This window comes from Lagenorhynchus albirostris, chromosome 15 (genome assembly GCF_949774975.1).
Source record: "Lagenorhynchus albirostris chromosome 15, mLagAlb1.1, whole genome shotgun sequence".
NCBI lineage: Eukaryota > Metazoa > Chordata > Mammalia > Artiodactyla > Delphinidae > Lagenorhynchus > Lagenorhynchus albirostris.
In genome coordinates, this window is record NC_083109.1 from 81,461,985 (window position 1) to 81,533,733 (window position 71,749).

At 43.1% G+C, this 71,749-nt stretch overlaps 3 protein-coding genes across 8 annotated transcripts in view; 2 read left to right on the forward strand and 1 right to left on the reverse strand.

Annotated features, from left to right (window-relative positions):
• The first annotated feature begins 5,071 nt into the window (after positions 1 to 5,071).
• Positions 5,072 to 10,764, forward strand: GJC3 (gap junction protein gamma 3). Of its 2 annotated transcripts, none has more exons than XM_060123520.1 (2): positions 5,072 to 5,160; positions 9,339 to 10,764. In XM_060123520.1, exon 2 carries the CDS (start codon positions 9,340 to 9,342, stop codon positions 10,162 to 10,164), a length of 825 nt encoding a protein of 274 aa, XP_059979503.1. In that variant the 5' UTR covers positions 5,072 to 5,160; position 9,339; the 3' UTR covers positions 10,165 to 10,764. The 2 variants fall into 2 exon arrangements, with proteins under 2 accessions (XP_059979503.1, XP_059979504.1); XM_060123521.1 differs by lacking the exon at positions 5,072 to 5,160 and adding an exon at positions 8,357 to 8,387.
• Positions 10,765 to 15,699: 4,935 nt separating this feature from the next.
• TRIM4 (tripartite motif containing 4) lies at positions 15,700 to 38,699 on the forward strand. 5 transcript variants are annotated; one of them, XM_060123495.1, is made up of 7 exons: positions 15,700 to 16,301; positions 22,945 to 23,040; positions 23,732 to 23,962; positions 24,954 to 24,976; positions 25,243 to 25,340; positions 31,919 to 32,164; positions 38,526 to 38,699. In XM_060123495.1, the coding sequence occupies exons 1-7, from the start codon at positions 15,909 to 15,911 to the stop codon at positions 38,594 to 38,596; spliced, it is 1,158 nt and encodes a 385-aa protein (XP_059979478.1). In that variant the 5' UTR covers positions 15,700 to 15,908; the 3' UTR covers positions 38,597 to 38,699. The 5 variants fall into 5 exon arrangements, with proteins under 5 accessions (XP_059979478.1, XP_059979479.1, XP_059979480.1 ...); XM_060123496.1 differs by lacking the exon at positions 38,526 to 38,699 and adding an exon at positions 36,288 to 36,652; XM_060123497.1 differs by lacking the exon at positions 38,526 to 38,699 and having other exon boundaries at positions 15,700 to 16,400; positions 31,919 to 34,987.
• A 19,011-nt stretch (positions 38,700 to 57,710) lies between these two features.
• The window catches only part of LOC132505423 (cytochrome P450 3A29-like), a 29,102-nt gene continuing 15,063 nt past the window's right edge, over positions 57,711 to 71,749 (reverse strand). Inside the window, exons 9-13 of the mRNA XM_060123509.1 lie at positions 71,648 to 71,714; positions 65,974 to 66,134; positions 63,111 to 63,337; positions 60,503 to 60,665; positions 57,711 to 57,806 (exon numbers count right to left, since the gene is read on the reverse strand). Coding sequence (XP_059979492.1) covers positions 57,711 to 57,806; positions 60,503 to 60,665; positions 63,111 to 63,337; positions 65,974 to 66,134; positions 71,648 to 71,714 — 714 coding nt within the window. The remainder of the gene's footprint in view (positions 57,807 to 60,502; positions 60,666 to 63,110; positions 63,338 to 65,973; positions 66,135 to 71,647; positions 71,715 to 71,749) is intronic.

The window sequence follows — 71,749 nt, forward strand, 5'->3', positions numbered from 1 at the left end:
GTTTATTTTTGGCTGTGTTGGGTCTTTGTTGCTGTGCGCGGGCTTTCTCTAGTTGTGGTGAGCGGGGGCTACTCTTCGTTGCGGTGCACGGGCTTCTCATTGTGGTGGCTTCTCTTGTTGTGGAGCACGGGCTCTAGGTGCGTGGGCTTCAGTAGTTGTGGCACATGGTGTCAGTAGTTGTGGCTCATGGGCTCTGGAGAGCAGGATCAGTAGTTGTGGCGCACGGGTTTAGTTGCTCTGCGGCATGTGGGATCTTCCTGGACCAGAGCTCAAACCTGTGTTCCCTGCATTGGCAGGCAGATTCTCAACCACTGTGCCACCAGGGAAGCCCTCAAGCTTTCTTTTGATTAGTGTTAGCTAAGTATATTTTCCCATCCTTTTACTTTTAAACTATGTGTGAATTTATATTTAAGGTGAGTTATTGGCGGGACTGCCTGCCACCTTCTTATAAAGAACCCTGTGATTTCATTGGGCACACCCAGACAATCCGTGGAAATGTCCGCATCTCGAGATCCTTAACTTTTTTTTTTTTCTGCCACACCTAGTGGCATGCAGGATCTTATTTCCTCAATCAAGGATTGAACCCATGCCCCCTGCAGCGGAAGCGCAGAGTCCTAACCACTGGACAGCCAAGAAAGTCCCACGATATCCTTAACCACATTCGCAAAGTCCCTTTTTCATATAAGGCAACATTCACAGGTTCTGGGGATTGGGATGTGCATATCTTGGGGGGCATTACCCAGTCTACTCTAGGCAAGAAAAGGAGGCACAAATGGCCCCCAAACATATAAAAAGTAGATCAACATCATTAATGTTCAGAAAAATGTAACTTAAAATCAAAAGGTCATGATCACAGAAAACTGTTAGCATTGCCTTATAGGATTGGGTATATTCTATCTAACATTAGTCTACATTCTGGTAATTCCTCAAAGATGAAAACTCTAAGGAAAATCTTGCATGGGTGCAGATATAGAAATGTATGAGAAATGTGCATAACAATATTGATGAAATAACAGAACTGAGAAACAACCCAAATATCATCAATATTAGAACATATAAATCACTGTGGTTTATTTAAACAATGAAGAACTACACAGCAGTGAAAATTAATGGACTTCAACTGCATGTATGAGCATTACTTACATTCATACTCATGTTAACATGTATGAGTCTAAAAATATATAATACAGAGGCAAAAAGGAAATCACAGAACTGTATAATTCTACCACATATATAAAAAATAAAAACAGGCAACATTAAAAACAGATTTTAAACAAAGTAGATATGTGTTAAAAGTATAGAAAGATAAAGGTATGATAAATATATATTTTAGGAAGATGGATACCCTGGAGGGTTGGGAGAAGGAGATTTTTTTAAAGGGGCAAACACATCATTAAAAACTCTACAAATAACAAATGCTGGAGAGGGTGTGGAGAAAAGGGAACCCTCCTGCACTGTTGGTGGGACTGTAAATTGGTGCAGCCACTATGGAAACAGTATGGAGGTTTCTCAAGAAACTAAAAATAGAACTACCATATGACCTATCAGTTCCACTCCTGGGTATATAGTAAAAAAAAGAAAAAGAAAAAATGAAAACACTAATTAGAAAAGATACATGCACCCCAATGTTCATAGCAGTATTATTTACAATAGCCAAGATATGGAAGCAACCTAAGTGTCCATTAACAGATGAATGGACAAAGAAAATGTGATACACACACACACACACACACACACACACACTATGGAATACTACTCAGCCATAAAAAAGAATAAGATTTTGCCATCTGTAACAACATGGATGGACCTGGAGGGTATTATTCTAAGTGTAATAACTCAGACAGAGAAAGACAAATACTGTATGATATCACTTACATGTGGAATCTAAAAAATACAACAAACTAGTGAATCTAACAAAAAAGAAACAGATTCACAGATATAGAGAAAAAACTAGTGGTTACCAGTGGGGAGAGGGAAGGGGTGGAGGGGCAAGAGAGGGGTAGGGGATTGAGAGGCACAAACTACTACATATAAAATAAATAATCTACAAGAATATATCTTACAACACAGGGAATATAGTCAATATTTTATAGTAACTATAAATGGAATATAACCTTTAAAAATTGTGAATCACTATGTTGTATAATATTGTACATCAACTATACCTCAATAAAAAAAAAAGAAGGAAAAAAGAGAGCTTACCCCTAGACAGTTCCCTAGTAGAAGAAATACTAAAGGTTGTACCTCAAGAAGAAAATTTAGTGCACCTATGTTCATAGCCCATTATTCACAATAGCCAAGAGGTGGAAACACCCCAACTGTCCATCAATGGATGAATGGATAAGCAAAATGTGGCACATACATACACACAATGGAATATCATCTAACCTTAAAAAGGAATGAAGTTCTGGGCTTCCCTGGTGGCACAGTGGTTGAGAATCTGCCTGCTAATGCAGGGGACACGGGTTCGAGCCCTGGTTTGGGAGGATACCACATGCCGCGGAGCAACTAGGCCCGAGAGCCACAACTACTGAGCATGTGCGTCCGGAGCCTGTGCTCTGCAACAAGAGAGCCCACGATAGTGAGAGGCCTGCGCACCGCGATGAAGAGTGGCCCCCGCTTGCCACAACTAGAGAAAGCCCTCGCACAGAAACGAAGACCCAACACAGCAAAAATAAATAAATTTTTTAAAAAAGGAATGAGGTTCTGATAGATGTTACAACATGAATGAACCTTGAAGAGATCACGCTAAGGAAAATAAGTCAGTCACAATGTTCTATGATTCCACTGATATGAGAGGTTTAAAGTAGTCAAATTCATAGAAACAGAAAATAGAATGATGGTTGCCAGGGGCTGAGGGCAGGTAGACATGGGTACAAAGTTTCAGTTTTGCAAGATGAAAGAGTTCTGGAAATCCACTGAACAACAACAATGTGAATATATTTAACACTACTAAAATGAACACAAAAATGGTTAAGACCACGGTCACCAAGAAAAAAAAAAGAGAGAGAGAAAGAAGGAGAAAAAGATTTAATCCGGAGGAAGGCATAAAATTGAAGAAGCAACACTGAGCAAAGAAACTGGTAAACATGTTGGTAAATCTAAATAAGAATTGAATTAAATATTGTCTGCAATGCAGGGAATGCATTAGAGGTGGACAAGTCTAGAAACAGCGACACTAGGGTGACATTTTGGTAATTCAGTCTTTTTTTTTTTTTTGTAAATTTCTTTCTTTATTTTTGGCTGCATTCAGTCTTCATTGCTGCGAGCGGGGGCTACTCTTCATTGCAGTGTGTGGGCTTCTCATTGTGGTGGCTTCTCCTGTTGTGGAGCACGGGCTCTAGAGCGTGGGCTCAGTTGTTGTGGCACATGGGCTTAGTTGCTCCTCGGCATGTGGGATCTTCCCAGACCAGGGCTCGAACCCATGTCCCCTGCATTGGCAGGCGGATTCTTAACCACTGCGCCACCAGGGAAGTCCCAGTAACTCAGTCTTGAACTAAGGCACCTTCTTAATTCATGGGACAGAAATCTGTACAACCAGTAGAATGATAAGATGTGTTCAATGAAGGAGAAGTTGTCAGTGATGACACCTAAGTTTTTGCTTGAAATCCAGGGTTGATGGCATAACTAGTCATTAAGATGGAGAAAATGCCAGCAGAGGATTTTTATTTTCTTGAAGGTATGAAATTATAGTGGATTTACCATCAAAAGGTCTTTAAAGGCTGGTAATTTGAAATACGATGAGGCTAGGAGTATAGTAGTGTTTAGGGGTTTGCTATCTGCAGCCAGATTGCTTTTTCAGATCCCATCTCCTTTACTCACTAGCTGGTCAACCTTTTACAAGTTACTTAACTTCTCCATTCTTCATTTCTCTCCTCTGTAAGAGGGCAGTAACAGTATTTACTTCATAAAGTTGTTATGAAGTGTGAATTAATAACCATTTAGCACTTAGAATATCCATCATTTATTAAGCAACTAAATAAATGTTGGTGTAACAAGGTATTGGAAATTTGGACGGGGATTTCAAGATGGAATATTTTAGAAAATACAACACATACGACATTCTAAAGTGATTTGTTAGTCTAAAATGCAATATTTCAAAGGAAAACCAAATAAATAAGTTATGTCGCTCGAACTCTACACCCACGTCTAAGTTGTATAAAATGGCAAAGCTGTTGGAAATTAGAGGGAGAGAGGATTAACTCTGGAGGGAAGCTGCCTTGGAAAGAGATGTGCTATTAGTTCTCCCCAAGGGAAGGCGGTGAGGGTGCTGCCTCCTGTATCTCATGCCTAGTGAGAGGGGCTCCAGTGTGTTGATTCCCGACTGATAAATCAAAAAGGCAGGAGATAGGATATCCAGCAGATGAATGGAAGGAGATGTGGCTGTGTTGGAAATGGCCTGTATGCCCAGAGTTTCTTGGCCCTAAGGATGCATCCATATTTCCTGTGTACCAGATGTGAACAGGAAAGAGCCAGTGAGAGATTTCTACGTCTAGCTGAATAGTATCCCCTGGAGGAGTGAACAGGCTTCAAAGGTAAAAAGTCATCCATTTGGCAAACTGTCAAAAAGATCAAATCACTTAAAAGATGAAGACTATTGAGGTGGATTTGAACTTCTCTACAACGATGTGAAATGCTAGAAAATGGTGGAATGATACTCCAGATCTCCGCAGGGCCAGTATCTGGAACTCAGGTGCTGCAATCTTCCCTGGGCCTGGTGGAGAGGGGCTGGGCTCCCTGAGCTGCAGAGAGCCCGTTTCTCCCAGCCAAGAAGAGAGGCTGTCCAGAGAGAAATGTATGGAATTCTATCTGTTGTTGCCTGCAAGTCCCTATATTGAAAACATGCCGAAGCCTTTGCCCCCCTTTCAGATGATCTGAAAATCCCCATTTCAGTTCACTTAGAAGACAGAGCCCTCACCCTCCACAACAGAGGGTTATTCTCCAGAGCCCATTCTTTAGCAGCTGGGCTGCCTGCCCCTCTGGCTGCAATTCTTTGACCCTGCGCTAAGGCTGCCAGGAAAGACGAGGGGCGGGGGAAGGAGTGGGTGGAGGCTTGGAGGCAGGGCCTGGGGGAGAGCTGGGACCTTGCGGGCTCCAGCCTGAGGGCTCTCACCTCTGCCTCTTTCCCCAGCTGTTGGTGCTTCTGCTTGAAGGTGCCAGGTGAGTGCCAGGGCAGAGCAAGGCTGGGGTGGCACAGGGCCTGGGGTAGTGGTGGTGGGGACCGCCTGGGGCAACTCTAATGCACACGCCCACGGCCTGGGGATTATTATTAAAATTCAGACTTGACTTGCTAAGCCTGGGATGTGGCCTGAGGTTCTGCACCCCTGGTGATGACAGGGCTGCTGCACCATGGACCGCACTTTAGTAAAAGATCTAGAATGTTTTCTAGGCCAGGTGGGGTGAGCTGGAAGCAGGGAGCTGCTCTAGTGCTGGCCTCAGTGGACAACCTTCCTTCACGCCTTAACTCTCTGAGGTGGATTCTGCCGCCCATAGTATCCTGAAAGTTTTCTCCCAAAGAACAAGAGATGCTTAGCAAAATTCTTAACAAAATTGCTATGGAATTTAAAAAAATCTGTTTACGTATTCGAAAATCCCCTCAAACTCTGGGTTTTCCTCCTTCTCCCAACTCTTGAGCTCATAGGAACTGCTTCTAAACTCTGGACAGAGCTCAGATCCTGCCAGCCCCCTCCAGAATAAATTGATTTGCAAACTCTTTCTTTTTCTTGGAGAAACAGTGGTCCCTTGAATTTTCTCAACAATGCTGATCCCTCAGCTCCCTCCCTAGGTCTTGAAGTTTGGCCTGGGGTCTCTGGCCCCCCCGTGGGCAAAGCTGCAGACGTGTTTGTGGGAGGAGGACGCAGGTCTCAGAGAACGAGAGGGGTGGGCTGGGGACGGCTGGAACAGATGGGGAGACCACTGGGTCCCAGGAAAGCAGGGGTGGAGGGAGGACGGACAGCTGTGTTTGAGCTTCGGTTTATAGGAAACTCCCTTTGGCCTGCAGCCTTGGGGAGAGGGAGCAGGCTATTTATTGTCTGCACCCTCCAGGAGGCCCTGGAATGTGTGTTGAATGAGCATTGTTTTGGTTATAACAGCCGCGGGGCAAAGGGCAGGAAGGGTGCTCCAAACCAAGGGATCTCAAGCAAGCCCTCTTGTCCTGCTTTTTCTGTTCTCTCCCTTCCAAATCCCCGAACCTCTGTGGTGAGCCCTGGAGACCTCAGTTCAGTTCTGAGAGCCTCTCAGAGGACATCTGGGTGTCTGGCTACAGGTCTGGGGTGGGCACGGGAAAGAAGAACCAGAGAGAGGGCTTCAAGAAGCTACTCAAACTCCCGACACTTGGAATATGCCAGGTCTGCTCTGTGTTAAATTCCAGGTCTGCTGGGGATGGGCTGGCAACATGTGTAGACAGTGCTGGGCCTGCACTTGGAAATGAGACGAGGCGGAGAGCTTGACTTGAGAATTTACCAAGTTAACATTTAGTCTGGTGACTCGCCAGGAGGGCCAGGGCAGAAACCCCCAGAGCCCAGGGCTCTCCCCCAACCCCAAGTGCTGGGACCCTTTGAACTTATGAGGTAGGAGAGGCTGCAGGCATCCTCACAGGAGGATGTACAACCAGCCTGGAAATGGGCTGATTATCATGCCCTACAAAAGCCCTCTGAGATGCTCTGGTGCAGACATATTGCTTTACAGAGCTGGCAACTGAAGCCAAGAGTGGAGAGGTGATGGACCAGTGCTACCCTAAAGCAGTGGTTCTCAACCAGGGGTGATTTTGACCCCAGGGGACACTTAGCAGTATCTGGAGACAGTTGTGGGTGGGAGGGGAGAAGTGTGCTACTGGCATCTAGTGGATAGAGGCCAGGAACGCTGCTAAACATCTTACAAAGCATGGGACGGCACCCCTGCTACCCCTAAACAAAATTTATCAGTCCCCAAGCATCAACAGTGCCAAGGTTGAGAAACCCAGGACCAGCCTTGAAACTTGCTGTGGAGCTCAGTTTTCACCAAACAAAACTGAAACATTTATGGAGAAACCACTTCTTTCCTAGATACTTCACTAAGTGCTTTCTCACCAATACGTAAGCTAGTGACTTTGTTTTACTGTTGTCTTGATTTCCAAATTAGAAACAGATTTTGTTCCTTATCTATTTATCTTTTTTTTTTTTTTTTTTTTTCCCTGTACCCGGGCCTCTCACTGCTGCGGCCTCTCCCGCTGCGGAGCACAGGCTCCGGACGCTCAGGCCCAGGGGCCACGGCCCACGAGCCCAGCTGCTCTGCAGTACGCGGGATCCTCCCGGACCAGGGCACGAACCCGCGTCCCCTGCATCGGCAGGCGGACCCTCAACCACTGTGCCACCAGGGAAGCCCTATCTTTTATTATTTTCAATTATTCATCTTCTTCCTTTGAATTCTGGGAGAATTATCCAGTGTGCTTTCTAGCATCCTGATCTAATTTCCCCCAGAATCTCTTATTGCCTTCAAAGATCAAGTTGATGATCTTTCTTCTACTCTATTTATAGTGGGTGTACACATGTAAAGATCCATTGACTCTCATTTTTGAGGAGTCTTAGGGATGAGAAGGGATAAATCTTTATCTTCAATATGCCATCTTTAATCACGGGACCAATTCTGCATCTTTCTAGAGACTGGAAATAAGTTTCTTCTAAAAATTTTAACCCAATTTTATAGAAAAGAATTTTCAGCAGCCTGATATACTTCTAAGTTTTCACAGTCTATGAAGAAAGAAGAAAGACAGGGACTGAGGGGCAGGCAGAGGTTCAGACTCTGATTCTTAGTGGCTCAAATATGGTTTCTCACAGTTGGTGGATGGTGACATAATTCTCTGGTCAACTGAGGCCCTTAGAACTGTTCCTTGGAAGCATCTCAATCCGTCTCTTTTGATTGCACAAAAGTGACCGTTCTGCCTAAGTTTTGGCACGTGGTCCATTCTTATCTATAGTTTATAACACTAATACTCATTTAAGATTGTTTTGTGCATCTCGCTGGGTATTATAATAGGGAAGCCGACGTGAGATAAATTAGGCCTGTCTCGCTGCCATGTTAACTTAGAAATTCAGGTTATTATTATTAGACTTAACAGGAAGAAACCTAAGCAAGTTCAAGGTCAGAGCAGAAACAAGGATGGTCTGAATTACAGAAAAGATAATTAGGGGGTCAAATTCTTGAAGAAGCTGGAAGTTGTGCCCCAGGGACACAGAGTTGAAAGGGAGGGCAGCCTTGCACAAGTGGAAAGACACTTCTTTCTCTGAGATGCTACAGCAGGACGTGACTGTGAAGATACGAGAAGGAGGAGCTTCAGGGTTTCACACTAACGAGTCTATTTTCTCTGGAATAAGAGCTTTGCATGGTCTTCTGAGAGTGAGGGGAACCAGGTATGTAAGAGTTTGGGCTGAAGGGGAAGGGTTAGGAAGAGAAGCTTGGCGTTGAGGAGGGCTGCTGAGGACAGAGAAGATGGCAAACTGGGCTTGTAGCATGACGGCATTTTGTCTAGAGAACAGAAGAATTTCTGAAGCCTGTCCTCGACCATGGTCACCTCTCACCACGAGGGAGATGTAAACCCAAGGAGCAATGACAAAGCAGAGTTGAATTTTGAATTTTGATCCAGTCACCTCTGGCTTTGGCCCAAACACCATTATGTTTAACCAGTAGATTCTGCTGGGTTTTCTTCAAAGTATTCTCCTTTCCTAAGCTGGTTAGGTCTGAAGAACATCAGACTAGAGCAAGCCTTGACATTCACTCTGTTCACTGGATCCCCACCGAGCCCCTTAACCTAACCTCACCTCAGTCTCACCACTGTGATGGGGGCCAGACTGACACACCTGTGAGCACCTGGGGGCCTGAAGCCAGAAAAGGCAATGCACACCCCTCCCAGGGGCAGCACTGATTTCGTTCAGGTGACATTGACAGTAGCACCAGACCTAGCAGCCATCACCTAGGGAAGCAATGGTCTTCAGAGGACTCGGGTCTCTGACTGTTTAGCCTTTGGGAAGCAGGAGTGGGAGGGAGGGAAAGAGAGAGACAAAGACTGACCCTGGCCTCCCCGCAGGCCGAGAGTTCCTCTCCCCTCCAGCAGTACAGGAGGGGGGACAGAAGAGAAAGCCACACCCACACTCACTCACTATTAATATTCTACACAGATGATTCCGTTAACTATAAAGGGGTGCCCTCAGGTCGTGGTATTCGATCAGCCAGGTCCTAGGAGAGGAGCGAGGAAGCCTGCCTTAGCCACCGTTGGATTGGGGGTGAAGAGCTGGCCTGGCACTACTCCCACCGGACAGTGAGCATTACACCTACACTCACCACTGTCCTCTGCTCCCTAACAGGATGTGCGGCAGGTTCCTGAGGCGGCTGGTGGTGGAGGAGAGCCGGCACTCCACCCCCGTGGGGCGCCTCCTGCTTCCTGTGCTCCTGGGGTTCCGCCTCATGCTGCTGGCCGCCAGTGGGACGGGGGTCTACGGCGACGAGCAGAGCGAGTTCGTGTGTCACACGCAGCAGCTGGGCTGCAAGGCTGCCTGCTACGATGCCTTCCACCCTCTCTCCCCGCTGCGCTTCTGGGCCTTCCAGGTCACCCTGGTGGCTGTACCCAGTGCCCTCTACATGGGTTTCATTCTGTATCATGTGATCTGGCACTGGGAGGAATCTGAAAAGGTGAAGAAGGAAGAGGAGACCCTGATTCGCCAAGGGGAGAAAAGCAGAGATGCCTTGGGGCCTGGAAGCCCCAGGGTGCTCTGGGCCTATGTGGCACAGCTGGGGGTGCGACTGGCCCTTGAAGGGGCAGCCTTGGGGGGGCAGTACCATCTGTACGGGTTCAAGATGCCCAGCTCCTTTGCGTGTCGTCGAGAGCCTTGCCTTGGTAGTATAAGCTGTAATCTCTCTCGCCCCTCTGAGAAGACCATCTTCCTGAAGACCATGTTTGGGGTCACTGGGCTCTGTCTCTTGTTCACGCTTTTGGAGCTTGTGCTCCTGGGCCTGGGGAGATGGTGGAAGATCTGGAAGCACAAATCTCCCTCTTCTAAGTACTTCCCAACTTCAGAGAGCGCCCAAAGACACAAGGAACCGACTGATAACTTCCCAGTGGTGGAAACAAAAGAACGGTTTGCAGAAGCAGGTGAGAGGGGCACTGATGTCCCTCTTTCTACCTGTCCCTGATGTATGGGTCCTGATGATCCCCCACGGCAAGCCCCTCACCCTCCGGGAAGTACAACTCCCACAAGTTACAAAGTAGAAAACCAGGTTCTACACAGATGTGTCCTAACCACTCATCCCACCCCATCGTCCAGCTGCATCCCCATCAACTGGATGGTTCCTTCCAATGAACCAGGACCCAAGTGCTCAGTTGATTGTACCTCCTGCCCTTCCATTTAGGTCTCTTCCCACTTAGGAAAAGGCTCAGCTTCTGCTTGATCCTCTACTTTGCAGAATTATGAAGACACCTGGCTCACCTCTGAAGGAAACCCTCTGACTGCATCTTTGTCCGAACATCCAGTGAGTGGGGTGTCTATCTCCATGGTAAATTAAAGGCTGTTGAAGTGTATCCAAGAGCCTTGGGGGGCCACGGTGTCTGAAGCTTTTCCTTGGAGATCTCCTGCTTGTGCCTCCTCACCAGAATTCCCTGGTGTCAGCATCACAATTTTCATGGGCTTGGTTCCAGAGTCAGCCGGCAGAGACCTCCATAAAACCGTGCCTCTCTGTCCTGCGCAATAAATATTGACCACTGTTGCTGGCATTCCTGTTGCTGAGGACAATCCTCTTTCCTGTCTCAATGAGTCTACTCCTCTTTCCTGCTGTCCACATCTCTGCTCCCCCCACCTTTAAAATCTTGTAACCTATAAATGCACCCGGCCCTGCAATATATGTCATATTCAGAAACTCTGGCTTTCCGAGCATATGTAACCCAGGGTCCTTTAATATATAGATTCAATGTATTCAAACACTCAGCCACACTCTTCTGGAAGATTCCTGTGAATTCAGAGGCTTACATACCCTGGACCACTGACAGATCTGATTTCTGCTCAGTCCTCGTTCTCTGCCTTGTACGTTGCAACTGCTCCATTGTTTCATATCGGGGGAAGGGGCCAAGTCGTTACTTTTTAAACTCATACTTCTCAGTATCACACAGAAAAGACAGCAGAGTTTTATTGCTGATTCAGGGCTAACAGTAAGGGACATTCATATCACAGTGTGATTCAGCAGATGATCTAATGCTGAATATCAGGCTTCTCTTTTCTTGTGTCTCTCAGTCATTTCTGTCCAAAAGCATCCCCGCCTCCCACCTTTTCTGCAGAAACACTTCCCTTCTCAGTTCTTCCTTGCCCTCAAATTCTCAACAAAGAGCAGTTTCCAGGTTTGGTTGTCTCCTCTGAATCTCAGATGGTCCCCAAGTAAATTAGGAAGGCTCATTCCTAAGGAAAGATACTTGATTCCCCAAAGACACTTTGGCAACAACTAGCAAAGTAACCGTTTTCTTTCTGCTACAGTGTTTCATAAAGAATCCCGTATCTAGCATAGCCAGAGCCCAGCCAAGTGACCAAGGACAGAAAAAAAGCAAATGTTATCATTCTGAATTCCTCCTTGATGGTGTCCCTTTTAAAATAGCTTTATTTTTTAATTAATTTATTTTAAATAAATTTATTTATTTATAGCTGCGTTGGGTCTTTGTTGCTGTGCGCAGGCTTTCTTTAGTTGCGGCGAGCGGGGTCTACTCTTTGCTGTGGTGCGCAGGCTTCTCATTGCGGTGGCTTCTCTTGTTGCGGAGCATGGGCTCTAGGCACGCGGGCTTCAGTAGTTGTGGCGCACGGGCTTAGTTGCTCCGTGGCATGTGAGATCTTCCCAGACCAGGGCTCGAACCCGTGTCCCCTGCATTGGCAGGCGGATTCTTAACCACTGCCCCACCAGGGAAGTCCCTAAAATAGCTTTATTGACATATGGTTCACACACCCTATAATTCACCCATTAAAAGTATATAATTCAATGGCTTTTAAAAAATTTATTTATTTATGGCTGCGCTGGGTCTTTGTTGCTGTGCGTGGACTTTCTAGTTGTGGCGAGCAGGGGGTATTCTTCGTTGTGTGCGGACTTCTCATTGCAGTGTCTCTTGTTGTGGAGCACGGGCTCTAGGCACGCGGGCTTCAGTAGTTGTGGCATGCAGGCTCTAGAGCGCAGGCTCTGTAGTTGTGGCACACGGGCTTAGTTGCTCCATGGCATGTGGGATCTTCCTGGGCCAGGGCTCGAACTCGTGTCCCCTGCACTGGCAGGCGGATTCTTAACCACTGCACCACCAGGGAAGCCCTCAATGGCTTTTAGTATAGTCAGAGTTGTGTATCCATTAACACAATTTTAGAAAATTTTCAGCAATTCAAAAAGAAACCCTATAGTGCTTAGCTGTTACCCGCAAATCCCCACACCCCCAAACATAAGCAACCACTAATCTACTTTCTGTCTCTACAGATTTTCCTAGGCTGGGCTTTTCATACAAATGGAATCATACAGTATGTGGTCTTTTGTGACTGGCTTCTTTCACTTAGCATCATGTTATCAAGGTTCATCCATGTTGTAGCATGTATCAGTACCTCATTCCTTTTATGATTATTATTTCATTGTATGGCTATACCACATTTTATTTACTCATTTTTCAGCTGGACATTTGGATTGTTTCCACTTTGGGGCTATTCTGAGTAATGGTGCTACGAACATTCATGTACTAGTTTCTGTTTATGTTTTCAGTTCTCTTGGGTAAATAGCTAGGAGTGAAATAGCTAGGAGTGAAATTGGGGCATATGGTAACACTTTAAATTTTTGAGGAACTGCCAACCTTTTTCCCACAGCAGCTGTACTATTTACTATTTCACATTCCCAGCAGCAATGTACAAATGGATTCCAATTTAATCTGCATCCTTGCCAACACTTAGTATTTTGTTTTTATTTTTCTCTGTTTGTTTGATTTTTAAATTCTAGCCATCCTAGTGGGTGAAGTGATATTTCATTGTGGTTTTGATTTGCATTTCCCTAATGACTAATGATGTTGAGCATCTTTTCATGAGCTTATTGGCCATTTGTAGAGCTTCTCTGGGGAAATGTCTACTCAAATCTTTGTCCATTTTAAAATTGGGCTGTTTGTATTTTTATTGTTGAGTTCTTCATATATTCTGGATACTAGATCCTTATCAGACTTAAGGATCTGATATTCCAAATATTTTCTCCCATTCAGTGGGTGGTCTTTCACTTTATTGAGTGTCCTTTGATGCACAAAAGGTTTTAATTTTGATGAAATCCAGTTTATCAATTTTTTCTTTTGTTGCTTATGATTTTGGTGTTATAGTTAAGAAACCATTGCCTAATCCATGACTATGAAGATTAGACCTATGTTTCCTTCTAAAAATTTTATAGTTTTAGCTTTACATTTAGGTCTTTGATTTTGAATTAATTTTTGTATATGGTATGAGATAAGGGTCCAACTTCATTCTTTTGCATGGAGATATCCAGTTGTCCCAGCACCATTTGTTGAAAGGCCTATTTTCCCTACATATAATGGTTTTGGCACCACTGTTGAAAATCAATTGCTTGTAGATGTATGGCATTGTTTTTGTACTCTCAATTCGATTCCATTGATCTACGTGTCTGTCCTTATAGCAGTACCATGTTTTGATTACTGCAGCTTTGTAATAACGTTTGAAATTGGGAAGTGTGAGTACCCCTAGTTTGTTCTTCAAGATTGTTTGGCCAATTGGGATCCCCTGGAATTCCATATGAATAAAATTGTAAATCAGGGAGCCTCAATATTTTCAGTAAAGAAGGATGTTCATTTCAGGAGTATGGCAGGATTGAAGACACAAAGACATTAAGGAGATATAGTTCAATACAAAGGCAGACATACAGATACAAAGACACTCACACCACAAATACTCATGGCAAACATCAGTAACTGATAGGAGCACCTCATTCTGCTTGGTCCATATTTAAGACTCAGATTCCTTCTCTCTCTCTCTCTTTTTTTTTTTTTCTCTTTTGGCCACACCGTGTGGCTTGCGAGATGTGGGATCTTAGTTCCCCCAACCAGGGACCAGGGATCGAACCCGGGTCCCCTGCAGTGGTAGCACAGAGTCCTAACCACTGGACTGCTAGGGAATGCCCTCAGATTCCTTCTCAACATAGTATTCCGATTTACAAGGAAAACGCAGCTATCTGTTGTAAACATTTAAAGACATTCTGTGGAACTTTCACCAAAACCCCAAAATAGTGATCTCAGGAACCCCCTTTCCAAATCATTTAATCATACATTCAGTGACCACTTACAGAGCATATTACAGGAAAGGTGGTATCTGATTTTGGGACACAGGAAGAATTAAAAATTTCTTTCATAAGAAAAGGAATAGAGGGAAGAATAAAAAACCAAGCACCTCAGAAACACAAGCTCAAAAATCCATTGACGAGGAACAGATAATTCCCTGAAACAGGCAAGCACACTGCTTGTTGAAAACCTCAATGGATGTGCCTTGGGATAGCAAAACGGTTGCCGTCTTCAAGCTGGGTACCAAAATGCAATGCATCTGTGCTTCTGAATCTTAACTTAAAACACCTGATTTCCTTCCCACCACTCTCCCGGTGCTATAAGTTTTTTCACAATGTCCTCAGAACAACTACAGCTTCAGCTCCACTCTCCAGGTACTGCTCTCACAACCTGGTGTTGACCTTCTCAGGTAGGACGGTCAGGAACTGCTCCAGCACCAGCAGCTACAGGATCTGCTCCTTCCCAGCATATAGGATGACAGCCGCTCATAGCAGATCACCCAGAGCTGGCTTAGAGCATCCTTTAGCCGACAGTCCTCCTCCGCACTGAATCACCTAAAATACTGGTGGGAAGTCTCAAACCTGGGGAAGACCATCTAACCCTAGATTCTTTCCCCTAACTTAATTATTAGACCCTCTATCTGCACTGGATGAGTGAGGCCCCTGCTCTAAGAATGGGCTTCCTCTACCTGGTGTGTCTCTTGTGCTGGGGAAGAAAGAGAGGGAAATCAGAGTGCAGAGTGATCAGACAGCTCCCCACTAGGTCGTGGGGCTAAACACTCCCTTCCCTGGTCGCCTCGTAGAAAACTGGCTCTGCAGTTCGCCTGAATCCTCGAACTCCAGGAGAGCTTGTGGGCTTCAAGTTGGTGGGCTTCGTGTGGGGAGCCAGAAATCCTGCCTTTCTAAACACTCAACTAGACCCTGGGGTTGGAGGACAAGAACGGCTTCCTCTCCTGGAGAATGAGGCTGAAAGAAAAAGGAGAGACTTCAAGAAGAGCCAGCCTACGGGGCACGGCGCCTCCTTAACCGCACTCCAGGCCCGGCTGCACAGATGCGCCTCGTTCTTCTGGCCGTTCTGCCGCTAGGCTGCTGCCCGCCTGGAACGCCCTTCTGGGCAGCAGCTCGCCTAGGACTCCAGAGCCTAAATCTTCCGGAGCGGACGGCGAACACTGACCTCACCCCGCAAACCTGAAGGCCAGACGAAGTTAACGAGCGCCTAACCGTTTTGCTTCACCAGCAGCTGCTGCAGCTGCGCAGTCGTCGCATTCCGGCGCGTCCCCCGAACTACGGGCTCCTCGAGGCCTCTCTAGGCTTCTTGGGGGGACTTCCGCATCTCTACTGTTCGTCCAGTTGCAGCCCGCAGTCCCGTCACGCCTAGCGCGCAGCCCTCGCGAGGAAACCCGGAGGTTCGCGGGGTTGGCTGTCTCAGTACGCGTGGGAAGGGACCGCCGCCCAGCGGTTGCGCGGCCCCGCTGGGTGCCGAGCCCCGGAAGAGGCTGCACTTTTCCCTCCCGCTGGAGGCGGTGGCCGCGGGTCCAAAGGCCACCACCCGCAGCCTGCAGACCTCTCATCCAACCACGACTCCGGCTCTGGGGCCGAGGAGCAGCATGGAGGCCGAGGACTTCCAGGAGGAGCTGACCTGCTCCATCTGCCTCGACTATTTCGAGGACCCGGTGTCCATCGAGTGCGGCCACAACTTCTGCCGCGGCTGCCTGCGCCGCAGCTGGGCGCCGAGCGGCAGCCCGGTTCCCTGCCCCGAGTGCCGGCAGCCGTCGGCGCCCGCTGCGATGCGGCCCAACTGGGCCCTGGCCAGGCTGACGGAGAGGATGCGGCGCCGGCGCCTGGGCCCCGCGCCCCACGGCCTATGCGGCCGCCATTGGGAGCCGCTGCGGCTCTTCTGCGAGGACGATCAGCGGCTCGTGTGCTTGGTGTGCAGGGAGTCCCAGGAGCACCAGGCCCACACCATGGCCCCCGTCGACGAGGCCTTCGCGAGCTACCGGGTGAGCCGGCCCTTACGGGGCTGCCGGTATTGCCTGGGAACGTTTACTGTTCACGTTGGAAGCATGAACCCCCATCCTATCCCCACCAGGCTCAGAAAAGTTAAGCTACTCACGGATCTCAGAGCTGGAGTTAAAACTGGGATTGGGAGGGCCGGTGCAAGGCTCAGTCATCACCGCAGAATTTTCAAGGGACTGGCTTCCGGGAGCTTCTAGTTTAAGACGGTTATCCTGAGAGGTTATACACCAGTGCTGTCCAATAGAAACAAAAATACGAGCCACATATGTTATTAAAATTTTTTCTAGTGGTAAAAAGAAACAGGTGATGTTAATTTTAATAATTTATTTAATCCAATTATCAAAAATATCATTCAACATTGATTTTTTTTCTTAAAGCTCATTCTGTTTCCTCTTTATTGTGAAAATGAAACAAAATATAATCAGAAAATGGAGAACTCAGGTTCTTCTTACAGCTGTTCTCTGACTTGGATGGGCACAGATAGTGTGATTTCACATACACATTTTGGAGTATAGTTGCTTTACAATGTTGTGTTAGGTTCTGCTGTACAGCAAAGTGAATCAGCTATACGGATACATCTGTCCCCTCTTTTTTGGATTTCTTTCCCATTTAGGTCACCACAGAGCACCGAGTAGAGTTCCCTGTGCTATACAGTAGGTTCTCATTAGTTATCTATTTTATACATAGTAGTGTATATATGTCATTTCCAATCTCTCAGTTCATCCCACCCCCCTTACCCTCTTGGTATCCATACGTTTGTTCTCTACGTCTGTGCCTCTATTTCTGCTTCGAAAATAAGTTCATCTATACTATTTTTCTAGATTCCACATATATGCAATAATATACGATACTTATTTTTTTCTTTCTGACTTACTTCACTCTGTATGTCAGTCTCTAGGTCCATCCATGCCTCTGCAAATGGCACAATTTCGTTCCTTTTTATGGCTGAGTGATAGTCCATTGTACGTATGTACCACATCTTTGTCCGTTCCTCTGTTGATGGACATTTAGGTTGCTTCCATGCTCTGGCTGTTGTAAATAGTGCTGCAATGAACATTCATTCAATATTGATTGATATAAAAAATTATCAATGAGATATTTTACCTTTTTTTTTCATGATAAGTCTTTGAAATCTGTGTACTTTACATTTACACACATCAGTTCGGACTGTCCACATTTCAGGAGCTCACATGGCTAATGGATGCTGTATTGGACAGTACGGGTTTATACCTACAGATGTCATAGACAACTAATGATTTGGGAAAAACCTGGCTTGTAGGGATGAGTCTGGATTTTACTAGCTTCCTTCATCAATTGGGAAAATCACTTAATGTTTGAATTTGGAGATTATCTGTTCTGCCTTATCTTATGGGTTAAGAAGCTTCAGTCAAATAAATCGGTTTATCATATTCTGGTCCAGCCACACTGGCCTTCTTGCTTTTGTTTCAAGCCTGTTCACTCTCTACTCATACCTTCCATCCTTTAGATCCTTTTAGACTTTAGCTTGAAGACCTTCCTTGATCATCCTTTCCAGAGTAGCCCCACCCCCTTCCATTACTGACGGTGTCACTCCGGTGGTCTCCATCTGAATTGGTATCTAGTAAGTACTTGTTGAAAACATGAATTTAATGATACAAGTTAAAGTGTACTGTAAACTGTGAAATGCTGTACAGTTTTATCAGCTGACTACAAACAGGAAACAGATGCAAAGTTAGACTAGAAAGTGTACATTCTTTTTTTTATTCAGTAACCTTTATCGGTGCTTCCTGTATGCTAGTCATTGTTCTAGAATCTGGACGTAAATTGATGAGAAAGACATGGGCCTTGTCTTGTATGGGGCATAAGCATGTAGTCCTGTAATTTCAGTGTGTGTGAGAGTTATTGACGTTTGTACCAACACACAGAAGGTCTGAGGTTAGAGTGATCAGACAGGAGTGAGGATCGCCTTCACAGAGGAGTGGAACATGAGTCCACTCTTGACGGATGAGTACAGCAAGGTAGGGGAGAGGATGTTCAGGCCAAGGGAACAGCATATTCAGTAGTGTGGCAACGTGGAATAGCATGTGATAAATAAGAAGACCAGAGGTCGCTCTGTGCTTCAGGAGGGTAGCGCATGGCAGGGAGGATGGTGGGAGTTGAGGCTGAAGACAGAGGCAGGGTTCATGTTGTGGGGGATCTTGTTGACCATACTGAGAAGACTGAGCTTTCTCTTCCAGGGAATGGGGATCATTGAAGGATTTTAAGGCAGGAGATGACATGATCAGTTCTTTTGTTTTAGAAAGTTCATTGTGGCATCCACGGGGATGAATGGAGAAGACCAATTGGGCTGCTGTTGCACTACTTCAAGCAAGAGGTAGTAAGGGCCTGAATTAGTGCAGGGCAGGGGTGATGGAGAAGAGGAGGGCATGGAGTTATGATGAGCTGGAGCTGAATGACATTGTGACTAATGGGAACTGATGGGTCGGGGAGAGAGAGGAGTCTAGGACGGCAGTCTGGATATCTGGTGCTTATTTGGGACATGTTGAGAATAAAGTAACTGTGACAGGAAGTCCAAGGAAGAGGGACAAGAGGCAGGGGGCATAGGAAGCTAGAAACACAGTATTTTAGATTAGAATCATCAGCCTACCCTTGAAGTCTTAGAAGAAGTAAGCTGATTAGATTTTCCGGGAGGGACCACATAAAAGGTAAAAAAAAAGAGGGGCATGAAGAGAAGCTTGGGAAACACCAATGCTTAGTAGCCAGCAAAAGAGATGGAAAGGACCCATCAGAGAAATGGAAGAGAAAATATATGGGACTTCCCTGGCGATCTAGTGGTTAAGACTCCGCGCTTCCACTGAAGGGGGCGTGGGTTCGATCTCTGGTCTGGGAACTAAGATCCCTCATGCTACACTGCACGGCTGGAAAAAAACCCCCAAAAGACCCCCCCAAAAAATTTATGGGGGAGGGCTGAGGCAATTGTAAGTGGTTAGGTATGAAAGGGGAAAATAACCCTTAAAGCTTCAACCTTTGGCAATAATCATAATATTAATGATAGCTATCAGGTGTTGATTACTTATGCATCACTGACAGTTCTAAGCATTTTTCGTACAGTAATTTTTAAATTTCCATAGCAGCCCTGTCGGATGGATTCTGTTTTCCCCATTTTGTAGATGAGGCAGCTGAGGCCCAGAGATGTGAGACCACTTACCCAAGGTCACAGAAGCTAGGAAGTGGCTAAGCTTGGACTGAGTTCCTCTAATTCCTATAGCCCATGTCACTTGTCACTCTGCTACAGCTAATCTAACTGAGAAGACTAATCGGAAGAGGTGGGATTTCAGGATTAAACAAAAACGGGCCAACAGGTAGGGAGTGGGTGAGAGTAACGCTGGGGAGGGTTGAATGTCATGAGGTTGACTGGCCAGGTGTTCCGGAGTCAGGTCATTAGGCACAATTGCCCGTTGTCTGTCTTTTTCTGCACCCTCCTCTGCTTCATCGCTGCTCAGTTTATCCATCTCCACACCACCCCAAGCTAGCTAGAAAAACATGAAGTTGCTCTTGGGTGGAGCAATTCTGTTTCCACCATCCTATTGCAAGCACATACTCAGGTGGGTGCACTGTGACTTAAAAGTTTGGAGTTCCCTAAATCCATGGAAAATATCCCCCATCCTATGCCCACACCTGAGCCCTGCAGACAGTGTGCTAGATGATTTCTCTGAGGATCTGAGCCCCTGAGTACTGCATCCGGGAAACCTGCTTTGATGAATTCCTAGTCCACTCTGCTCACCCTCTTGGGCCCCACCAGTGGCTCAGGATACACCTGGAAGCACTTTTAAGCAATACTACCCCCAACCCCTGTGAGTGTTTGATTCAGTTGGTGGGGCCCTTGGCATCAGCATTGTTTAAAAATTCACTAGGTGATTCTAGTGTACAGATAGGATAGAGGACCATGGACCTACGTCTTAGTATCTTCACAGAGGGAATCTCAAAAAAATCTTTCAGAGCAGAAGTTGTCTTTAATGGAGTCATTGGTGGTTGGAGAGAAAAAGAGAACAGAGAAAGAGAATAGCGTCCTAAGCTTCAGGGAGCAAACTCTGCCTGGAAGAGGCTTCCAGGCACAGCTCTTCTTTCCCTCAAGCCAATGTTTAGTCTGTGACTCTGGGAGCTAATCCCTTCATTGCTATTAACTCATTTAACAGATACTCAGTATTTCTTGAACCACCTGTTTTGTGTCACTTGCTGTACTACAGTACCAGACTCAGCACTGGGCAGACAGTGGTGAAAAGACCATGGGGCTTACAGTCTGGCTGGGGTGGGGGTGAGAGGCACACCACGGACAAGTAAATGACCGCAGATAATGATATGTGCTGTGAAAGAAAGATAGTGCCAGAGAAGCGACACGGGCTTTAATAAGGGAACACGGTAGCCTCCTCTGAGGAGATGACATTTCAGTTGAGACTTGATGGATGAGGAATCAGCCATCTGAGGAACTGTGGGAAGAACATCCCAGGCAGCGGATAGCAAATTCAAAGACCGTGAGGCTGGGAAGAGCAGGACCTGTCAATGGAACTGAAAGACCTGTACACCTGGAGCATCACGAGCAAGGGGGAAAGCAGCACGAGCTGGGAGATGCAGACAAGAGGGGGGTTATGTTGGACCGCAAGGTGTTTGAATTTTCTTAGTGATGCGGGAAAGCAATGGAGAATCTTAAGCAGGGGACTGACATGATCTGACTGGTCTTTAGAAGATTATGCTGGCTTCTCTGTGGACGCTGGATAAGAGAAGGACAAGATTGGAAGTAGGGAGCCCAGTCATGAGGTTATTGTAGTTGTGTAGACAGGAGGTGGCTTGAACTAGGAGGTGACTGGGGACGGCAGATAGGCAGATTTGATATGTATTTTGGAGGTAGACCTCCCTGCTTGGATTGGATACAGAGGTTACAGTGACTGAAATTCACAGAACCTAAGTGCTGGGATGGTGTTTAAGAAAAGACCATCTAGTCTAGTTGTCTTCATCTTCTAGGTAAGGCAGCTGTGGCCCAGAAAATGTGTGTGGCTGACTTGACCACAGATCCATGGCTAGTTTGTGAAGGTCTAGACTGAAACTCAGACCTGATTTGAAGTTTCATGTCGTTTGAACTACATGATCACAAGTCAGCAAATGTCTTCATGGTACAAATGTCTGCTCTTTTATTATAGTTTTATATACACACAATTGTCTGATGTTAAATGAAGAGAGTGATTTTTAAACTTTGGTACGTCTACCCAGCTTTGAAATGCTTGTGTTGCCGTCCTGCCACTTCGTGGCAGTCTCTGTTATTGCAGGGGAGAAGTTTTCTACTCCCAGAACGTTACCAAGTTTACTCAGGGGACCACTATAAGAGCCCAACTGTGGCAAGATACAAAAAAGCTTAGGTAATGAAACAGGAAAATTCATACATACTGAAAATTGTTAAGGGCTTTTAAAAACTGAAAAGTTCTATTTCAAATATATTTGAAAGCTTAAAGAAAAATCTTCGTCACATTCAAAGGAGCTATTTATCTCATGACAGCCTTCACACATACATCAGATTTGACAGTGATTTGTGCGTGTCTCTAACCTGTCTGCCTCTGTCTCTAAGGTCATCCCTGAGATTCTGCTGTTACGTGCTTCCCCTCTGCAGCCCACTGTGTTCCTTCTGATCGACTCAATTTTTTTAATAGCTTGTTTTTTTCTAATTATAAAAAGAATATGTGCCTCTTGTAGAAATTCAAACAAAACAGAGATTTATAAAATTTCTAGTCCTCCCCCTCCAACTTTCAAGCCATTCCTATTCCCCAGAGATAAGCAGTGTTAATAATACTTAGGTATATACCCTTCCAGATTTTCCCTCTGTTCAGATACAAACGCACACATTTGCACAGACACATGTATATTTGTTCTTTTCAAAACGGAATTATATAGAGAGCTACCTGAAATTGATGTAGAGTATCAATATACCATAATTTAATGATTTCACATTGATGGGTAGTGAATAATGCTGCAGTTAACATTCCTATACATATTATTTTTGCTAGTGTTTTTTTGTTGGATATTATTAGAAATAGGATTATGCATATTTTAAATTTTGTTAAATCCTGCCAGTTGTTCTTCAAAAAGATGGGACCTTTACTCTCCTACTATTATGGTGCCAGAGGCCTTTTCCCTTGCCAGGACTAGGCATTTATTAATCTTCTAACAATTTTAAATTTTTGTCTATTTAATAGGCATACTCTATATTGTATTATGATGATTTTAGAACAGAATAATTCTTTTTTTTTTTTTTTTTTTTTGTGGTATGCGGGCCTCTCACTGTTGTGGCCTCTCTCTGTGTTGCGGAGCACAGGCTCCGGATGCTCAGGCTCAGCGGCCATGGCTTACGGGCCCAGCCGCTCCGCGGCATGTGGGATCTTCCCGGACTAGGGCACGAACCCGTGTCCCCTGCATTGGCAGGCGGACTCTCAACCACAGCGCCACCAGGGAAGCCCCAGAATGATTCTTATGCATTAGCCTGTAGTCATCTTCAGCATTTTCTCAATCTCATCCCCTGTTTGAATTAGGTGACTTTTAGCTCTTGAACAAGGAAGATGCTGGGAGAGATGATTTCTTACTTATGCGTGTTTCTGCTGACAGGAAAAACTTCTGAAGACTCAACATAGTCTGACAGCCAAGATGAATAAAGCCATGCATTTACAGGACATGGAAGTGAAGAATGCTGCAGAGTGGAAGGTAAGAGCAGAAGTTGGTTGGGTATTTCTTGCCCTTGAGTCCTTTCAGTCTGAGGCCACTCAAGGGCTTTCGCTGGGAAGAGCTTGTGGATCTCACCACTTGTTAGGCCCCTTTCACATAAGGTGATAGAACAGGAAGAATCTACCTCTACTGACCTGTGTCTTTGGGCAACATGAGTTCTACACACTTCATCCTCATATCTCAAGGGTAGTGTTCCTTTCTTTCCTGCTTTCTCCCTAGGTTGGCTTCCTACATTGGAGTTGATTTGGGTCTGTGGCACTGTGGAAAGCAAATGGACTTTGCTTCCAGAGATGCTAGTCTAGTTGGGAGGCATGATGTGGGCGCACATGTGCACATCTAAGATTTAACTAAATGGTAGGTGATCTGAGGGCTAAATTAAATAATAGATGTGCAAGTGCATTTTAGTTTAAAAAGTGTACAAACAAGGCATTGCTATCATAGCAGAGACTCAGATGTTACAAAGAATGAACTAATACTATATAGACTAGTACAAAGATATCAAGTAGGTGTAAAGAAAGGAGTAGGGGAAATTTGTAGGGGCTGGGCAGGAACTTTTCTGGAGGAGGTGATTTGGATGGAAGGATCATGGGTTGTTAGGGAGTCATGTGCAAGGAATTTAGGAGGAAGGACCAGGCAGAACAAGGACTGAGCTAGTCCCCTGTGGCTATAGGAGAAGATGAAGAATAAGCGAACGAGAGTCAGTGCGGAGTTTGCAAAGCTGCACGTCTTCCTGGCTGAAGAAGAGCAATTGTTTCTTAAGAGACTGAGCCAAGAAGAAGAAGAGACAAAGAAGAAACAGAATGAGAACACATTAAGGCTCAATCAAATGATCACTTCCATGAAGAAGCTCATCTTCGAGGTGGGGGAGAAGAGCCAGAGCTCCACCTTGGAGCTGCTCCAGGTGAGACCGGCAGGGAAGGGCGTAGTCTTTGTCTTTACAGAGTTGTTATTTAACATCCCTAACTGAACTCCCTCTTGCCTTTAGAACTGAATGTCCTTCCTGGTGAGTGGGTTTAGTAGAAGACGTGTTTTCTCTGTGTTGCTGTTGTGTTATTATTTTTATTATACAATTAAAGAGTCAAAAATTCATCTTTCAAAGGAAATTAATGTGAAATTTAGGCCTGATGAGCTCAGGTAATATGAGATACTTAGATTCCAAGAACTGTCTAGAACTTTTACAATTTGACTGAGCAGTGAAGTTCCAATTTCATATCTAAAGATATACTATAGCAGAATCTTTGAAATAACACATTTCTTTTGTATATGGATTCTTTCATTTAGTGTAATGTTTTTGAGGTTCATTCATGTTGTAGCATATATTAGTATTGTATTTGCATCCCTTTTTTAAATTCCAGAATAGTATTCCATTGTAGAATATGCCACATTTTTATATCTGTTCACCAGTTGATGGACATTTGGGTTGTTACCACCTTTTGGTTATTAGGAAGGATGCTGCTTTAACATTTGTCTGTCATTCTTTGTGTGGACATATGTTTTCATTTCTCTCTGTGCTAGGCTGTATGCTATATTTATATTCAACTTTTAAAGAAACTGCCTTTTCCCATTTTATATTCCCACCACATCCTCACTAACATTTGTCTGTGATTGAAAGAGTGTAGACGGAGAAGTAAGCAAAAAGCCAGGAGAGAGCTAATGTCATAGTGCCAAAGGAGAAAGAGGAGGGCTTCAAGGAAAGGATTGGTCAACATTGTGAAATAGTTCAGAGGGGTCACATGAAACAAAGACTACATTGTGTTAATGCATTGGGTTTGACAGCATGAGAGCATATGTGACGTTAATAAAAGCAACTGACAGAAAAATACCTGCTCACAAAGTTGAGTAACAGATCTCTAGGGGAAGGTACATAACTTATTTCTTTCTTCTCTTCACAGAATCCAAAAGATGTGTTGACCAGGTACAAAATCTTGCCTTCTTATGGGGGCTTGAGGAGAATGGTAAAGATACAGGCCAAGCAGAGGGGAAATGAGGCCTGGGCTCCATAGATCAGTGTGGACGTTGACGTGAGGGGGTTGTCGGGGAGGAGTTCCACTGTTCACTTTTGCCAGGAGGAGTGGGAGAGAAGTAGTCTGAGCTTTGGGATTTGAACCTTCAGTTGGGAGTTGGGGGTCTTGGGTGTCCTAGTTGTCTCCTAAGCAGAGCAGCCTTCTGCACTTCTCTTAGGTGTGAGAACCAGGATGTGAACTATTCCTTTGAAGTTCTAAAGGTGAAGACTGTGTGCCGGCTACCAATGATGAAGGAAATGCTGAAGCGATTTCAAGGTGAGCAGAATTTCTGGGAGTTGGAGCTCAGAGAATGAATGAGAGAAGTCTGGAAAGGAAAGAGAAAACAGAGCATGCAGCTGACAGGAGGGCCAGGAAAATGGTAATAAGTACTTAGGAATAAATGGATATATGCTTCATTCAAGAAACATCCATTTAACACATACTGTGTGTTATAAGGTACTTGTGATACAAAAAGAAAAAGACCTATTTGCTTACAAATTGGAGAGACAGACACGTATCACTTTACTGTAATACAGTGGGATCCAGTGTTTATCAGTGGTATGAATAAAATACTGCAAAACTACAGAGGAAGACCTCTGTTGGGGGTGAAGTGGGAAAGTTTTCACAGCAGAGGTGATGACAGTTGTTTGGGAATTTGAAGGATGAGTATCAGTTTGCCAAGTGGAAAATGAGGGAATCCTGTTCCAGGCAGAGGCGGCAGCATGAGCTAAGGTGTGGAGAAAATGGAGGAGAGGGTATCTGATGTGACTCAACCATAAGGTGCGTATGGGGAAAGGCAGGAACTGAGTTTGAGAAGATGAGTGTAGGAAAGACTGAAGATAAACTTATTAGATCTCCAGAGAAGTACCAAGGCATGTACGTGATGTAAAGGTATGCACTCAATTCTCATGTGCATGTACCTGATTAAGCATCATGTTGTGGATGTCTACTTCCAGCTAAAATGCAGTAACAGGGCCTGGATTTACTCCTGAAACTTAGTTGACCAAAAAAAAAACAAAACAAACCCAAAACAGACAATACATAAAGCAGCAGTTTTTAAAACACTGGACCTCAGGCAGTGAAGGCCAGTGATCCATGGGAAATGTGAAACAAATGAGGTGCGCTCTATGATGGCCCCAGCCTACAGCCTTGAGAGAGTTTCCAGCCCACCTCAGAGAGGGTAACAGAGGTGGAGCCAGGTGGACTTCCTGAGTTGAGGAGTGGAGCTGAGAGTCCAGGGAGAACAAAGCACTGAGCGTTTACAGAGCACTGGACAGAGTACTGGAGAGGAGAGAGCTGGACAGAGAGAGAACCCAGGTGATCTACAGAGACACGCCGTGAACATTCAGCAGAATGCTGATCAGTACATGCTTGTGAAGAACTAACCGAGTTTGAGGAAGGAAATTTCCAAAATGAGTAGAAGAAACAGTTCCTGGTGTTCACACAGGGCCAGGAACAATGCCTGTTCCTACCAGCCTCTGGAAAACTCTTAATTTGTGGGGTACTGGGTAGAGTACTCAGGAAAATCTTGCCTCATTAGTGGGGAATAATTAACCCTACACTGAGCACTGCTTTGGACCCACTTTACAAATCATGAAATAAGACCCAAAAGGATGAAATTATTTCCAAGTAACTGCATCCCAGAACAAAGCTCAACAAGATGGATAGGAATTTAAAAAATGAGTACCCAACAATGTAAGACCACAATGCCTGGCATCCAATCAAAGTTTACTAGGCAGGCAAAAAGATAGGAAAACATGACCCATGATGAGGAGAATAATCAATTGAAACTGATCCAGGATTTACCTTGACGCTAGAATAAGCATAGAAGAACATTAATACAGTTATTGTAGCTATTTTGTAAAGAGGCATATGGGGACATGGAAGATATAAAAAAATCTCAGACAAACTTCTAGAGATGAAAACTACTGTAACTGAGATGAAGAACAAGCTGGTTGGGGTTGATGGGTCATTGCAGAAGAAAAGCTTAGTGAGCTTGAAAAGATAGAGCAGTGGAAACTATGCAGAATGAAACACAGAGAAAAAAACTTAAAAAATGAAAATAGCATCAGTGAGCTGTGGGTCATTTTCATGCAGACTTGTGTCTGGTCACTGGTACCCCTCAGGGAGAGGAGTGGGATGGGGATTAGACAGAAAAAACATTTGAAGAAATAATGACCGACAACTTCCCAAAGTTGATGGAAACTATAAGTACACAGATCCAAGAAACTCAGCAAATCCTAAGCATGATGAAAACTACACCAAAACCAGTGATAAAGAGAAAATTTTAAATGCAGCAAGTTGAAAAGGACATGTTACAGTGGAACAAAGATAAAGATGACATCACATTACTCATTGAAAGCAATGCAAGTGAACAAAATCTTTAAAGGAATGAAAGAAAATAACTGTTAACCCAGACTTTTATTCCTGGCAAAAATACCCTTCAAAAACAAAGTGAAACAAAGATGTTTGCTGATATCCAAAACCAGAAAGAGTTTATCAGACCAACACTGCAAGAAATGTTAGAGGAAGTCCTTTAAGCAGAAGGAAAATGATACCAGATGGAAGTCAGATCTACACAAAGGAGTAAAACATTTTCTGAAATGGTAATGACATAAAGAAATAGGTACTTCTGTCATTACTTAAATCTCATTAAAAGGTAATAGGGATGGCTAATTTATGTGTTAATTTGACTGGGGCACAAGGTGCCCAGATATTTGGTCAAACATTATTTCAGGTGTTGTTGTGACAGTAAGAGTGTTTTGGGATGAGATTAATATTTAAATCAGGAAACTTGGGCTTCCCCAGTGGCACAGTGGTTGAGAGTCCTCCTGCTGATGCAGGGGACACGGGTTCGTGCCCCAGTCTGGGAGGATCCCACATGCCGTGGAGCGGCTGGGCCCGTGAGCCATGGCCGCTGAGCCTGCACGTCCAGAGCCTGTCCTCCGCAACGGGAGAGGCCACAACAGTGAGAGGCCCGCGTACTGCAAAAAAAAAAACCCCAGGAAACTTGAGTAAAGCAGATTGCTCTCCATAATGCTGGTGGGCCTAATCTAATCAGTTGCAGTCCTGAATAGAACAAAAGGCTGACTTTTCACCCTGAACAAGAGGGAATTCTACAGCAGACTGCCTTAGGACTCCATCTGCAGCTTTGGTTCTTCCTGCCTTGTGGCCTTTGAACTGGAACATCACTTTTCCCTGGGTTGTAAGCCTTCTGTCACACACAATGGATTTGGACTTGCCAGTCACCATAATCACATGAAACAATTCCTTATAATCTCTTTCTCTATACACGTACATCTTATTGGTTCTATTTCTCTGGAGAACCCTGACAAATACAGTAATTGACTGTTTAAACAGACAGAAAAGAACATATTGTAGAGTTTATAACGTATTTACAAGTAAAATGCACAACAATAATAGCATGAACGTTGGGAGGGGAGAAATAGAAGTATACCATTACATAGTTCTTTGTTTTAAAGTATTTGTTTATTTGGCTGTGTCGGGTCTTAGTGCGGTGTGCAGGCGCTTAATTGAGGCGAGCGGGCTTCTCTCTAGTTGTGGTGCGTGGGCTCTAGAGCACGTGGGCTCAGTAGTTGCAGTGCATGGGCTTAGTTGCCCTGTGGCATGTGGGATCTTAGTTCCCCGACCAGGGATCGAACCCATGTTCCCTGCATTGGAAGGTGGATTCTTAACCACTGGACCACCAGGTAAGTCCGTATTATACAATTCTTATATGTGAAGTGGTATAATATGTCTTGAAGGTAGGCTGTTAAGTTAAAGGTGTATATTATAAACCTTACGGCAATCACTAAGATAAAAGAGTTGTAACTAATAAGTCAACAAAGGAGATGAAGTGGAATCATAAGAATACTTGGTTAATCAGAAAGAAGGCAAAAAAGAGGAAAAAAGAATAGGACAAATAGAAAACATAACAAGATGATAGACACAAACCTAATCATATTAATAATCATATTAAGTATAAATGGTCCTAATCAGAAGGGAGAGACTGGTTGGATTGGATAAAAAAACGCAAGACCCAACTATATGCTGCAAGGAACGCACATTAAATATAAAGACCCATATATGTTAAAAGTAAAACAATGGAAAAAGCTATACCATGCTAACGTTAGTCAAAGGAAATCTGGAATGGTTATATTAATATCAAGAAGATTTCAGAGCAAGGACTATTACCAGAGATAAAGTCAAGTGCTAATGATTAAGGAGTCGTTTTATCAGGAGGACATAACAGTTCTAAACATTTATACACCTAATAACAGAGCTTCAAAATATATTAAGCAAAAATTAATAGAGCTGCCAGGAGAAACAGGCAAATCCACAATTATAGCTGGAATTTTCAGTACCTTTTAAAAATAATTTTTAGAACAAGTAGGCAGAAAATCAGTAAGGATATAGTAGACTGAATAACACTATGAATTTGAATAGCAGTGTCAACCAACTTGACCACCCTGTTATTTACAGAATACTGCCCCAAACAAAAACAGAGTACATATTCTTTTTGACTGTACATGGAACATTTTCTAAGGTAGAACAGGGTGGGCCATGAGACATATCAGTATTCAAAAGGATTCAAGCCATACAAAGTGTGTTCTCTGACCCCAATGCATTTGAGTTCGAAATCAGTTAAAAAAAAAAATCCTTGGAAGTTCCCCAAATGTTAGGAAACTAAATGACACACTTCTCAATAACCCATGAATTAAAGGTGAAATCAAAAGGGAAGTAGAGAGTGTTGATACTTTGAACTGAATGAAAAGGAAAACACAACATTTCAGAATTTGTGGGATACAGCTAAAGCGACACAGGGAAACGTATAGCACTAATCACCTATATTATAAAAGAAGAAAGTTCTTAAATCAGTGACATCTGTATCTACCTTAAGACACTAGAAAAAGAAGAGCAAATAAAGCCCCCCAAAATGGAAGAATGGAAATAATAAAAATCAGAGCATAAATCATTGCAATAGAATACAGAAAACAAAAGAAATGTTAGTGGAACCAAAAGCTCTTTCTTTGAGAATATCAATTTTATTGAGATACTTTAAGCAGAATGACCAGATACATCACTAGTATTAAGAATGAGAGAGGCATCATCACTACAAATTCTATAGATATTAAAAGGATAATAAGGGAATATTACAAGCAACTTTATGCTGATATGTCAGACAACATAGATGAAATGGACAAAGTCCTTAAAAGACTCAAGTGACTAAAGCTGACTCAAGAAAAAATAGATAGCTGGAATAACCTTATTTCTATTAAAGAAATTCATGTTAGAAACCTTCCCAAATGGCTTCACTGGTGATTTCACCAAACGTTTAAAAAATATTTATTCTACGTAAACTCTTAACAAAAAATTGAAGAGACTATTCCCAGTTTGTTCTATGAGGCCTGCATTACCATGATAGTAAAATCAGACAAAGACATTATAAGAGAAGAGAATAGATCAGTGTCCCTCATGAACATAGAAAAATTCTAAAGAAAATTTTAGCAACTTGAATTCAACAATGTATAATACATCACAACCAAATGGGGTTTATTGTAGAAAAGCAGGTTTGGTTTAACATTTGAAAGTCAATATAATTCACGACGTTAGCAAATTAAAAAAAGGAAAACTATTTGATCACCTAGTAGTTGCAGAAAAAGTCCTTGTCAAAATCTAACATTCAGGACTTGAGGACACGGGGAGGGGGAAGGGTAAGCTGGGATGAAGTGAGGGAGTGGCACTGACATATATACTCTACCAAACATAAAATAGATAGCTAGTGGGAAGCAGCCGCATAGCACAGGGAGATCAGCTCAGTGCTTTGTGACCACCTAGAAGGGTGGGAGGGAGACGCAAGAGGGAGGGGATATGGGGATATATGTATATGTATAGCTGATTCACTTTGTTATACAGCAGCAACTAACACAACATTGTAAAGCAATTATACTCCAATGATGATGCTAAATAAAAAAAAAATCTAACATTCATTTCTGATTAAAAAAACAAAAGAAAAGAAAACACAACTCTCAGCAAACTAAAGAGACATGGAGAGTCTGGGAGGGAAGAGAAGTTGGAGGCAGGCCAGGGAGGAAGTTATAGACACAGTTACAGTGAAAGATGCAGAAGGTCCGAGTGAAGACAATGGCGATGGGAAAGGAGAGGAAGAAAAGAACCTGAGTGGTATTTCAGAGGTAGAATTGATAGGACTTGGTGATTAATTAGCCACCGAGGGTCAGAGGGAAAGAAGAATCAAATAACCTTAAGATTTCCAAATGTGAGTGTTTGGGTGGAGCTAATATTATTCGACCTTAGAGAACATAGAAAACAAGAAGTCTGCATGTGAGGGAGGATTAGTCTCGAGAGTGGAAGGGGACTTGGGATGCTCTGAATTTGGTTTTGAGTTACCTGCTGGAGGCTTGCAGAGATGCCCAGTGAACAGCTGGAATCAGTAAAGAGATACCTTGTTAGTGATGATATCTGTGTGTTCCTGTACAAAGAACCAGCCAGTCGACAGCTTTGGTTCTGGTCCTGATTCAACAAGGCAGTATTTGTTACTGTTTCTCCAAATTTTATGCTGGTGGTGAAGACTTGGGGCCATGAAATAATGGGCTCCCCATTTTCTAGATCATAGTCTTTGAAAGCAGAAGGGGAATGAAGATTTCAGGTTACTAACACACACTATGGCCTGTTAGGCCCAGCTGACGGTCAGTTGAAGGACAATGAGTCGTCTTATCCCTAACAGTATGTGATAGGAGAAGGATGGCACTGAAGCTGGAACAGACGGGTGTTTCTGGAGGAGGGTTGGTGGTAAGCTCTTGCATTACTGATCTCAGCTCTCATTTTCTCTGCAGTGGCTGTAAATCTAGCTGAGGACACTGCTTATCCCAAACTTGTCTTCTCCCAGGAAGGGAGATATGTGAAAAATGGAGAATCAGCCAGTTCTTGGCCACTGTTTTCTACCGCGTGGAGCTACTTTACTGGATGGAGGAATCCTCAGAGGACCGCAGACTTTGTGGAGAGATTTCAGCACTTACCCTGCGTTTTGGGAAAAAACGTTTTCACTTCAGGGAAACATTACTGGGAAGTTGAGCACCAAGGTAGCCTGGAGGTTGCTGTGGGGTTGTGTCGGGAGGACATCATGGGGATTACTGGTGGTTCAACAATGTCCCCCCGCATGGGAATCTGGGCTCTTTGTTGGAGTTCTGCTGGCTATTGGCCCCTGACAGACATCTCTGTGAGGCCTACCAAGCTAGAGCCAGCTCTTCACCGGGTGGGAGTTTTCCTAGATCACAGGGCTGGGGAAATCTCATTCTACAGTGCTGCGGATGGAGAACACCTGTACACTTTTTCCTGTCCTTCCATCTCACGTCTCCGGCCGTTTTTCTGGTTGAGTCCATTAGCATCTTTAGTCATCCCACCAGCAACTGGCGGGAAATGAGGCTGTTCTTCTCCTGCCCAAGAATCTTTGCCTTGTGCCCCAGCCCAGGGACATACATCCCTTGGCCCTCATCTTTGACTTCATATATAAATCCATCCTGGGTGGTCCCTCAATTCTGTCCATTCAGATTCCAACTTCACATTTTGTTCAGCCCCCCTGGACATCATGTGCATAGACAGATGTGGGAGACCCTGCTGGGTATCTCTCCAGTAGCCACTTGGCCCACTTTCTCTCCTTCTCCTCTGGTTCTTCCTAAATGCACTGCTCAGGATGTGCCCTCCACATGCCTCAGGGAGACACAGGCCCATAGGAGGGGCTTCTGGCCAGCGAGGCGGGGTGAGAAATTCTCCAAGGTGCCTCTGAGGAAAGTTTTTTAGCTTTTTAGAAAGAGATGTTTGGGAAGACACAGCCCCTCTCCTGATGTTAGTAGGTATACTGGAACTGAGAGGAGCACAGTAACCGTGGAAAAAGGAGGAGAAATGTGGTCTTTGTTGGCATCATGAAATGGTCGGAATTTCCCTAATCATGAATTTCTTGTTATATGAGATTATTGCTTCTTTATTGTATAAGGCAGTCTAGTTGCCTTCTGGTCACTTGCAGGCTGAAGTATCCTAACCGGTGCTCTAGGCGCATAGCTTGGACATCTCACAGTACAGGCCTGTCTCACTTTTCTTCCTGAAATTGACCGCTTTATAGAATCCCTTTCTGTTTAGTCATGTAATTCCTCTTCTTTCCAGTAAGTACTGATATTCCTCACTTCTTGGATTGGAAAATTGAGGCAGTCTTCCCCTGCTCTGCCTGTGTTGTTACTCTTCACCTGACCGTGTCTCTGCCCTCAAGGGTTCATTATGCTCTCCATTCGTCAGAGTCGTATACTGTGTGCACAAGGTTATTAACGTCATCCTGACAATGTTGGGAAACCCTTGTTAAGTATTTACACTGTGCTAGCCTCTTCACATAATGCTCCCACGTGACTCTTGCAACAGAGATGGAAATGAGATGGAAATTAAAATCCTGTCTTTACAAAAGAAAAAACAAACCTTGAGATTAATTTGCTCAGTCCTGCCCAGCTGTCAAATGGGCATGTTGGGATTGAATCTAGATCTGAGAGGAAAGTCCTGGTCTTTGCTACTCTACGTTCACCTTACGCTCACCTACGTGAGCACTTACTGAATGCTGATTGTGGTCTCCAACGCCTTTGTTTCAGGTTTTTATTTTGTTACATGTTTTTACCCTGCGTGAGTGTCCTCCTCTCTTTACCTTCCTGCGCTAGATTGTATGCACTCAGAGGTTTGTGACTGTTACTGGAGAGTTATTTGAAAAATAATGAATGTTTCTCTCTGGTTATAAAATCACGTACTTATTATAGAAACTTTGGAACATATAAAAAGCGTGAAGAAAATTAAAGTTATTGATAATCCCACCACCACTAACATTTTAATGTGTCTCCTCCCAGACTTGCAATAGGCTTTCTGGCAGCTTCTTACAAAACTTCCAGTACCCTCCCTAATCCCTCCTCCCCGTCCTGTGTCCCAGCCCATCCTGGCTTGTCTTCCTTTGCAGCTGGAGCAATCGCCCTCATTCAGTGATTTCTGCTGAGTTCTCCTTAACTCTCCAAGATCCTTGCTGTTATGAGTTGAATGAATTCTGTCCTCCAGAGAAAAAGATATGTTGAAGTCCTAGCTGTGAATGTGACCTTATCTGGAAATTAACATGAGGCCATTAGGGTGGGACCTAATCCAATATCACTAGTATCCTTAGAGGGAATTTTGTACACACACACATACACTTACATACACAGAAATGCCATGTGAGGACACAGAGGGAAGATGGCTATGGGAGAGGCTGGAGTTATGCTGTCACAAGCCAATGAACGCCTGGGGCTGCTAGATGCTGGAAAAGGCAAAGAAGAATCCTCCCCTAGAAGCTTCTGAGGGATCATGGCCCTGCAAACACCCTCATTTCAGACTTCTGGCCTCCAGAACTGTGAGACAGTAAATTTCTGTTGTTTTAAGCCACCCAGTTTGTGGAACTTAGGAATTTAACACACATGCCCATCAGGACTTCCTTCAGTACTGTGAAATAATATTCATATTTTATGGCAGGACAAGAAAAATTTAAACATAAAAAAATTTTCTCTGCCCATTGGTCTGTGTCCCTGCACTGTGCATCGTGTGTCTGCATTATGCATCGACCAAACCTCCCCCATCAGCAGAAATACCTGCTCAACCATAAAGAGCAGCATTCTCCTAGCATCAACAGGACAGCTCCCTCGAAGATAACATTCCTTCTTGATAAGGGGTCACATGGTGCTTAGATCCGATGTAAACTGTCATTAATATGTCATTTGATGTACAGCCCCCATCTCAAAAAACTTGTATAACTGTGCCTTGACTTCTAACGGGTGGAATGGTTCTCAGATACTCTTCCTGGATTATAATCCTCAAATTTGGCTCGAATAAAATTTTCCATTTCCTTCTTAGATCGATTAGTTTTTTGTCGACAATACCTACATTGTTAATTTCCAGTCCTTGGGAAACTCATTAGTACCTTTCCTCCACTCTTCTTTCTGGGCTGTTGAACCAGGTTGGTTGGTTCTGCTACAAAGACTTGTTCTCTGACTTCGAGTAGGCTCTTTGGGCTGCTTGGTAAACAAGCTTGGTCTTAAATTCCTTTTTACATCTTCTGATGGCAGTGATTCCAAACCTTTTCCTCTTTTCTCAAAGAAAAGGCCTTCATAAGCCTCCCTTTATACTACTATAACGGAGGTAAAACTTTGCCTCTACTTATCTGAGGTTTTCAGCTGGGACTCTAACGAAAAGAAAGATTAACAAGAAAAAGTTTAACACATGCAACACATCATGCGGGAGAAACATAAAATGAATACTAACTCAAAGCCTTGGCTTAGAATTCTGGCTTTCATAGTATCTTCGACAAAGAACAATAAAATTGTGGAGAGATGATAGGACAAAGGTAAGCAGTTTTAGTCTTCCAAGGGTGGCAGACTGTGTGAGGGTAACTCTATGTGTGGAAACAAATGGGTCAGTGTGTGTTTGCAGATTCTTTTGGCACTGCCTCTGGGCTGAGTCTGTCTCCGGTAAAAGAAGAATTTATATCCTGCCTTTAGGGTTTCTGGGTTTGCTGCCTCTTAATTGCCTTCAGCTCAAAATGATTTTTATGTCAAAGAGGCATATTTTGGGGTGACACATTCTGGTTTCCATCACTACTTATTATTGCAAAGAACTTGCATCTTTTACTGAGAAAAAATTTTTTCTCTTCTACCCATCTGATTAACAATTTTTTGCCTCTATTTTGGGTCTTGATATTGGACTGTCTCTCATCTCTTCAGGTATGGAATGGGACCCAGTTGTTGTATTGGTTAAAAATAAACTCTTCTGATGCTTCTGATGTACAAACAGGATTGAGAATAAATGTGTCCCAGTCAGTTTCCTATTTTACTTAGTTTCTCTGAGCCTTTACTCTATTAGTGTGTTATATGACTCTTTCGGAGGGGTATTTATTCACCATTTCTTAAGTTCATTTCACCACAGAAACTTTATTTTTTATTGAAGTATAGTTGATTTACAATGTTTTACAATGATTTACAATTTACTGCTGTACAGCAAAGTGATTCATGTATTTATGTATACATACATACACATGTGTGTGTATATATATATACATATATATAATATATATGTGTGTGTGTATATATATATATATATATATATATACATTCTCTCTCTTTTTTAAATATTCTTTTCCATTATGGTTTATCATAGGCTACTGAACACAGTCCTCTACCGCAGGAACTTTAGCTCTGGGAGCAGCACTGAAGACCCCCCAGAAGATAGTTTGGCAACCACTGTCTAGCCTGCACTTTCTTGAGGTGATCTTGGCCACCTCAGATTTCAATCTAGCTTGCACCCCCCAGCCCCCAGAGCTGGTGGGTACATGCATTGGTGCTGTAAGCCACCCACACTGTGTGGCCCTGGATAAGGTTCTGCTAAAGTCTTTTCCCCTGGATTGGGACTTCCCTGGTGGTCCATTGACTAAGAGTCTGCTCCCAATGCAGGGGGCCTGGGTTTGATCCCTGGTCAGGGAACTAGATCCTACGTGCTGCAACTGAAACAGGAGGGAAGGGGGCAGGGCATAAAAGAATGACATAGCCTGAGGTCCAAGATGGCAGATGAGTCGACTTCCACTAGACTTTGAGCCTCATGGTAGCACATCAGCATGCTAAATGACACACCCACAGGTGCCATGACAGTTCCGAGGCTGACCATGAGTAACTGGGCGCTGGCCCAATTCCTGGAAATCCCCACCCCTTCCCCAAAACAGCTGGGATGCCCCTCCCACTCATTAGCCTATGAAATTACCCACCCCTATAAAAACTGACAACCCCATACCCTGGTGCCGCTCTTGACTTCTGAGATGGCCCACACTCTGTCTGTGGAGTGTGTTTCTCTCTAAATGGATCCACTTTTTTTTTTTGCGGTACGCGGGCCCCTCACTGTTGTGGCCTCTCCCGTTGCGGAGCACAGGCTCAGGACGCGGAGGCTCAGCGACCATGCCTCACGGGCCCAGCTGCTCCGCGGCATGTGGGATCTTCCCGGATCCGGGCACGAACCCGTTTCCCCTGCATCGGCAGGCGGACTCTCAACCACTGCGCCAGCAGGGAAGCCCGATGCTTCCTTACTTTAAAACTTTCTAAGAACTCACATTCTACTTTGAATAAAATTTACTAGACCTTGCTTTCCTCCTTTCCCTTCCCTTCCCTTCCCTCCCTCCCTTCTTTCCCTTTCTCTTTCTTCTCTTCCTTCCTCCTCCATCCCCCTCCTTTCTTTCTTTATTCCATCTTCCTTCCTTCTTCCTTTCTCCCTCTCTCTCTCTCTCCCCCTCGCCTGCCTCATGCTTATATCCATCATGGCTTCTCCTACTTTGCTCTTCATTGCACCTACTGTCATACTGGCTTCCTTTCAGCTCCTTAATTACATCAAGAATTTTCTCAGCTTAAGGATTTTGCACGTCTTTGACGTCTCTGGACTTCTTTTCACTTTCAATTTCCTGGATAACCCTTACCTCAATTTAGAGATCTTAGCTTAGTTGCCGTTTTTTAAAAGAGGCTTTCCCTTATGACCTGGTTTACTGCAGTGACCTCCCTGTTTTACTCTAGCATAGTAAATTCTTCTTCATCATAGTTCAGCAGTGGACATGCATTGTTTTGTCTGTCATGCACTCCTTCCCTACTTCTGCTAAAGTCACCCCTTCACAACCACACTTTCTTTCTAATATTACGCCATTCCAAATCCATTCCAAATCCATGTTTTTCCTTTTTCTAAAAGTATTTGTTTATTTATTTTGGCTGCACCGGGTCTTAGTTGTGGCATGTGGACTTAGTTACGGCACGCATGTGGGATCTAGTTCCCCGACGAGGGCTCGAACCCGGGCTCCCTGCATTGGGAGCGTGGAGTCTTATCCACTGGACCACCAGGGAAGGTTCCCCAAATCCATGTTTTTCTTATTCTATCACCACCCTCCCTCTCCAACTCCTGCAAGAGATGGGCACGTGTCCCAGGGAAGTCTATCCTTTCACTGCAGGCTTTGGCACACAGTGATTGCTCCAAGGTGTGGCCACAGGGCTAAACCGTTGAACAGATTTCTTCCCTGGAGTTTTTGCAACTGGGGGTGGAGGAGTATTAGATTTCAAGCCAAAAGTATGGCATCAGAGCTTCCAGCTGTATGGGTACCCTGCATCTAAAAATGCCTGAGAGAATGAGATCAAAACAGAGACCCAAGCCAAGATGAGAGATGGAAAAAGAAGGCATTGACATGATTCAAGTAACTGGCTCTAGCTGGTTCTGAGATTAGTTCTACCCTAGCCATTGCTGTGATTCCACACCCTTCCCTTAAGATAGTAGAAGTTTTGTTTTAATGTCATTGGCATTTGAAGAGTATTGCTTAATGCAAATTATTAACCCAATATAGTATATTTGTTTATTTATCTGTTCCATTTCTAGGTCCCCCTGGGGGAAGGGACCATGCTTGCTTGTCACTGTACACAGTGCAGTGCTTGGAACTTAGCAGATGATCATCAAATATTGGTCAAATAAATTAATGCATTATATAAATGCCATAACTGCTTTAACTAGAGGGATATTATATTCTGGCAAGACTGAGAGCACCAAGTAAATCATTAGAAGTTTTGTTTTGTTTTGTTGTGGCCTCTCCGATTGTGGAGCACAGGCTCCGGACGCGCAGGCTCATTGGCCATGGCTCACGGGCCCAGCCGCTCCGCGGCACGCGGGATCTTCCCGGACCGGGGCACGAACCCATGTCCCCTGCATCGGCAGGCGGACTCTTAACCACTGCGCCACCAGGGAAGCCCTAGACAGAAGTTTTGAGGAAAGTGATGATACGCTGAATCTACTCAAAGAATAAACAACAAGATAAACTCAGTGAAATAAGACATTTTAGTATCTGAGTTGAGATAGAGAGCAAAGAATAGCTCAATAGATCCTTTAATGGAGAAGAGAGCAGGGCATAAGACTGAGATGGGAGTAAATAAGGAGGAGATGTATAGATACATCACTTTCTTTTCTTACTTCTGTATCTGAAGTCTTTGGACATGTCCTATGAATGTAGTCTATAAAATTGGAGTATGACCAACAGCGAGGGTGGGAAGTACTAGTGGTAATCGCCTGCCTCCATTCCTTGACTTTTTCCCTATGATATGGCACAGAGGGAAACCTCCACAGGCTCCCGTGGGCAATAGAGACTATATCTTTCTCAGATTGTCTTCTCCAAAGGGTTGGAGGGAAAGGGGCAAGAGTGATCTGGGTTCCAGGATGAAAAACAAGCCAGGGACTCTAGGAATTGTTTCTCTCCATGGCTAATTGGCCCTTGGAGAAGATATTCCCATGTTATCTTCAGAGCCACAGTCCTCAAAATATCTCAGCCCCCTGACCCCTACAAACAAACTTCAAGCAAAGCCCTTTGGGAATGCTTATCTCATGCACAATGCAAGTCTAACTGGCATCTTGAGTAATAGTTTCCAGAAGAGATTCAGGATGTGTCCTTTGGGTGGGAATCCCTGATGCCATATATTTAGTGTCCCCAGTTTGCCTCAGCTGACATAGGTCCTCTGGGTTGAGGGAGTGTTTCATTTCTCACAGGTGAGGCCCCTCTTCCTTCATGATTGGCTCCTGTCAGGCCAAGTCTTTCCTCATTCTAGCCCCTATGATTCCTGCTGAGGAAACATTCATGCAGTCAGGAAGGGGCTTATTCTATTTTTTTTTTTTTTTGTGGTACGCAGGCCTCTCACTGCTGTGGCCTCTCCTGTTGCAGAGCACGGGCTCCAGACGCGCAGGCCCAGCGGCCATGGCTCACAGGCCCAGCCGCTTCGCGGCATGTGGGATCTTCCCGGACCGGGGCACGAACCCGTGTCCCCTGCATCAGCAGGCGGACTCTCAACCGCTGCGCCACCAGGGAAGCCCAGGAAGGGGCTTATTCTAAAAACACCAGTGCTAGAGCCAAATTCTTATTTTATTAAAATGGGAAAGGAAGTGTAAAGCTAAGAAGAGAGTGCCTTGAGTGATCCAATGGAGCATGAAATCCAAAACAGATTTTCTTTTGACTCTGGACTCATTGATGATTAAGCTGGCTCACACCTTTTGATTGCAAATTTATAGTAATCAAAAAAGTGTGATACTGGCATATATATGGATGTATAGACCAATGAAACAGAATAGAGACCCCGAAAAATACTGTCACATATATGGTCAGATAATTATCATCAAGGATACTAAGATCATTCAGTGGGGAAAGGACAGTCTTTTCAGTAACTGCTGTGAAAACTGGATATCCACATGCAAAAGAATAAGGTTGGACCCTTACCTTACACTATGCAAAACATTAAGTGAAAATGTATCAAAAACCTAAATGTAAGAGCTAAAACTATTAAACTCTTAGAAGAAAACATAAAGGGAAAGCTTCATGATAAGAGGTTAATACCCGGGCTCCCCTGGTGGCACAGTGGTTGAGAGTCTGCCTGCCGATGCAGGGGACACGGGTTCGTGCCCCGGTCCGGGAAGATCCCACATGCCGTGGAGCGGCTGGGCCCGTGAGCCATGGCCGCTGAGGCTGCACGTCCGGAGCCTGTGCTCTGCAACAGGAGAGGCCACAACAGGGAGAGGCCCGCATACCGCAAAAAAAAAAAAAAAGAGGTTAATACCCAGAATATATAAAGCATGACTACAATTCAAAGGCAACCACAATAAAATAATCCAATTAAAAAATGGGCAAAGGACTTGCATAGACATTTTTCAAAAAAGTTATACAAATGGTCAACAAGCACATGAAAAGATGCTCAACCTCACTAGTTATCTGGGGTATGATTTAAGAAAAATCATCTCAAATTGGATTAAAGCCTTGAAAGTAAAACCTGAAACCATTAAACTCCTGGAAGAAAACATAAGAGATAAGCTCCTTGACATCAGTCTTGACAATATTTTTTGGATATGACACCAAAAGCAAAAACAACAAAAGCAAAAAGAAACAAGTGGGACCGCAAACTAAAAAGCAGAAGATTTTCACAGCAAGGGAAACCATCAAAAAATGTAAAATCAACCTAGAAAATGGGAGAAATATTTGCAAATCATATATCTGATGTGGGCTTAATATCCAAAATATATCAGAAAGTCACACAACTCAATAGCAAAAACACAGATTAAAAATTGGGCAGAGGAACTGAATAGACATTTTTCCAAAGAAGATACACAAATGGCCAACAGGAATATAAAAATGTGTTCAACATCCTTAATCATCAGGGAAATGCAAATCAAAACCACAATGAGATATCACCTCACACCTGGTAGAATGGCTCTTATCAAAAAGAAAAAAGGGACTTCCCTGGTGGTACAGTGGTTAACAGTCTCCCTGCCAATGCAGGGGACACGGGTTTGAGCCCTGGTCTGGGAGGATCCCACGTGCTGTGGAGCAACGAAGCCTGTGCCCCACAGCTAATGAGCCTGCGCTCTAGAGCCTGCGAGCCACAACTACGGAGCCTGAGTGCCACAACTACTGAAGCCCACGCACCTAGAGCCTGTGCTCCACAACAATGAGAAGCCTGCACACCACAATGAAGAGTAGCCCCTGCTCGCTGCAACTAGAGAAAGCCCCCATGCAGCAACAAAGACCCAATGCAACCAAAAAAATAATAATAATAAATAAATAAAATAAATAAAAAATAAAATAAAATTTATAAAAAAATAAAATTTATAAAAAATAAACTAAATAAAATTTATAAAAAAATAAATAAAATTTATAAAAATAAAGTAAAATTTATTTAAAAGAAAAGAGGTAAGTGCTGGAGAGGATTTGGAGAAAAGGGAACCCTTGTGCCCTGTTGGGAATGTAAATTGGTAGAGCTACTATTGAAAAAATATGGAGGTTCCTCAATAATTAAAACTAGAACTACAATTATGATCTTGGAATTCAACTTCTGGGTATATATCCAAGGACGTGAAATCACTATCTTGAAAAGTTATCTGCCCCCCGGTTATTGCAGTGTTATTAATATTGGGTGGGCCAAAAAGTGCCTTCGGTTTTTTAAGTAAAAATAAAAGACACATTTTTCAATTTCACCAGGAACTTTATTGAACAACGTATTCACCATTTTGTTCCACTACCTTCTGCCATTTTTCAGGCAACTTCATAATTCCACCTTCCCAAAACTTCTTATCTTTTTGAGCAAAGAACTGTTCCAGGTACCTTTTATAGTCTTCCAGGGAATTGAAAATTTTCAATGAAGAGAATTTTATAAAGACCAAAATAAATGGAAATCTGAAGATGCAATGTCTGGTGAATACGGCGGATGAATCAGAACTTTCCAGCCAAGCTGTAACAGTTTTTGCCAGGTCATCAAAGAAACATGCGGTCTTGCATTATCCTGATGGAAGATTATGCGTTTTCTGTTGACTAATTCTGGACGCTTTTTGTCGAGTGCCGCTTTCAGTTGGTCTAATTGGGAGCAGTACTTGTTGGAATTAATTTTTTGGTTTTCCGGAAGGAGCTCATAATAGAGGACTCCCTTCTAATCCCACCATATACACAACATCACCTTCTTTAGATGAAAGACCGGCCTTTGGTGTGGTTGGTGGTGCTTCATTTCGCTTGCCCCACCATCTTTTCTGTTCCACATTGTTGTACAGTATCCACTTTTCATCACCTCTCACAATTTGTTTTATTTATTTATTTATTTATTTTCTCTCTCTCTCTTTTTTTTTTTTTTTTGCGGTACGCAGGCCTCTCACTGTTGTGGCCTCTCCCGTTGCGGAGCACAGGCTCCGGACGCGCAGGCTCAGCGGCCATGGCTCACGGGCCCAGCCACTCCGCGGCATGTGGGATCTTCCCGGACCGGGGCACGAACCCGTGTCCCCTGCATCGGCAGGCGGACTCTCAACCACTGCGCCATCTGGGAAGCCCCTCACAGTTTGTTTTAAAGACGGAAGGTTTTCATTACGTTTCAGTAGAGAATCGCATGCAGAGATATGGTCCAGAAGGTTTTTTTTCGCTTAACTTATGTGGAACCTGAACATCAAAGCGATTAACATAACCGAGCTGGTGCAAATGATTTTCAGCGCCTGATCTGGATGTTTTGAGCTTCGATTTGATCGTTGCCATCTTCAGGTGGTCTACCCAGCCATGGAGCATCGTCCAGCGAGAAATCTCCAGCACAAAACTTTGCGAACCACTTCTGACATGTTCGATCAGTCACAGCACGTTCACTGCACAAATCTTTTTTTGTGTGTGTCAGTTGCGTTTTTTACCTTTCTTTAAATAATAAAGCATGATATGCTGAAAATGTTGCTTTTTTTCTTCCATCTTCAATATTAAAATGGCCACACCAAAATTCACCAATTTTGATAAGTCTTTTTTTAAATGTACACTGATATGACAGCTGTCACATACAATCTAACAAAATTGTTTTGAATGAAGTTAAAGACAACTAAGTGCTACTAGAGCCATCTTACAGAAAAACCGAATGAACCTTTTGGCCCACCCAAGAATAGCCAAGATAGGGAAACAACCTAAGTGTCTATCGATGGATGAATAGATAAAAAATATACAATGGAATATATACAATATATACAATGGAATATTATCAGCCATAAAAAATAAGGATGGACCGCGGGGGCATTATGCTAAGTGAAATAAGTCAGACAGAGAAAGACAAATACTCTACGCTATCACTTGTGTGTGGAACCAAAAAAACCCCTCAACTTTTAGGTACAGAGAACAGATTAGTGATTGCCAGAGTTGGGGCTGAGGGTGGGGGGAATGGGTGAAGGTGATCAAAAGGTAAAAGCGTCCAGTTTCGGGCTTCCCTGGTGGCGCAGTGGTTGAGAGTCCGCCTGCTGATGTAGGGGACACGGGTTCGTGCCCCGGTCCGGGAAGATCCCACATGCCGTGGAGCGGCTGGGCCCGTGAGCCATGGCTGCTGAGCCTGCACGTCCGGAGCCTGTGCTCTGCAACGGGAGAGGCCACAACAGTGAGAGGCCCGCGCACCGCAAAAAAAAAAAAAAAAAAAAGCTTCCAGTTGCAAGATAAATTAGTTTGAAGGCTATAATGTACGGCATGGTGACTACAGTTAACAGTACTGGATTGTATATTTGAAAGTTGCCAAGGGAGTAGATCTTAAAAGTTCTTATAACAAGAAAAAAATTGTAACTACTTGAGGTGAATTGACTAAACTCATCTTGGTAATCATTTTGGAATACATACATCTATCAAATCAGTGTGTTGTACACCTTAGACTAATACAGTGTTATATGTCATTTACATCTTAATAGTGAGGCAGGAGACAGATGGGCTCCAGGCTAGGCATTTACAACTGGCCTCCTGTTTACATTTCTTGCCGTGAGAAAAAGATGGGCTTCAGGCTGGACACTTAGAACTAGCCTCCTGTTTGCATTTCCTGAGACAGGAGATAGGTGGCTCCAGGTTAGATATTTACAACCAGCCTCCTGTTTGCACTTCGACATAGAAATAACAACAGAAACAGGGTAGCCAGACTTTGTCTCCTGAGGAAACTTTAATATAACAGTCATGGCAGGAACAGAGAGGGGCTAAACCCTTTTGAGTAAAAGATCAAGAGGTCATATATTTCCCTTTCTTGGGACAAGGGAGACATTGCACACGTGCAGAAAGGCTCCTTGAGGATCAAAAAGGAGGGGGTGCCACCCCATAATAGATGATGTCAAGGCCCCCCCCAGAGGGTGGGCTGGAATCCATCTTGGAAAAAAGTTGTGCACGCATGCTGGGGAGGATCCTAGGGTAGGGCAGGTGTGGAGAAAGAAACCGGATAATTGGCCAAAGGTAAACAAAGACCCGAAGGACTGCCCTGTATAAATGATTTAACCGCCTTTTTACTGGCTCCTACTCATTAGGGAGGACGCCCACACCCTTTCTCTCTGGGTGTGTATCTCTGCCTTGCGTTGGTCTTAACCAAACAAACTGTTTCTCTGTGTGCTCTCCCACTTGTGCTGTCCCTAATAATAAACTTTGTGCCTGTTTTTACAGTTTTTGCCTCCTTGAGAAATGCATTTTTCAGTGGGGGGCAAGGGCCAGGGAAAATTTGCTTCAGCCTCTAGCCCTGGCTAGTCTAGTGGCTGGGATTCCTGGTTTTCATCCAGGCTACCCAGGTTCAATTCCTGGGTGGAGAACTAAGATCTCCCTTCAAGCCAGTGCTCACTGCTGTCTCTCTGAGATCAACAGCAGTAGGAAAAATGAATCTTACCCTTTAATAAAAACAAACAAACAAAAACCACGATAAGATTCCACCTCACGCTATTGAGATTGCTATTATTAAACAGCAGAGAAGGGCAAGTGTTGGTAAGGATGTGGAGAAATCAGAACGTGTGTGCACTGTTGATGGGAATGTAAAATGCTGCAGCCACTCTAGCAAACAGTTTGGTGGTTCCTCAAAAAAAAAAAAGAATTACAGCAATTCCATTTCTGGGTATATGCCCAAAAGAACTGAAAGCAGGATCTCAAAGAGGTATTTGTATGCCCTTGTTCATAGCAGCATAATTCACAAGAGCCCCAAAATGGAAGCAACTCAAGTGTCCATTGATGAAGGAATGGATTAACAAAATGTGGTAAATATACATACAATGGAATATTATTCATCCTTGAAAAGGAAGGAAATTTTGACACATGCTACAACATGGATGAACCTTGAGGACATTATTCTAAGTGAAATAAGCCAGTAATGAAAACACACATACTGTATGACTCTACTTCTCTGAGGTACCTAGAGCAGTCAAATTCATAGAGAAAGAACCTAGAATGATGAATGCCAGGGGGTAGGGAATTGTTTCATGGGTGTAGAGGTTTAGTTTGAGAAGACCAAAAGAGTTCTGGAGATATGTTGCACACAACGCCAATGTACTTAACACTACTGAAACTATACACTTAAAAATGGTTAAGATGGTAAATTTTATGTTATGGGTATTTATCACAATTTTAAAAATTTATGTAAAAAACTTAGGTTGGGTTGAATACAGGGCACTCTCATCGTTAATGAGATATTCATTTGGATTAACAAAAAGGTATGATCCAAAGACCTACCACAAACATATATTTTAATGGAAAAAAAAAATTAGAGGTTTTCCCACTAAAGCCAAGACACAAAATTACAATTACTGCTACGATTAAGCATTGTATTAAAGAATCTTGCCAATACGCTAGGAAAGAAATAAGTTATCTTGAGCAGAAAGAAACCTTACAGTATTTTTCATACCTTAGAAGACCAAAAGAATCAATTTACAATTAACAGGAGCAAACAAGTAAGCTCGAGAAATGTACAAGAAACAATACATTACTTAACAACCCAAATATCCAGTCAGAAACTATACTAAAACATTAATAAATAAACTGAAAATGCTAAGATAAATAGAGATAACCCACATTCCTGAGTGGGAAACTTTTAATTGCGAAGAGGTCAGTCCTTCTTCAAATTAATCTTTGAATTCAAAACGATTCCAATCCAAATCTCTTACTGTGTATTATGGAATTTGCCAAGACCATTCAAAGAGTCAAAGAGAATATTGTAAGAATAAACAGAAAATAACTGAAAAACAGCAATAACGAAGAACAGGTGTTATCAACTGTCAGAACATACCATGAAATCCAGAAAGTTAAAACAGCATGGTATTAATTCAGAGAAAGCATCAATGAAAGAAGAGTGAGTGCAGAATACAGATTTGTATCTAGGAATTTAGTTTATAATAACCAGAGCATTGAAAATCAAGGAGGAAATGATGTTAGAACATTTAGGTACGTATGGCAGGGTGTGAGGAGTGAACTCTTCAAAGTATTGCTTAATTTAAAGCTTTCTAAATGTTTTATGAAATCCATGAAATAAAGCCTTAAATATTTATTTTTCCCCAGAGTTTGTTTTACCCCTTAATCTTCGCAGGGTATTCTTATCTTGCTTAAGGAGAATATTATAGCACCTGGAGGCAAAGATGCATCCTAGTAACACAGCACTGGAAGCCAAGATGGAAAAGATCTCCACAGCCACCATGACCTTCCCCTTGGTGCTATTATACACAAGGAGGAAGGTGATCCAGACACCGCAGAACACCAACATGCTGAATGTCAGGAACTTGGCTTCATTGAAAGTGTCAGGCAGGCTTCTGGCCAGGAAGGCCAAAGTGAAGCTCGAGAGGGCCAAGGAGCCCAAGTATCCTAAGGAAAGTTAGAACATGACAACGGAGCCCATATTGCACACAACGATTAGGAGGGTAGGCTCTGAATGTGTATCCATGTCAACGGAAGGGGGAGAGGTTCCCAACCAGACAGCACAGAGAGTCACTTGAATCAATGAGCAGATGGGAATGATCAAATTGGGTGCCCCTGAAAGCAACCACTGCCTCATCTTTCTCCCTGGGGTTGTGACCTTGAAAGTCAGGACTACAGTGATGGTTTTAGCCAAAATGGTGGAAATAGCCACAGTGCACATGACTCCAAATGTCATCTGTTGGAGGATGCAGGTGGCAGTGTTGGGATGGCCAATGAAGAGGAAAGAGCAGAGGAAGCACAGGATGAGGGAGATGAGCAGGATGCAGCTGAGAGCCCGGTGTTTAGCTTTGACTACGGAGGTGTCCCTGTACTTCACAAAGACGCCAAGAACTACAGCTGTGAGGACAGACAGACAAAGGGCAGTGCAGGCAAGGACCATCCCCAGAGGATCTTCGTAGGACAAGAAGGTCACAGCCTTTGAGAGGCAACGATCTCGATCACTATTTGGGTCCTGATGGTCTGGACACTTCATACATTGCTTCACATCCAGCAAGAAAAGCAAGGTGCCGTTACCTTGGGTTCAGTGATTCTCTTGATCTCCCTAAATATTTACCTGTGGTCAAATTTCTATAATTCGACACCAAATAAAGGAACATTACAGAGAGAAGAATTCTGAGTTAATGCTGTCTAGTGTTTCTTAGTATATCAAGGACCAAGGAACCTAACATCACCTCTTTTGCTTATCTTACATATGCAAAGGAACATGTTCTTTCATATAAACAAAAATTACACCCAACTATTTCACTTAGATATGGGCAGAGGAGGACATATCCTGGATTCATTCACTCAAAAGCAAGTGTTTATTGATAACCTGCAGTGACCTAGAGAATATCCCAACTGTTGCACATATAGAGAGCAGCAAGGCATAAACGCTCACTTAATAAGCTACAAATTTACATTATTTCTGTTATCCACATCATTGCAAACCTATGTCCTGTTCATTATCACTTTTACTATGTTGTTCCAATTTGAATAACTTGTATTTTAACAGAATAACTCCCTAATGAGTCTCCCTGTCTTCTGACTTGAATCCCTCTCATCTCTCAACCATTCAATCACAGGTATTATTGTTTCTATTATTTAAATCCTTTCATACTACTTCCATGATTCAAATGCCACAATTATTCTCATGTTCTTCTAGATCAGTGATTCTCAGACATTAGCATGCATTAGAATCACATGGGGGGCTTGTTAAAGCAGTTTGCTGGTCCCCCACCAGAGTTTCTGATTGGGAAACTCAAAATTTACATTTCTAACACGTTCTCCAGTGATGCTGATGCTGTTGGTGTACGTACTACACTTTGAGAATCACTGCTCTAGATTGAGTCCAAACTCTCAACCACACAAAAAGCTCTGTTATTATCTACATTCTACCTACTTCTCCTGCAGCACCTTCTTTTTTCTGAGGCCGTGGAGTAGGGAGGCTAAAGAAACCAATTCTAATGTGTATCTGTGATACTCCAGGCAATTTGCTTCATATAATATCTCCCCTTCAATTTTCACAGAATCTCAAGAGGTAGGTAGATAGAAGCAACCACTCTGCAGAAGAAAACTGTTGAGGCTTAAAGAGCTGAAGTAACTCACCCAAGATCTTGGAGGCAGGTCGAGCAGGACTAGATGTAGACTCGTGACCAGGGGGCTGAATTAGGGTGAGCCAAGTAGGACACCCACAGGGGCAAAATTCAAGCAGGATTCTGTTTCAGGTGCCAACCCTGCCTCTGCAAGACCCCGAGTGCCTTCTTAATGTTTGTACCTCCTGCACCTCACTTTCCTTACCGTAATCTGGGCCCTAATCACGTTTGATTCCAAAGCCTGTGATCTTTCCTTTATACACATTTTGCTAGTTTTCATGTTCATTACAACCTTTTCTCTTAAAAAACTGTCATTCTCTTAGAATTACAGGGTTTAGAGAAATTTCTGTATTTTGATATTCATCTCAATATGAATTTCTCAAGATTTAATTTCATAAATTTATCATCAAAAAGAAAACCATAGGCCAATCTCATTTATAAAATGCTAATAAATTTTAAATCAAGCCTTAGAAATGATTAATCAAGTACATTAAATAAATAGCACACCACAGCCAACCGGGACTAAAATTTTTAAATGTTTTCTAACAAAAGAACTTGAAAGAACATTAGCGTCAGGCAGACCTGAGTTCACAATAGTCCAAATATTGGCAAGAATTTTATGCTGAATTATAATAAAAGCAAACCATAAAATTTATGAAGCTTTCCTCTTTAAAAAAATTATGGTACTATTAAATTGAGTGAAAATTACCTGTTTCCTGAAGGTTTAATGGAATCTTCAGCTCAACTGATCAGTACCTCGTGCCCTGTTGGGTGAGCAGCCCTTTGAGATCCTTCATTACTATCAAAACCTTGAAAGAAATCTACCTTCAGTTCTCAGAATGCTCCTTTGTCTTCATACCTGTGTGTATCACTCTTGTTCTCTTCTTCCTGGGGCATCGTTTCCTCCCTTCTCCACGTAACTAACTATAAACACCTGTCTCTAGACTGAGCTTGAATCATCTCACCTGAGTAGCATCCCTTGCCTGTGTCAAGATTATTGACTCCATATTTCCCCAACAAATAATTTTAGAATACTTTTGTATCAGACTTGTGTACTTGCAGTTCATTACTAAATATTTTAAATGCGTACCTACATTTTGGAATATTTTTCTGCCGTAGAGTTAATACGGTTATTATTTGTCCACAGAAAAGCTGCTGCACTTTTGTGTACTTATTTAGAGACTGGACTTACCCAATTGTGGCAAAGTGATCATTTTTGTCTTGTTTTTAAACAAGAGTGCTTTAACGATGGTGAAGAAAGAGTAGTTTTTAATAACCTTCAATATCTTAAATGGGGTTTTCACCCTAATCACTCTCTTATATAATTATTTTCTTGAAATTGATTTTTCTTACAAATGAAATTTGAAATGATTTTGCCTGATTTCAAAATGAGGGTTCTGGCATTATTTGTTATTTAAAATTTCTTTAAGCCTACTTATTATTTCTGAGTAGATCAGGATGTTTCCAAATTCCAAATTTGTATTCTGTAAAATAAAGAGATGTTATATAGACAGGAAGGGGGGTCTATTACAGAGAAAAGAGGAAGGTCATCGAGTAAAGCAGACAGAAATAAGAGGAGTTAATTAGTGAATTCAGGAAAAATTCTACTTTACAGCCTGATTTGTGGCTACAGGGAGAGAAAACTGGCAGAACTTTGCAGTGTTCGGTGTACTTTTGATTCCAAATGTGTGTGAAGCCCAGAACATAGTAAAAATCGGATCAAGCAAAGCAAAGGGCTCTTTTTCAGGGCACAGGATCCACTGCAAGCTGCTCTGGCAATGACCCCCCAGCTGATGACAATGAGCTTCTAATGAGAAAGACGTGCAAATAAAGCCAACGCTAATTCGAGGTGAGCTAGTCAGCAGCCAAGTTTGCAAAGGGTTCATGCTGAAGAAGAGGTTGAGTTTCCCCAAAAGGATTCATTTGAGCTTGTGTTCTCCTGAGAGCTTCTGGGTACACACCTGACCTAACAGTCAATTACCCGAGAAGTAGGTCATATCCATGGCATTTTCTATTATACACTGTCATCACTGCTTGTAAGCAAACTTCAAGAGGCATGGGGTCAGAGCATGAGGAATTCTGCTCTTGAGGCATTCTACACCAATTTGCCGGAACTGAGCAAGCTAGACCACCTACTGCTTTTATAACTTTCCATGCTTTCACCACTGCCCCGAGGGAGAGCCCAGTCTGGGGGTGTAAAGAAGCCAAGGTTCACTCTTTCATTTAATCAAGATACACAGCTCTCCAAAAGTTTGCATTTTGATGATATAATTACCACGCAGCTCTTCTTAAGGTTATCCCGAGATATATTGTACATTGCTACTATCCGAACGGAATATTTTATTTCCTCTACTTGATTATTTTTATAAAAAGAAAAATCATGTACTTTTATATATGTATCTTGAATCAGGAGATTTTACATGAAAGTTTTAGCAATTATACTGTTTCAGTTGATTCTCTGGAGTAGTTTTGGTACAAAAGGATGTACTTTAACCTCTTGTATTTTCCTTTTCTATAAATATGACCCCTTTGGTTCCATGCATTGTTGTGCCGCTCAGAACTTCAATGTTAAATAACAGGAAGGAAAGTGACCAATTTATGTTGTCCACAAATTTAATTGGTGGGGGGTGTTTTCCCTCTTTCATCATTTAATTAGCTTGTCTGTTGGCAAATCCAGAATACTAGCTGTGGTGTGAAAAGTCTCCAGTACAAGACTGTTGTCACCTCCCATCATGGGGTCCCACCATCCCACCCTATACTTGCTGTTTTTCAGCCACATTAGACATTTTTTTTTTCAGGTCCCTGAAGAGTGGGGGAAATGTGCCACTTATTTCTGACAAGGAATTCTTCCTCCCTTTATTCAGCTGATACAATCCTTTTCAACTTTCAGAAGTCAATAATAAAACCTGCACACTTTGTGGAAAATTCTCTGACCTCCCAAAGTAATGTTAGATCCTCCCCCACATCTCTGTATAGTGGCCATGGTCCGTGTGGTCAGCTCTCATGTTCATCTCCTCTCCTTGACTCTGAACTAGCAGAGCACAGGCATGATTGAACAATGAGGGGTACCGGAATTTATCCTCAGCACATTGTACAATACAGGCTCACAGCAGCAATACAGGATGTTTTTTCATTTGTGAAATCACAGAAATTATTTCTGAACACTTATTTGTGTTATGAATGGTGCTAGGCACGTGAGAAAGGAAGCAGAATAAGATACAACCTTCAGTGTGATCAGGGTTTGGTTGAGAGTAACATGTACAATAAAACCAAGATACTCATAATACTGTGTATTAAGTTTCCTGGTAGAAACAAACATAGGTCCTTCTGGGATGGTCCTTAAAAATATTTTCTTGAGAAGATAATGCTAAGGGTCAAAAAGATGAGTAGGAATAAACCAAAGAGAAGAGTATCCTTTCATAGGAATATTAATTCATATCCCTTTCATAGGGATTAACTTTAATAGTGAAATTGCTGAGTAAATGAGGGAACTTGAAGATTTCAGTCGTAGTCTAGATCCTTCCCTTTTGGGGGACAAATAAGAATGTAAATGAAAGGGTGAGGAAGGAAATTCCTCCTGATCGGTACCTGTGTGATTGGAAATCTCCTTGTCCGGGCAGTGCATGCAGTCTAAGTAGCAGGCAGCCTGTCCCCACTGGGGAGATTTCCTCCATCCAGGGCCACCGCTTTTGCTGCACACAGAGCAAGGAGTCTCGAGAAATCAGAGGAAAGTCTTGTTGAAACCTGCACATGTGATCTAGTCCTGTGTAACCAGAGTGTTTCAGGGACAACCAACAAGTTTTATTTTGAAAAAGGAGCCCATTCATTGACTGGATTGGATGCTCTTCTCTACTGCATGACACTAACTCTACCAAATGTTAGGAGCATTTTTTAAATGGAGCTGATAGGAGGAGGCCTTTAGTAGAAGTCAGTGTCACCTGTGAGCACCTGCCACATACCTGGTGGGAGAGACCCAAGGATTGAGTGGCTGAAGATTACACTGAGCCAGGTTCTCTGTCTGCTTGGCAGAGAAACTGTGGATTATGTAAAAAACAAAACCTCTGAAGTTCTTAAAACTCAACAGAAATGGAAGACATTTCAGCTGTGTTTGTGCGCTGCCTTCTCCCTTTATCCTTTCTCACCTTCAGTTCTTCTGAAAGTCCCCAGGGCTGCCCAACACTGGCCTGAGTGCATGGATCTCATTGGTAAAGTGCAGTAAGTCCCAACTGTCTCTCCTGCCCTCGTTTATTTCCTTGGGAGCTTGTCATGCAGCATGAAATTGCTACCATGATAATTTGTCATCTTTGGGTTCAGGCTTTCTTGAGAAGGCAGCTGTTAAAATCCATAGCTGCCACTGGAAATCGTAATGCATGAAAATATCTATTCTTCCTTCCGCTGATTCAAGTCCAAGTGGGCGTATGCCTTGTGCAGGCGTTTTGCTGGTCTAGAAGCCATCCATGCAGGTCGTTTCTTGGAGGCAGTCTCCCAGTGGAAGGAATGAGATAGTCAACCGAGCTCAGTATGGAGCATACCTCTGGAGTCTCTGGGATGATGGAGCCCTACAGAGAGGTGACTAAGGAGAGAAGCGGCTGTAAGCTTCCATACCAACAAAGGACAGACCTGGGAAGCTGGAAGATGATCCCCAGGAAAAGTAGGGTGGAAAGTCCTAGGAATTTTGATTTGTCTCTGGCCCCTCATGGTGCCTTGTCTGGGCACCTTTAAGTGGGGTCATGCCACAACCCCCAGTTTACAGATGTAGAAACTGAGGTTCAGGGACTGCAAGTGGCTTCCCAACAGCTATTGATCACAACATGTCATATCTATGCTAACATGAAGGTAGATTGGCAAGTCTTCCGCTCTGAAATGCCAGTGTGCAATGTTTGCTGTTTTGTGATAAGGGTCACTATGGGAAATAGTGAGACCCGAGGCTGCAGCAGCAACTTGGTTACAATTCTGACTCCTACCTCCATGGCTATCCCTGCCCAGGGGCTCCCCCATGGGTCTTCAGAACCAAGGACTCTATCTCACCTCACCAGGAATAAAGACAGGTGCAGGTTATGAGGACACTAGGGTCTTGTGTGTAGGATCCACCTCTGTATGTTCCCAACTGAGAGGAACACAAAATACATCTCACATGGGATGATTGGGGTGTCATCTAATAACTTCTGACAACTTAGTTCACTCAACTAAACCCACAGCCTTTCTTATTCTTCTTAAAAACAAAACCCTTGCGGAAAGTACAAGCTTTCATCTTCCTCCAAAATATGTACTCGGCGAAGATAATTTTCTCACTAAGCCTTATTTGACCATCACCTGCCCTATTCACCTCAGAACCTGGTCCAGCTGGTTGGAATCTATCCCAGTGGCGATAGGCTAGTCATTTCCCTGGAATAAAATGTAGCCAGTGCCACGTCCTAACCAATACAAATGGCCTTACTCTGCACAGGGGAAAAATAGACGGCATGATCTTTGTGTCCCTTCATTCCACAGCAGGGAACACCTAACGTGAAAAGTCTTCCCTACTAAGATTGTAAAGGAAGACGTGTGCGCCTGAAGGTCACCCCACACCCAAGTCTCTCATCTACTCATCTGTGTACTAACGGGCTTGGCATGTACTTTCAAAGCTCTGTTCTCATGCTTAGCGTGCAGATACGACTAAGACCCAGACAGTATTCAGTTGAAGAGAGAGACAAACAGGTAGTTATAGTACAGCAAAGATGAACTAATTATACAGGTAAGAGAACACAGTTCCCTCATCAGGTGTAAATGGCTTCTCAGTCCTTAGCACTCAAAGTTGAACCTCAAATAGCATTCTGGGCAGCATTAGGCGCAGATATCAGTATAGATGAAGCATCCTGGTCTTATTTTCCTGTCCTTTTATATTGTTAGCCCAAGTAACTCCTCTTCTGGGAAGCCTATCTAGACTTTCACGGCTGAGAGAAGTGCTCAAGGTATGAAGAGGCAGTGTTACTCTGGAAGGATTTGTGCATTACATTCAAATTTCACAATCTGGAGTGTGCAAACAATGAAAGCAAGATTATGTGTTTGTAACTCTGCTCCTAAGCCCTCATGCTTCTCAGAAGGGAAAAACTTGATCTTGCCATTTGGGGGTAACCAGGTGGTATTTAAGTTTTGGCAGCTGGGAGAGGGAAATAGCCAACTTTTCAGGGTCTCCTAGTATCAAGGGTGGGGAGATAGTGACAGGACATTCTGTCCTGGCCTTAGAGGAGGTGGGCACCTCACCCCAGTGTCACTGTATGTTGGTTGGGATCCATGCCTGCTGTGTTCAGGCCACGTGCCAAGACTAATTATAAAGAAGTCAAAATCCTTGCTCTCATGAAGCCTACACTTAAAAGGGAGAGAAACATAAATAATTTCACAAATAAATATTGAATTATATCTGTGACATGTGCTAGAAAATAAGCTCCTTTAGCATTGATACAGTTGACCTTTCTTTTTTTAAAATTCCATTCTCCTTGAAAGATGTGAAGAGATGAGAATCGACAGGACTTGATGCATTGGAAGCGTGTGACCTTGGGCATCCCTGGGTCTGTTTCCTCATCTGTCTGTGAGGAAAACTGACCAGAATTGACCTATGAGGACCTTATCCAAATTGCGAGGCCCCTTGATGGCCTGCTTCTCAACTTCTGTGACCCTGCCCCCTCCTTTATTCTCTTTCCCTTACATGCCATTGAGGGTCCCCAGGTCCCCCAGCCTAGTCAGGAACCAAGAGTTCCTGAGGGCAAGATGGAGAGCCAAGATGGAATAGGATGGACCTGGGAGAAGACAACCAACCATTTAGGTCTTGAGCTCTAAATTCTAGAGTAGTTTCTCAACTGGGGCTTCAGAGAGAGACACATCACACCACACACACACACACACACACAGAGCAAGACCTAACCTCAAGCAAGGAGAGATAAATTTCTTGTTCTGAATAGTTGGTCTGCATTAAGTGATTCAATCCATCCAACAACTCCATGAGATAGGTATTGTATGGTTCCTATTTTAAAGATGAGCAACAAACGGGGGCACAGAATGGTTGAGTGACCCTCCAAGCACTCATCACCAATTCCTACAGAGCTGGGATTCAGATTTAGTTCATCTAGGTTTAGAGCCTGAAGTCTTTACTGTCGCTAGTCTCAGCTTTGCCCTGGAATTAGTGGGGGAACTAGCTCTAGAGCCCAGGTCTTCTGAGAGGGTAGTGACCAGTGTTCTGCCCCGACACAGAGACGAGGTAAGTCTCCCTAGCAAGCCCGTCGATGAGAACTGGGGTGAGGTAGGAGGATATGCTCTCTGCCCCACATGCACTGCACCACGGAGAAAGCCCCCTATCCTGAGGCAGAAGCACTTCCCTAGACTTCACAGCAAGGGGAAGAGGAGGAGGTCTTCTCATGGCTGCTCAGTTTCTACTCCATCCTGGAGGGTCTCTTTCTTGATAAACTAACCACTAACATCTCTACCACCCTGTACACTTGATAAAGTTCTTTCATATCTCTCTTAATTGATCCTCAGGAAAACTCTGTGAGATAAGCAGTGTTGGGATTATTTACATCCCACTTTACAGGTGTGGAAACAGAAGTTCAGTATGGGAAAGGGTTTTGCCCAAGCAATTCAACCATGAATCCACTCATGCCAGGCTGCTGTTCCTGTGGACACTTTCCCCTCCCTACTCAGTCTCTGACTTGGAGTCACTGTGCCTCCCTTCTCTGCCCCCACCCTGCATTGTGTGCCTGCCCACCTTCTGTCACCCCACCCCCCAATGACTTTAGGACTGGATTATCCAGGAAGGGAAGGCAAGGCAGGAGAGGAAAAATGGAGGGAGGGAGCAGAAAAGGGAAAGGAAGAGCCCTGGGCAGCTTCTGATACCAACTGAAACTGATCAGTGCTTGTAGCCTTTCTGCCTGAACAACTGACCAATTAACCATCTTTTATTCCACATTCACTGTGGTTAAGACAGTTGGGAGTTGAGGATGGAATGCAAAGAGGTGTGAAAAACATCTTTCCTGCCTTCCAGAAACATCAGGGGAGATGAGATGAAAACATTAAATCAAACAAATAATATAAGTTTCTCAGTTGAGTGTTACAAAAAATATGTGCTCCAAAAAAGGTAGGTATAAACTACGAATATACTTTCTGAGCAATAGGCAAAGTCGCAGTGGATTGGCTCTTACCTATTTAATAGGAGTCAAATTGGAGTTTTGATAAAGGCCCCAACCAACCAGTGATTTTGATGGTCAAAAGCAAGTAGTCACTGAATCTCCCTGATTCAGTTGTATACATTCCCCCCCTAATGTGCACAAAGGCATCAGATTATACTTTTGTAAAGAGATGTTTATTGACTTTCTCAATATAATATTTAATTTAGAATATTCAAAATAAACTGTGATATAAATGTCACTACTTCAGTCATCACTATCATTCTTCTTTTCATTAGAGCTTGTGAGAAATTTTCACTCTGATCAGTGCTCAGGAGGAGTAGATGGTCCTAAGTGGGGTGCGGTGGGGTGGAGATAGTTCTGTGAGAACCAGATAAGCTGAGTTTGCATATCTGGCATTTATTAATCACCTCTTTTATATGACACAATATATAACACTCCACGTAGACAGTGAGAAAGCTAAATGAATGTGCAGAATCTCTAGTCATCCATCAATCGCAGGAGGGGAATCCAATATTCATTTCTGTGTTTTATCACAAAGTAAATCAAGGCCTCTGTTGTCCTGGGACGCAGCTTCCTTGAAGAACAAAGTGCAAGTCCTTAGGGAAAGTCAGGCTCCAGTTAAGGTCCCATCTCTGGGCTCAACCTTTAGAATAATGGGTTTTTCTAGTTGAAGAAGTACCTGACGCCTTAATTTCAGGTGCCTCTGCAACAGTTAAACAAACACGTGAGAATCGAATAATGAAGCAAGGCCAGCAAGAGAAACAAAGTATTGATATATAAGATACATTATGGACAATAATGCTTTACAAACATATAACAGCTAGTTTTAGCATCGTATACCTTTGATTCTTTTCTAAAAACTACAAATTCCATGTATTTAATAGATACAGGGATGGTCAGCTTATCTGTTTTTCATAGGGTGAACTTTAATAGTCGTGTCTTTCAAGGAACTGGCCACATTTATGTATAAACTATATGGAGTAAAGTTGTTTGCAGCATTCCCTTATTATCTTTTTTATTAAATTAAAATTTCCACCTATTGAGACATAACTGTCTTACAGGCGTGCATAAGTTTAAGGTGCACAGCATAATGATTTGACGTACATATATCGTGAAATTATCACCACAGTAAGTTCCATTAACATCCATCAGCTCATGGATACGAAGAAAAAATATTGTTTCCTTCAGGTGATAGCTCTCAGGATCTACTCTCTTAACAGCTTTCCTGTACACCATACGGAAAGGTTAACTAGAGCCATCATGTTGTACGTGGCATCTCTAGTACTTATGTATCTTATAAATGGAAGTTGGTAGCTTCATCCAATCTACCCTCCTTATCTTTGATTGTTTATACTTATTCTTTAAGTTATGTCAAGATGAGATAGTGAAAGCATTCATCCGTCATTCTTTCCACGAAGTATCTATTGAGTGCTTATTTCATACCAGGCTAGAGACAAAAATCTGGTTGGCTTGTGCTCTTTTTTTGATTTAAATTTTAGGTACAAAGGATGAGGTTTTTAAATTTACCAGATTCTTAGGCATTATGGCCAACTATCTCGAGCCATGTAAAGATAATTTTGTGTCCATTGAAACTTGCAAGGTAATCCTAGTAGGAATCACACACGTTAGTTACATCGGCCTTCCTCAACTTCTGCAGAGTCCAGTCACCTCTCCCAGTAGAACCCATCCAGTTTCATGATCGGAAGAGGTCGTTGTGAAGCATTATGCCTGGTTTTTTTTTTTTTTTTTAACATTTCCTGTCTCCCAAATGCAGTGCAAATGGTGAACTTCTGACGACCTACAGTGTTTGTTCCAGTACTTTTAGCCCTTTTCTCACCGAGTCACTCCTTCAGTGTTGGGGGAACCAACAGAGTGACCTTCTAATCTCAGTTGACTGAAGGGCAAACAAATTGTCATGGAGGAGAGAAGCCCCAGCCTGTGGATGGCTGGGTGGAGCTTCAGGGAGTATCTGCCCTTCCCAGGTATGCCAGAGACTCCCTTTCTCTCAGGGCTGAGTCCCCTGTCTGTACACACCTACAGGATGGCCACACAGACTCGCACAAGTAAAACGGAAACCGTCTCTATCCTCCTCTTCCCTGAGAAAGCCTACCCAAGGGGAGGAGCTTCTTACTAAATGTGTGACTCCTAGAAATAAGCCTTCTTATAGGGCCGTGTTTGAGATGAAAAAATGGTAACTGTTCTTTGTGTGCTTCAGGAGAGATTCCAGATCTTTCTATAAATGTAACACCTTGTTATTTTAAAATTTCAAATGACATGCATATATGTCCCCTGCAGATAGACATACACACGTACACCAGGCATGTACACAAATGTCATTTGTTAAGTTTCAGAAGTTCAAATTGTTCACAATTTGTATCCAAGAACTCTAATCAACTGCACATCTAACTCCTTAAGCATCTGCTGGGTGACTGGGAGGCATCGTTCAGAGTTTACGAAAGGAATAAAATGAGAGGCTACAGTTCAAGACGTTCATAGGTATAAAGAAAACATAGGAACCAAACTGGATGGTTCCATGACAAAGTGTTAAGTTAGGTCGTAGGAACCGTGATGCCAGCCTGTGGTGACTGATACAGAGCAGAGGGGAGAGTGGGCTGTGGACTGGGTTGGGGAGGCTCCATGAAGGGGCTCAGGATTGAGCTAGAACTTGAAGGGGGAAGAACAGAATCGGGGGGTGGGGTGGGCAGGGAAGAGCACACATAGAGTTATTATTAGAATGTAAAGGGAGCCCATCTTGATGGCAGCAGGACCCCTGGAAGGTGAGGGGGCTGTGGGAGTCCTTCACATCTGGCAGAAATGCTTTCCATCAGGGGTTCTCACCGTGGCTACACAGGAGAATCCGCGGGAGTGGTTTGAATGCCACACTCCGGGCGAATTATTTTAGAATAAATGAGATGACCTAGGCATCAGGATTTTTTAAAGCACCACAGTAATTTCATTATACAAGCAGAGGCTGAGAACCACTGCCAGGAGAGCTTCTGTAAGTTCTGGTGGAGAAGAGCCTCACTGAAGAGCCATGACTTTTCAGTGTGTGCTCTCATGACGGTGCACACACTTCCCCTTCCTTCCGGTGGACTTGAAATGAAATTTAAAACATTGCTGAGGCTCAAAAGACTGCCAAGAATCATGTCATGCTGACTGCATTGACTCTAGATGACCTTTATAGTTGGGTCAAAGCCACAGGCTTAGCCATCCAGAGCTGAAGGACACTTAAAGGTCACATTCATGTCCAATATGACAAATTATTCCTTGAATAGAACACATTCATATATGTGTGTGTATGTGTGTGTGTGTGCATATATATATATGATATCTATCTATCTATATCAGTTTTAAAAACTCACAATAAACACAATTAATGCAGCTAGGTAACTGTCTGACCTGTGTTTCTTTGCAAGGTTTGAAGGAGAGGTTCTGCAGGACTTTGATAACAGCAAGTTTCATGTTCATGATACCAAGTCTCATACCAATGCAGTTTCGGGGTCCAGTTCCAAAAGGCATGTATGTGTAAGGATTTCTGCTCTCCTTGTTCTCCTTACTGAACCTGGTTCCACAACAGTAAATGAAACAAATTAACGAAACAGAAAACCCACAAGAGCTCAAAGTCTGAGGCTTAACTTAAACACTCAACTAGTAGCATTAGGGATGCCTGTGTGAGCTAGTCATTGAATCCTGCTGTGGTGATTTTGCTATGAGAAAGGTAAACTCCAGATCCTTCCCATTCCCCGGACCCTATAGGAGCTTTCAGTCCTGTTGAGGAGATGAGATGAATGCTGTTTAAAAACAAATTTATCTCTAAACACTAAATTAGCATTCAGGCAGTGAGATGTTCATGCTCTGAACTGATTGAAGGAAACGTGGGTTCCTGCCTCCACGCACACTTATGTCGGTCATGTGCTCATGGGGGAAGGCAGCAGGAGAATCAGCTCCCAGGATTTAAATTGTCATTTCCCCCTTGTATTCCCTTCCTTCCCGTCCCCTTGTGTCTGTCTGTCTGTCTGTCTCCCCCACAGCACAGAATGCTTAGGTCACATTTCCATCACTATATGATGCTACTATAGAATAACCACTGATTTCCTTGTCTATCTGTTCCACTAGCCTATAAATTCCTTGATGGTTAGACCTCTGTTTTATTCAACTTTGACTCCTCAGTATTTGAATATATTAAGGAAAAATATGGAATTGTGGAAAGTGATAATAGCATTGCGATTATGTATATTTTAAAGAGTCCCTACTTTGCAAAACATTTTGGAATATTTACAGACACTGTGACTTCAAATAATATGGGTAGATGGAGGAGGGTAGCAGTAGCATGTGGATGGAGCAGAGACATGGGATGGTTGTTGGGCAGGGAATGGGCACATATAGATACATCAAAAGTCTTCCACAGGCTAGTGCCTATAGAATATACTTGTGCATACGCCAAAAATTCTCCATGATAGGCTTTTTTGTAAACATTTGGATTTCTCGCTGCCTGGCCGAGTCCCTGACACGCAGGTGAGGACTAACTCTCTGCTTGACGACCGAATGAATCAAAAACGAACTGGGAGATGAGGATTGACATAAATACACTACCATGCGTAAAATAGACAGCTAGTGGCAACCTGCGGTATAGCACAGGGAGCTCAGCTCTGTGCTCTGTGATGACCTAGATGGGTGCGATGGGGGGGAGGGAGGTCCAAGAGGGAGGGGATATAGGTATACATACAGCTGATTCACTTTGCTGTACAGCAGAAACTAACACAACATTGTAAAGCAACTATACGCCAATAAAAAATAAATAAAGTGAACCAAAATGAACAACAGCAAAAAAGAAATAACGGTGAGTGGTCTCTGGTCTTAGGCTCGTGAAGCTGCAGGACAGGGAGCTACTGAGCTTCAGGGAAACACAGAGGTTCCCTGGGCCAGAAAACAGAGGACTTGGTCCACTCCAACTTCCTGTTTCAAGAAGTGCTATGTGTAGAGGTGATGCGGGCACTCAGGACACTAGGGCGAACAAGATAAAGTCCTCGCCATCAGGGAGCTTATAGTCAGGGGCTCATAAAAGTCTAGATCCCAGCCAGTGCCCTAAAATATTCATCTCCAATTTTGCTCACTGTACAATAAGGGGGAAAGCATCCACTCTTTCCAGAGTCCAATCTGTACCGAAGCCAGACCTTGACTCTGAATTCCCAAAGAGGATGCTCAACCCCTCCAAGGAGGAAGTCTCAGACATCTGGAGAGCAGAGGACTTCTCTTTGGAAGGTCACCAAGTGCTGAGGTAGAAGGGACTGGCCCAGGTGTGCAGCCACAGACAGAACCAGGGCACCTGTGTGCACCTCGGTCCTCAGTGAGGCTGCCTGAACCACCAGGGATGAGACCTCTAGGTCCCCAGCCTGCACTCTCACAATAATGCTAGAGGAAATGTAGCCAGTGTTTAAAGAAATGGAAATGTGGGAACATTAGTGATGAATTCAAAGAGCTAAGGAGAAGGGACAGAAAAACTTAAAGGAAATAAAAGGCCTATACACCTAAAATAAGATAGTGGTTATGTAAATTACGGCATATGCATATAATCACTTATATAATTATATATATATAGAGATAGCTAGATTGATAGATACACACACAAATTCACATAGAATGTTGTTTATAGTTTACTGTGAAATCAAGTAAGCAGTTCAAAACCAAATTAAATATACTACCATTCTAGTTTAAAAAATCTATATATGCCTAGACAAATGTCCATGCGGACATACATCACATTATCAGTGAGGCTTATCTTAAGGTATTAGGAATGTAGACAGCTATAATTCTTTTTTCTAGTCCACAGTTTGTAAAATTTGATTTGAACAATGATCACTCTTGTATTAAGAAAAAACATCAAACACTAAAAAGAGGCACAAATAAATGATGGTACAATCGCTCATTTGTCTCCTACAGTAAGAGGCGTCTAAGATGCTGGAACCACTCTGGATCAGAGAGGGTTCCCTTCCCTGGGTTCTCCTACCTTTCAGGACGGAACTCCTCAGGCTCTGGCCAGTGTTCCGGATCTCTGTGAATAGTGAAGAGTGGCACCATCACCACTGTCCCTTTGGGAATCAACACCCCATGGACTTCCACATCTTTCTTACAGACTCTCTCAAGTCTAGCAGTAAGTGGGAATAATCTGAGAGATTCATTCAACACCATGTCAAGATACTCCATCTGTTCCAGGGACTCATATGTGGGAGGTGCCTGGAAGAAAGAAATAGATTTTGATAAATTGAGATTGGGATCAAACTTCAACCCAGTCTAAATAGTCCTATTGAAATGGTAGGAGCTCCAGAGAATAACTTCAACTGGTAAAGGACCTTAACATTTAAAGATGTTATATCTATCATGTCCTTTGACCTGCTCAGTGGCCCACTGAGATGTGTGGAGTGGTTATGACTATACGAGAACATTGGGACAATGCCCTAAACAGGGCCTGAAATCCCGCACGTTATCATCTAGTGTGTTTTCTTTCTCACGAGACCAAACATGACTAATAGACTATGACCCTTAGTCTCAAGTGAAATGTGCAAAGTCACTGTTTCCTTTCAAAAGAGAGGCCACACATCTGTACCAAGGGAAGAAATGTATAAGTGCAAATCCTCTACTCAACATGAAATTTTTACCTGAGAAATCTCGTTTACTCATTCTTTTGACTATACCTATAAAATCTGAAAATACTTTATGATGTTAAAACTCTATAAATAATTTGGGGAGAAACAAGTTCCTTTCTAAACCAAATACAAAAACAAAGAGCAAGATTGGGTGCTACAAGGAACACAATTTCAGATCCAGGGAAAGTTACAAGAGGATGAGAACCCTACCCTCAGCCACAGCCTCTGTTGCTGGAACAGTCTCCTAGTGTCCCTTCAGGGGTGACTGTTAAGGTCTGAAGGTCTAAACAGGCCACTGCAGCCCCCGAGGCCAGCTCTCCTCACACCACAAAGAATTCCACTCTTGGCAGAGATCTGAGACCAGTGGGGGTGACACGCCGCTGTCACGTGGGGTTATATTTAAGGGGCAACATTGTAGAGGGTAAGAGTTGGCTCAGGAGACAGACACCCTGGCACATAGGTTGGCGTTTTCACCACTAGGTACACGACTAGTATGTGAAAGTACTTCATCTCTCTGTCGCTCAGGTTTCTGAAACGTCACATGGAGATAATTAGAGTTGACACTTCATAGGCTTGTGTGGCAGACACACTCACTGCTCACCCAGTATCCACGTAGTCCCTGTATTTCCCAGCCCACTTGAAGTTACAGGAAACCAGCTTTGCCAATGGGCTGTGAACTGAGGCGATTATGTCAGTTCGGGGACAAATCATTTGAAAAGCCAGTGAGCAACGCTCGAGTCCCTTATTCCCCAGACAACAGGAAGTCCTCATGTTCCAGATAAGGCAGCTACAGGAAGGTGGAGCCTCTTAGCCTGTATCCCCGAGTAACACTGTGGAGCAGAGCTGCCCTCTCCCATCCTCCACTAACAATCCATGTTGGTCATGTAGATGTGGGTTAGAAGTAAGCCTTTGCTATGAAAGCTCTGAGATTTGAGGGCTCATCTGCTACTGAGGCATAACTTAGCCTCTCCTGACTTATACAGAATTTTATGAAGATTAAATTCGTTTATAAATAGCATCTAGAACAGACACATATAGTAAAAAAGCAAATGTTGGCCAATACTGTTCTTGTCATTGTATTATTATAAAAGAGGAAGAAGACAATGCTTTAGCAATTCTCTCTTGCCTGGTGACCATCTTATTACAATGAAAAGAATTGCAATATGTGGTTTACCAGAGAAGACAGATCATCTCTAACTTAGGTAGGCACTACAATCTATCCTTACCTTATATTTGAAGGACCCAGGAACCTGAAAGGTGATAAAATTTGTCCAAAACCACAGCCAGGACTCAAACTCACGTCCTCTGTTTCCTACTTTAAGCCCTTTGTTGTTACAAGGCCCCTCCTAGTCTGCAGTGTACCCAGGGCGGTAGACTGAATTAATGGTCCCAGTTCTCCAGCCCTTCCTGGGTCCATGCCCTTTGCCACCTACCTTTGTGGTTCCCTCCCATTCTGACTCTGGGGTTGGCCAGGTGGTTTACTTTACACCAGTGGAAATCTGGCTAAGTGTGATGCTAGGAGAGTTTTGAAAATCACCCATATGATTGGACTTTTGGTTCTTGCCATCTACCATTGCCTTGAGAAGTAGACACGTGGAGATTGAGAGGCAGGAGAAGCAAGTGTGGAGTTGAGTCAGCCTAGCCAGCTTAGACAAGGCCAGCCTAGATCAGCCAAGAGCCAGAACCAAGCAAGTCCAGCCAATGTCAGCAGATAACTATGTGGGCACTAGAGCGATAGATGCTTACTGTTAGATGCCACTGAGGTTTTGTGATTTTTTTTTTTTTTGCAGTACGCGGGCCTCTCCCATTGCGGAGCACAGGCTCCAGACGCGCAGACTCAGCGGCCGTGGCTCACGGGCCCAGCCGCTCCGCGGTATGTGGGATCTTCCCGGACCGGGGCATGAACCCGTGTCCCCTGCATCGGCAGGCAGACTCTCAACCACTGCGCCACCAGGGAAGCCCCGAGGTTTTGTGATCTTTATGTGGCATTATTGTGATAACTGATATGCCAGGACCAGCACTTGTTTCAAACCACTTATATTTCTGTGAGTAGTACGCATTACCTACGTTTTCCCCCTTTGTGCTTGACTCTTGAGGTCCTTCCTAAATAGCACAAGTGAAAACTTTGATACTTACGCTTTTTGCAAAAGTCTCCTGAGAAGTGGCAAGGAGACATTTGTGCTAAGGCTTCACTTTCCCCCTCCCTCTCCAGGTATCATCACTCACCTTACCGGGGAGAGCTGCGTCAATCTCTTCCTGCAGCTTCTGCTGGATGTCAGGGTGAGTAGCCAATTCATAGAAAAGGAAGGAGAGAGCCTCAGCAGTGGGTTCATAGCCACCAAAAATAAAGATAATACCTTGGGCCACCATTTCTGGGTCAGACAGAGCTAAAAGGGGAGGAGAGACATTGTAGGTAAAGCATGTCAATATAAAACATCACAGGTTAGAGGATGAGAAATCCAAATGAGACTCCCAAATCCCTAGGGAAAAAAATGGAAAAGCAATTCAGAGCAAAACTGGGAGTGGTTTGCACTCTCATGTCTGTTTTACAGAGCCAGAAACAGGCAAAACTTTTCTTAATCCACTTTTTCCTCAAGGTCTGTACTATACTTGGCCCTCTGCTCCTGGTTATGCCACAGTCTCCACCAACACAGCTGAGTAATTTCAAGAGATAGCATTTCTGTCTAACACGCACAGCATTATCAGTATGCCCCTTGGAGAATCCCAAATGCACTTTAGCTATAAACAGTATGGGGTAGCCATGTTTTTCCTTTAAAAAATTATATTATTCTAGCTAAAGTATAACATGAATTTTTTTGAGAAAGTTTGCAATACTAAGGCTGTACTGTAGGGAAAATTGATAGAAGACTTGGGGCACAAGTCTTCAAATGGATGATCACAGATATACAGAAACTACAGGAAAAAAAAAAAGCTAGAAGAGTGCTGATTGATCCTAGTCTAATCAATGGCATTAAAATAGCAGAAGAAAGAATGTGTCCTTAGAAGGGCATTGGCCAGCATACAATATAGAAAAACAGGACCCAGGGGGTGGAATTAGCAATGCTTATTCAATCATGACCTGAATGTCATCTTCCTCAGTACAAGCCCCCTCTCTTTGCTCTCCCTTGTGCTCAGCAAACAGCCCTTGTGATTATAAATTGGTCTCCATTTTTATTTTCTCCTGAGGAAATCCAAGCATGGTCAGGCTCCAATCTATTTGATGGGACTATACTAGATACTTAGAACACTCAGATCAACATGGTACCTGGCCAATCATGTAATTCACAACTAAAACAATACAAAATATGTGGAAGAAAGATCTACAGAGTTCTGATTTCCCCATGATGATTTCTGTGAAGCAGTTGTGGGTAAATTCAACTATCAAATTCTTTCCCCCAGTTAGCATAAACCCTAGGATACTAAAAGTTTCGAGCTGTACTGTCTAATATGTGGCTATTTAATTTAAATTTTAATTGATTAAAATTAAGTACAATTTAACATTTAGTTCTTCTGTGGCATTACCCATATGTTCAATAGCCACATGTCTAGTGATTACTGTATTGAACAGTGCAGATATAGAATATTTCCTACGGAAATTTGTATTGGACCACGTAGTTAGATAGATGTCAGATAGATAGATAAGTAGATAGATAGATAGACAGATAGATAGACAGGGACATAGTTGTGGATATATTTATAGTGGTGTGCTAGAGTCATCTCATCCCTCTCTCAAGAATCAATCTGTAAAAATCTAACAATATTGTGAGATGGTTGTCAAACCATTGGTATCTTGAAATTAACCAAGTGTGAGTATTCATATCATGGAAATAAACTAAAAACGAGGGCATTCTTGTTTTAAAGAGACGTTCTGTTTACATCACTGGTTATGAGTAGATATAGAAATACTTGGGGCTCCCCTGGTGGCACAGTGGTTAAGAGTCCACCTGCCAATGCAGGGGACATGGGTTCGAGCCCTGGTCCAGGAAGATCCCACATGCCACAGAGCAACTAAGTCCATGTGCCACAACTACTGAGCCCGTGCCACAACTACTGAAGTCTGTGCACCTAGACCCCGTGCTCCACAACAAGAGAAGCCACCGCAGTGAGAAGCCCGTGCGCCGCAATGAAGAGTAGGCCCCGTTCGCTACAACTAGAGAAAGCCCAGGCGCAACAACAAAGACCCAACGCAGCCAAAAATAAATAAATAAAATAAATTTTAAAAACCAAGGAAACAAAAAAAAAGAAATACTTATGTTCATCAGTCTTGTGTAAATATATTTGATGATATGTTTGATGGTCTTATCTTTGTCCACCGAAAGGATGTAGAAGCAAAGAAACCATAGTAGAAATGAACACTCCTAGATCCCAGGTTTTGATTTCTAAATACACTTTCTCACTAAAGGAAACCAGAGCTCCTTTCAGGACTAGTTAAGGGAAGCAGAATAGATACCTGGAACGTCTTGCATCAGAATAGAGACACAGATGTAGAGAATGGACACGTGGACACAGGGGGAAAGGGGAGGGTGGGACAAATTGGGAGATTAGGTTTGACATAAATACACTACCATATGTAAAATAGATAGCTAGCAGGACCCTGCAGTATAGCACAGGGAGCTCAGCTCGGTGCTCTGTGATGACCTAGTTGGGCGGGATGGTGGGGGATGGGAAGGACGTCCAAGAGGGAGGGGATATATGTATACATATAGCTGATTCACTTCATTGTACAGCAGAAACTAACACAATATTGTAAAGCAACTATACTCCAATAAAAAAAAAGAAAGCGAGGAAGTTCTCAGAAAATGATACTCTATATACTATAATGGTGGATACACATCATTGTACATTTGTCAAAACCCATAAAAAGGACAACACCAAGAATGAACACTAATGTAAACTATGGACTTTTGGTGGTAATAATATGTCAGTGTAGGTTCATTGACTGTAACAATTGTACTTTGATGTGATCTTTTGATAGTGGAAGAGGCTGTGTGTAGGTGGGGGGAGGATGTATGTTTGAAATCTCCGTACTTTCCCCTCAATTTTGCTGTGAACCAAACTGCTCTAAGAATAGTCTAGTGGAAAAAAAACCATTTAAGAATAAAAAAAGAAATAAAACAGGATACAGGAGCCTACTTAAAAGGGATCCAGTGGGCAAACCTGAGAGAATTTTAGAATCAAAGTTAAAAATGATATGAGAATAAACTAATGATGAAAGATCTGAAAGTGAAATTAAGAAAACACTCCCATTTACCATTGCAACAAAAAGAATAAAATATCTAGGAATAAACCTACCTAAGGAGACAAAAGACCTGTATGCAGAAAATTATAAGACACTGATGAAAGAAATTAAAGATGATACAAATAGATGGAGAGATATACCATGTTCTTGGATTGGAAGAATCAACGTTGTGAAAATGACTCTACTACCCAAAGCAATCTACAGATTCAATGCAATCCTTATCAAACTACCAATGGCATTTTTCACAGAACTAGAACAAAAAATTTCACAATTTGTATGGAAACACAAAAGACCCCGAATAGCCAAAGCAATCTTGAGAACAAAAAACGGAGCTGGAAGAATCAGGCTCCCTGACTTCAGACTATACTACAAAGCTACAGTAATCAAGACAGTATGGTACTGGCACAAAAACAGGAATATAGATCAATGGAACAGGATAGAAAGCCCAGAGATAAACCCACGCACCTATGGTCAACTAATCTATGACAAAGGAGGCAAGGATATACAATGGAGAAAAGACAGCCTCTTCAATAAGTGGTGCTGGGAAAACTGTACAGGTACATGTAAAAGTATGACATTAGAACACTCCCTAACACTATACACAAAAATAAATTCAAAATGGATTAAAGACCTAAATGTAAGGCCAGACACCATCAAACTCTTAGAGGAAAACATAGGCAGAACACTCTATGACATCAATCACAGCAAGATCCTTTTTGACCCACCTCCTAGAGAAATGGAAATAAAAACAAAAATAAACAAATGGGACCTAATGAAACTTCAAAGCTTTTGCACAGCAAAGGAAACCATAAACAAGACCAAAAGACAACCCTCAGAATGGGAGAAAATATTTGCAAATGAAGCAACTGACAAAGGATAAATCTCCAAAATTTACAAGCAGCTCATGCAGCTCAATGTCAAAAAAACAAACAACCCAATCCAAAAATGGGCAGAAGACCTAAATAGACATTTCTCCAAAGAAGATATATAGATTGCCAACAAACACATGAAAGAATGCTCAACATCATTAATCATTAGAGAAATGCAAATCAAAACTACAATGAGATATCATCTCACACTGGTCAGAATGGCCATCATCAAAAAATCTACAAACAATAAATGCTGGAGAGGGTGTGGGGAAAAGGGAACACTCTTGCACTGTTGGTGGCAATGTAAATTGATACAGCCACTATGGAGAACAGTATGGAGGTTCCTTAAAAAATTAAAAATAGAACTACCATATGACCCAGCAATCCCACTACTGGGCATATACCTTGAGAAAACCATAATTCAAAAAGAGTCATGTACCACAATGTTCATTGCAGCCCTATTTACAATAGCCAGGACATGGAAGCAACCTAAGTGTCCATCGACAGATGAATGGATAAAGAAGATGTGGCACATATATACAATGGAGTATTACTCAGCCATAAAAAGAAATGAAATTGAGTTATTTGTAGTGAGGTGGATGGACCTAGAGTCTGTCATACAGAGTGAAGTAAGTCAGAAAGAGAAAAACAAATACCGTATGCTAACACATATATATGGAATCTAAGGAAAGAAAAAAAAAAAGCTCATGAAGAGCCTAGGGGCAAGATGGGAATAAAGACACAGACCTACTAGAGAATGGAGTTGAGGATACGGGGAGGGGGAAGGGTAAGCTGGGACGAAGTAAGAAAGTGGCATGGACATATATACACTACCAAACATAAAATAGATAGCTAGTGGGAAGCAGCCGCATAGCACAGGGAGATCAGCTCGGTGCTTTGTGTCTACCTAGAGGGGTGGGATAGGGAGGGTGGGAGGGAGGGAGATGCAAGAGGGAAGAAATATGGGAACATATGTATATGTATAACTGATTCACTTTGTTATAAAGCAGAAACTAACACACCATTGTAAAGCAATTATACTCCAATAAAGATGTCAAAAAAAATGATATGAGAGTAAATTACACATGAGAACGTACTGATATAGATAAATAAATAAATGATGGGGGAGAATGGAAAGCTCTCCCTTAAAATAGAACATCAACTGATAAATACAGAAGAATGATGAAATTACAAATTCATTTTGCAAACATCACAGTAATGAAGTTTTCAGTCAAAAACCATCCGTGGATGGTAAAACTAGTGGGTGACAATTTGAAGAGGAACACTATATTTCCAGTCTCAAAGGTTTCTCCCACCAGCTGCTTGTTAATGACAAAGGAAAAAATTGAACTTTACAGTAGACTAAGCTAGTGAACACAACTTTAACCAAGTGTTCCAAGTTAAGGTCATCAACACTGGGGCAATGTTCCTCCTGATGGGATGAAGCCTTGACGCAAATTTCCAGGCAGAGGTTCCAACTCACTGGGTCCAGAGGAGCCTGAGAATTGACATTGGAAACAAGCTCCCCAGAGGTTCGGCTGTAGGTGATCCACAGACCATGACTGACTGATGGGCATGACATCCTTGTTATACTTGCCCTTCGAGCTCTGAACAAGGTTGTGCCTGTGTACTTCTAGAAAGTACCTCTGGCTACCATTTCTGTCTGACCACGTGTCTTCCTTCAATTTGGCAAAAATCTCCAGCTGCCTGGAAAACTTCCTGCACATTTTTAGAACCACACCCTAGCTCTGCACCTCCCCACAGTGGCCCCTCGTAAGCTCTCCCTGGTTACCTTTACGGGTGCCCACATCTTTGGAATTCTGAGAGTTAATCATCAGCTGAAGAAGATCCACTCGGTGCTAGAAGCAGAAAGAGAAATTTTAACGACTGAAAG

Coding starts and splice junctions, on each gene's coding strand:
- GJC3 (XM_060123520.1), top strand. CDS start 9,340: ATGTGCGGCAGGTTCCTGAGGCGGCTGGTGGTGGAGGAGAGCCGGCAC.
- TRIM4 (XM_060123497.1), top strand. CDS start 15,909: ATGGAGGCCGAGGACTTCCAGGAGGAGCTGACCTGCTCCATCTGCCTC. Junction 23,963..24,953: donor CCACCTTGGAGCTGCTCCAG/GTGAGACCGGCA, acceptor TTCTCTTCACAG/AATCCAAAAGATGTGTTGAC. Junction 24,977..25,242: donor CCAAAAGATGTGTTGACCAG/GTACAAAATCTT, acceptor CACTTCTCTTAG/GTGTGAGAACCAGGATGTGA.